This window comes from Ipomoea triloba, chromosome 13 (assembly GCF_003576645.1).
Source record: "Ipomoea triloba cultivar NCNSP0323 chromosome 13, ASM357664v1".
In the NCBI taxonomy this organism is placed as follows: domain Eukaryota; kingdom Viridiplantae; phylum Streptophyta; class Magnoliopsida; order Solanales; family Convolvulaceae; genus Ipomoea; species Ipomoea triloba.
The window spans coordinates 26,965,485-27,026,976 of record NC_044928.1 but is presented as its reverse complement, the minus strand read 5'-3'; the positions used below and the strand labels follow the sequence as shown (position 1 = coordinate 27,026,976).

The window sequence follows — 61,492 nt, the reverse complement described above, 5'->3', positions numbered from 1 at the left end:
CCCCCCCCCCCCCCCCGCCCCACCCTTTTCTCTTAATTCTAACGCTAGTGTTGTCCACCACTGCACTCGCAAGAACCTTAAGCAACTTTGAAAAAATCTTAATTAATTAATTTATTTATGGTTGAATTGAATATGTAGTGAAAGATATATAGAGCCTATTTTTTGTTTCTTGATTTATAGGTAACCCATGGTTTAAGACTATCAGGAATGCAAGTAAAATGTGATGAGGACCGCTAAGCTGCGTGGAGAATCAAACATTTACTTATTGCTTGCCATGTACGTAGTACAATACAATGATGTTTTAAAACAACATTAATATCTTTTGAACTTGCAAAACGTACAAGTAGCCTCTTGACATGAAGTGAGGAGTTCGATATATAATCCGTGTTTCTCAAAATATAACCATGATTTGATGTATTGATTTCTCATCGTTGTTTATTTAGAAGTGAAGTATTGTAATAATTTATTGTTGATTGTTGTATGTTATATATAATCCTTAGTGTAACAAGGGTTTTCGCAAGTGAGAAGATCAAGAGTACAATTTCTCATAGTAAGACTAGTTATATTTTTACTCGCAATCTATCACTTAAGAACAAATTTAGCTGTTTGTGTGGGCAGACTTGTTATAGGCTAGTTATCATGTTTTTACTAATACAATAATAGTTATAATTTCACAATAGGTGTGTGAATTAGATGGCGGGCAATTACGCTTTCCTCCCTCTTAACTTGCATGTGTGTGATGCTCCTCCAAGTGGTTTAAAGCTATGACTATATACATCGAGACTAAACTGCACTCTCAAGATTTGAATTCGAGACATTAGTTAAGTTAAAAAGAGTCTACGGACAACGTCATCTCATTCACACTTCGTAGATAGAAAACATGTTTTATTGTTACAGACATTTTACATGCAAGTTGGGCCGGAAGACTGATTTGACCCTGCCCAAATGAAAAACTGTGGGCTTTTATAAGAGTTACACAAACGGATAGAATATAATATTTGGGCTTTAATATTTGGGCCTTGAACGATGTAGAACCCAAAGTCATCTATGTTGAAGTTAAAATAGGCCTCATATGTTGTCCAGGCCCAAATTCTGTGCAGTTAGAGTCTTAAAGGGGCAAATTGTGCTATGACCATGGTCCACCTTGCTATGTGGACCCGAGTCCGTGTTCATAATTTTAGAACTCTATATTCACAATTTTAGAATTTTATGTTTACAATTGTAGAACTCTATTATTCACAATTTTGTTATATAGATTCAAAAATTGTGTTATACTGTTGAATATAGAGTTATGAAATTGTGAACATAGAGTTATGAAATTGCGAACATAGAGTTCTATAATTGTGAACATAAAGTTCTGTAATTGTGAACGTAGAGTTTTCTAATTGTGAACGTAGAGTTTTGTAATTGTGAACATAAAGTTCTAAAATTGTTAACATGGACGAGGGTCTACCTTGCAAAGTGGACCCGGGTCCATGGCATAACAACCACTTTAAAGGCTTGTTGGTACAATTTTGACCAAAAAAAAAAAATAAAATAAAAAAAAAATAAAAAAAAACCTGGAAACACCTGAAATCAATGAGACACAAGCAACTCACCTGAAAAAAAATCATGTGAGAGTAGTTGCTCTTGTGAGAAATGAGAATAAATTTAGGCAATTCATCTTAAAAACATTGTACAAGAGAAATTTATACTTAAATAAAAAGTACGGTAACATTTTATAAATATGTAAAGCTTTCTTTGCATTATTTAGGAGTAAAATTGCATCATTTTGAAAAAAAAAAAAAAAAAAAAAAACAACAACAACAACAACAACAACATTTCCCTCAATACACAAAAGTTCAAATAAAAAATATGATAACATTTTTGTAAATGTTTTTCTTGCATAATTTTGGAGTAAACCTGCACTATTTTGCCCTAAATGCGCATGAATAGATCATGAAGGCTAAAATGCTATGCTTTGGAAAAATATGCATGATTTTTACCCACATTATTTTAGACAAAATATACATGATCTAAACACACATTATTTTTTTGTCAATGTTAATAATGTCACAGTTTATTCTATTCTATTATTTATTTTATTGTTTTGAGTTGAGTGGCTATTTGTTAGTCAATACTTAACTCCTTAAGTTTAGGAGAGTTTTAAGTTAGCTTCTGTATAGGACTCGGTAATTGGTTGTAATTGTGTTGATTGATTTTTGCCAAACTCATCTAGTATCAGAAGTTAGGTTCGACACCTACCCTCTCCTTTCTTTTATTTCCTTTTTTTTTCTTTCCCAACCGCAAAATGAGTAACTTGAATGCCGGCCGCCATTACCCCGTCTGTTCCCGTTTCTTCACCGCCGGCAACCACTCTGTCGGCCAGCCACCAATTCCTCTCCATCAAACTAAACTCTAGAAATTATCTATATTGGTGAACCCAAGTCATGCCCTTCCTCCGCAGTCAGAGTCTCGTCGGCTATATCGATGGTACGTTGCCGTGTCCTCCGCCGACCATCGCCGTCAACTCATCCACCTCTGCGACGTCGCCGGCTTCTATTCCGAACCCGGCCTACCTGCCATGGATCCAGCAAGATCAGGCCATCTTGTCGTTGCTTGTATCCTCACTCACCACTGAAGTCATGTATCTTGCCGTCGGCAAGGATACATCACGGGCAGTTTGGGATTCGATCACCACCGCCTTCGCCTCTACCTCTCGGCCGCGTTGTCTCAGTCTACTGGGGCAATTCCAGACCTTACGGCAGGGCAACCAAACTCCGGCGGAGTATCTCGACCAGGCGCATGTGCTTGTCGAAGCTCTCTCTCTCGCCGGGCGTCTACTTTCGGCTGACGAACAAATCTTATACGTCCTAAGAGGACTGCGACCTGAGTTCCGAGCAATGGCAAGCTCGCTGACCACCCCTGGCACGCCGGTCTCTCTTGCTCAACTCGCGGATCACCTGCAGGCCCAAGAATTCATCCAGTCGGATGACTTCGCTGTTGCAGAGCCTACACCGACGACAACGCCGCAGTCGGCGTTTTACGCAGGCCGCGGAGGCCGTAACGGGCGTGGAAACGGACGAGGTAACAATCGCGGCGGCCGCAATGGAATACCTCGGTGTCAGATTTGTCGCATCAATGGGCATAGTGCTGTAACGTGTTATAAGCGCTACGACGACCGCCCTACATCGCATGCTCATGCTGCTTTTCCGGGAGACTCAAGCACGTCAACGGCGGGTGATGTATGGTATCCTGACACTGGAGCATCGACTCATGCCACGCCGGATGCGAACATGATGGACCAGTCAGATCATTACACTGGAAATGATGTTCTGAAAGTGGGCAACGGTGCAGGTTTGGATATTTCCAGTGTTGGTCGCACGGTTATTAAATCCCCTATGCATAAGTTCCAAATGTCAAATATTCTGCATGTTCCTAAACTCTCTATTCCTTTATTGTCCGTTCATAGGTTCACAAATGAAAATAATGTCTATTTTGAGTTTCATAGGAATTTGTTTTTTGTGAAGGACTGCATAAATCGGGCAATTCTTCTTAGGGGATCCACTGTTGGCGGGCTATATCGGTTGATGCTACCGCAAAGTCATACTGCTTTCCTTTCTGCCCGTACCTCGTCAGATGTCTGGCATCAACGTCTTGGTCACCCACACCATCAGCTCCTGCAACGTGTCTTGAAAAACTGCCCTGTAACCATTAATAAATTAAATTCCAACAAAGATTGTACTTCTTGTCACCTTGGGAAATCATCCCGGTTTCCTTTAGATAGAGTTACGGGTAGTAGCAAAAATGTGTTAGATTTGATTTATACGGACGTTTGGGGTCCGTCGCCTGTTATTTCTAGTTCTGGACATCGTTATTTTGTACTTTTCGTGGATGATTATTCCCGATTTACTTGGTTTTATCCCTTACGGATAAAATCTGACATATATAAAATCTTTAATTTTTTCCGGGCAATAAAATCTGACATATATAAAATCTTTAATTTTTTCCGGGCAATGGTAGAACGACGGTTTTCGCGTTCTATCAAAGCCATTCAGTCTGACTTAGGTGGAGAATATCGCCACCTACACTCTATTTTTCAATCTCTCGGTATTATACACAGGCAATCCTATGCTTACACCCATGAACAAAACGGAAGGGTAGAACGGCGCAATCGCTACATAGTTGAAACTGGGCTCGCCTTACTCGCTCAAAGTTCAACCCCGATAAAATATTGGGACTATGCTTTCGAGACTGCAACCTACTTAATAAACTGCCTTCCTTCAGCTGCACTTCATTTCACCAGTCCCTTCTCAAAGTTACTGAATTCCCCCCCACCATATACTTTCTTCCGTGTTTTTGGATGCCGTTGCTACCCATATCTCCGACCCTATAACCGTCATAAAATCGAATATAGGTCGGCTCCTTGCGTCTTTCTAGGTTACCCAGTTGACTATAGGGGATATCGTTGCCTCGATCTTAACACTGGGAAAATCTTTATCTGTCGCCATGTGCGGTTCGCTGAGCATATTTTTCCCTTTGCTATACAGGACTCTGCTCAATCTAGCTCAACTTCAGATCCCCCAATCATGCCATGGGCTACAGGGCCGATTCTAACTCCAACGCCAACAGTCCATACTCCTATCACTACTACGATAGACTCATTGGGCACGGATCCAGGCCTTGTTCAACCATCCTCATCTGCTACTCAGTCCGACACACAGGTATCTACCGCCCCTATTGACACTCATACCACGACGACTCACTTACAGGATGGTGGGCATGCCATGCGGACACGCAGGAAAACAAAAGGCACTGGTGAACAGTTTTATGCACTCCATGCCACTACTGATCCAACCTGCTACTCTCAAGCCATTGGACATCCACACTGGCGAGATGCGATGGATCAGGAATTTAATGCGCTATTACATAACAATACGTGGAAACTCGTTCCAGCCACTCCTCGCATGAATGTTATCGGGTGAAAATGGGTTTTTCGCACTAAGTGTAAGGCCGATGGGACTATTGATCGTTACAAAGCTCGCCTTGTTGCCAAAGGTTTCAATCAAGTTGCAGGTGAAGACTTCTTCGACACATTTAGTCCCGTAGTCAAGCCCACTACTGTTCGTCTTTTGTTATCTCTTGCCGTGTCTCAATCATGGACACTCCGGTAACTAGACGTGCATAACGCCTTCCTAAATGGCCATCTCCCTGAGACAGTATACATGAAGCAACCGCTAGGGTATGAAGATCCATTACATCCAAGACATGTTTGTCACCTACAGCGGTCCCTCTATGGGCTTAAACAAGTCCCCCGTGCCTAGTTTAAACGCCTGCATGATTTCTTGGTCAACACTGGCTTCTCGTCTTCCAAGACTGATGTCTCCTTGTTTCACTACACGTCAGGGGACTCAAGGGTATTCTTGTTAGTTTACGTCGATGATATACTTATGATGGGGAACAATTCTGAGTTGATTGAGTCCTTGCTACGTCAGATGTCTTCTACATTCAAGATTCGAGATCTGGGCAGACCTAGTTTTTTCCTGGGCATTGAGGTATTGGCTTATAACAGTGGTCTCTTGCTCTCTCAGAAGCGTTACATGCTGGATATCTTAGCCCGGGCTGGAATGACTGACTGCAAAGCTCTAGCAACACCAGCTACTGTGTCTACAACCGCTGTCCCAAGTGCTGAGCCTTTTGACAATCCAACTCAGTATCGCCGTATTGTCGGTGCCCTTCAGTATCTTACTATTACTCGGCCTGATCTTTCCTACTCAGACAATCGTTTGTGTCAGTTTATGCATTCACCGACAGAGGAACACTGGGGTCTACTCAAGCGGGTTTGTCGTTATGCTAAAGGGACGCTTGATCTGGGACTACATCTCACTCCGTCCACCCGCTTTGACATCCATGCATACTCTGACTCAGATTGGGCCGGGTGTCCAGTTGACAGGAAGTCTACTAGTGGTTATGCCGTTTTTATTGGTAACAATCTCATATCGTGGGTCTCACGCAAGCAGCGTACAGTTGCTTGTTCGTCTACCGAGGCTGAGTACAAAGGCCTTGCCGATGTTGCGGCTGAAGTTACTTGGTTGGTGTCGTTGCTTAATGAACTCCGGTTACACTCAGGCCAGCCGGCAACCCTCTGGTGTGATAATCTCGGTGCTACTTATCTGGCTGCTAATCCCGTCTTTCACGCAAGAACCAAGCATGTTGAAATCGACTATCACTTCGTCCGAGATAAGGTTGCTTCAGGAGATTTGGTAGTCAACTTCGTGTCTACTCAGGAACAGTTGGCGGACATCTTTACTAAACCACTACCAGTGAGACGTTTTCAAGCTCTGCGCTCCAAGCTCAATGTTGCTGCCTATCAACCTTGTGCTTGAGGGGGCATGTTAATAATGTCACAGTTTATTCTATTCTATTATTTATTTTATTGTTTTGAGTTGAGTGGCTATTTGTTAGTCAATACTTAACTCCTTGAGTTTAGGAGAGTTTTAAGTTAGCTTCTGTAATTGGTTGTAATTGTGTTGATTGATTTTTGCCAAACTCATCGTCAAACCCCATATTATTTAATTGTTAATTGTTTTAGAAAAATATAATACAATAAATTAGTACTATATTACAAATTTACTCATCATTATTACTCCTTCCGTCCAATTTTGTGTAGTTCAATTAACGAGACTTAACTAAAATATTTTTTATTTAATTTTTCATAATATTAAATTTAGTATTATAGTATTAGTTCAACAACATCAACAGTGATTATAGTATTACTTCAACAACGGGCATGTTTGGTTAATAGCGGATCCGCCAATTTTTGGCGGATCCGCTAACTTTGGCGTATTGACCAAGGTCAAAATGCCAAAGTGAGTGTTTAGTTAGCAGCGGTTTGGAGCAGCAGATTGCTCCAAACCGCTGAAAACTGAAACGCTGCTAATAGCAGCGTTTGAGTTTGGCGTTTTGAGAAAAATATTATTTTTTCCAAAACGCCCTTACTTTATTTTTTTAAAAAAAAACTAAACTTAAACTAAGAAGCCGAAAGGCTTCTAGCCTTAAATGCTTCACCACTTCTGAAGCCTTAATAATTAAGGCTTCATAATCATATATGGGAAGTCGTAATTAAGTTTGGAAGAGGAGCATTGCTCCTCTTTTATAGAGGAGCTCAAGTGCTCCTCTTCCAAAACTTTTCGATGTGGGATCATATCCCACATCATTTACGTCCTCTTTTTTTTTTTTTTTTAATTTTTTATAATTTTTTTTTTGTATTATTATTATTATTATTATTATTAGTAATAGTAGTGGTGGTGTTGTTGTTATTCTTGTAATTATTGTTGTAATTGTTATTGTAAATTTTATTTTATTATTACATCATAATAATAATAATAATAATAATAGTAATAATAATAATATGAATGTCCTTTTAGATCATTTTACATATTAACCGCTAATCTAAACGGCTAATTTTACCAAACATTTTTTTACAAACCGCTAATACAATCTGCTGGTCAAACCCGCTATACAATCCGCTGTTTGATAACCGCTCACACAATCCACTAACGCTAAATGCTAACCACTGATAACCAAACAAACCCAAAGGGCATGTTTAGTTAATAGCAGATCCGCCAATTTTTGGCGGATCCGCTAACTTTGGCGTTTTGACTGTCAAAACACCAAAGTAGTTGTTTGGTTAGCAGCAGTTTGGAGCAGCGGATTGCTCCAAACCATTGAAACCTCAAACGCTAATAATAGCATTTGAGGTTGGCGTTTTGGGGAAAATGTACATTTTCCCCAAAACACCCTTACTACTAATTATTAAAAATAAAAAAAAAAATTAAAAAAAACTTAAACTTCAACTACTCGGCTTCTTCTAGCCTTAAAGGCTCCAGATTTCAGAAGCCTTTAATAATAAGGCTTCATAAATGAGAAGCCGTGGAGGTGTAATTAAATTTGGAAGAGGAGCATTGCTCCTCTTTTATAGAGGAGCTCTTCCAAAATTTTTCGATGTGGGATCATTTTGATCCCACATCATTTACATCTCTTTTTTTTTTTTCTTTCTTTTTCTTTTTTTTAATTTTGTTATATTTTTTTTTGTTTTGTATTATTATTATTATTATTATTATTATTATTAGTGGTGGTGGTGGTGTTGCTATTGTTGTAATTGTTATTGTAAATTTTATTTTATTTTTACATAATAATAGTAATAATAATAATAATAGTAATAATAATAATAATATGAATGCCCTTTTAGGTCATTTTACATATTAACGGCTAATCTAAACAGCTAATTTTACCAAACATCTTTTTACAAACCGCTAATACAATCTGCTGGTCAAACCCACTAATACAATCCGCTGTTTGATAACCGCTAACACAATTCGCTACCACTAACTGCTAACCGCTGATAACCAAACAAGCCCAAAATGTGGCCAAAGACCTTGTGGTGAAGTGGCACTCGGTGTCCCGATTAAGACTCTCACATGGATCATGGATGATGTGAGTGAGTTCGAGTCTCAGTGGAGGTAATTGTTGACTCGTTGTGCTTCAATAGGTTGAGAAAATAGCTATGAACAGATACTACATTGTAACAGAGTAAGTGGTAGTCAAAAAAAATATACATAAAATGCGTTCCGATCTTCCAAATTCACTCCATCCAATCCACATCCACTTAAAACTGTCATGAATTTTATATTTTTTTGAACCGAGTAAAATGTAGACTCTCAAAATCTTCATATTAATTAGTTTACACTTCACATGATTTTTTATTTTTTTTTTGAAAACACACTTCACATGAATTAGAAAACCGAAAAAACATTTTCCAGTGTAATTTTGATTTTTGAATGCATAAAATCTTAGATTATAAATTATTTTATTTTGAAAATTTAAAATTCGTCTGTCAGTCCGCCAAAGTTTGTACCCCTAATAGAAGGAGAAGGAGAAGCAGAAGAAAGTAAAGATAATAATGTGATTACCTAGTTTGTAACGTTAGTTTCAAATATTTCAATTCAATAAGATATGTTATTTCTATATATAAACCTTGGCATTAATACTAATATTTCATAAAAACTGTGATTAGTGGCATAAATTAAACAAATCTAAAGCTGTATTTGGTATGAAAGACAAAAGTTAGAACACAATTGCAGTATAATTTCAGCATCTAATTCATTCTTGGTTTTTAGTAAGCTCACTTGACCAAAAGTGTGAGTTATCTCAGAATCCTTATCACATCCATACTCACCTTTTGAGATCAAAAGAAGTTCGAAAGATCAGTCCTCCTTCCCTCGAGCAACACCAACAAGATAGGTGTTGATATGGCGGCCAAATATTTTGGTTGAGAATGAGTCGGTGACATGCTGGCAAGCATTCTGGCCCATCGTTGCTGCCAGAGTAGGATCTCGGATGAAATTAGCCATGGCTGAACAGAAGTCTTGCGGGGTAGGATCACAGAGGAAGCCTGTCTCACCATTCTTCACCGTCTCTACTGGGCCCCCACTGTTGCATGCTATTACGGGTTTATATGCTGCCATTGCTTCCAAAGGGACAATGCCGAAATGCTCATCCTACAGAGATATAGTCATAAGATCAAAGGAAAGGTTGTGTAAAACCAGTCGGATTGAAGAGATCATTGCATTAGGCCACACCTTGGGTGTATAAAGAACGCACAGGCATTCAGCAAGAAGCACGTTTCTTTCAGCAGTAGAGCAAGATGTAATGAACCTAACCCGGTCAGAAACACCTTGTCTTTCAGCCAAGACCTTCAACTCTTCCAGGTATTCAACATTCTCTCTGAGGCGCTTATCAAAGCCACCTGAAACGAAATAGAAAAAGGCTCCATGAATATAGAATGCGGTTATTTTGGAATAAATTCATCCGCAAATATACAATGTCAAACTAGTAACCAACACAATACTGCATGTCATAGGGTAGAATATAATATGACTTATCTAGTATTAAAAGTGAAATTTCAAAATCAACAATTCATTTGCAGAGACGGAACTACAGAAAATGCAAATGTATGATTAGTTATTTAACTGAACCAACTGTACCAAGGAATGAACAAAACCCATACCTACAATAGTCAATGAAGCATCAGCCACGTTAGCACATTGATAATCGTTCAATTCATGATTATGGAGCCTGGCAAATGCAGAGATTGCCAACTCTATATTCTTTTTCCTTTCAAAGCGGTTGATGGATAGAAAGTTTAACCTAAATACAGTGGATAGACAAAGTTATACTAAATCTCTAAGAAAGTTCTACTAATATTGATTTGGATCTATTACAATTTTTTCCTTCTCTTTGGTGGTGCTGTAGTGGTGTGTGGGGAGGGAGAGCACCCCATTTAAAATTGCAAATTATAAAAAAAATAAATAAATAAGAAGAAACATGCATTTCAATGTGTTGAAATCAGACCTCCAATCAATTAGAAATGGAAAAGCTTCTTACTTAGTAGTAGCATTAGGTTTGCTGAACTGATCAACATTCACTGTTGGGTATAGCACAGCCGGTCTAACTCCACGTGCATTTAAATGCTTAAATGTGTTTGCAAAAGTGGATGCAGTAAATCTGCTATTAACTAGGATCAAATCAGCCATACCTACAGTTCATCACACAGTCAGAAGACGATGATGATGATGATGATGAAAAAATAAACTTGAATGTAGATAAGAAGTGGGAGTAAAAAGAAGCATTAAGAGCTATAAGTATGGAAACCGAAAAATACCTGTTGTCATTTCTTCTATAAAATCTATAGGCTTCCGATACATCCTCCTAAGAATGGTTGTATGCTGAGCCAGTAAAAGATCTGGAAAATGGCAGTAGAAAACAACCTGTGTAAGGTGTAAGATAATATAAATTACTTTGCTTATAACTCAGAATGCGATTCAATTTTGAAACACAGTACCTTCATTGACTTTTTTAGCTTCAAAAGTGGAATGACAACAGAAACTTGATCAGCCAGTATAATGTCAAACGATGGCCACAGAAACAGCAGAGAGAGAGCAACGAAAATGCATCGCAAATATGCACATACTGCATGGAGTCTATAAAATATATGCCGGGGTAGGAATGATCCATATACATTTACAGAAAAGGTGCCTGTGTAATTAAAACCAATTGGATTAAGAAGAGAAACAAAAAGCTAGTGCAGAAAATAATAGAGAAAAATCTAACCAGAACATATTACAAGTAAGAAACCAACCAGAAAGAGTCTCCTCAAAACAGCGATTTTTGTCATGGTGTGCTGTAAAAACATGAACATTATGTCCATAGGATGCAAGTTCAACAGCAGCATCAACAATTAGCCTTTCAGCTCCTCCTACATATTGCAGTAATTAAGAGATAAGTAAAAGAATAGATCTCTAAACATCATAATAACAGCCATAGGCTTTCATAAGTGAAAATGAAGGACCAAAAAACTCTACCAAAATGTACTTATTGCATAACAGTTGAACTCATAGATTTGGAAGACTATTTCATTTCGCATCTAATCAAGCACTAAGATACTCAATGCATAATGCCACCAAACCAATCTACTCCATAAGAACAAGTGGCCAAAATTCATCTTTACATAACAGACAATTATTTTGAGTTCTTCTCATATAAATGTATAATGAATGAATCATAATGCATTTTATCTAACTCAGCAACATGGAATGATCTTTAGAAGAAACATAATAACACAAACAACTGTGAAAAACTCAGTACTAAATACTAAATACAGATTAATATAAACCACTGCAGCAGCAGCAGCAAACTGATAGCTAGTGAGCTTCGGTATGCAGATTAAGAATTATCAGATAACACTGTGTATTTGCAATTTAAAACAATTTAATCTTAAGTTAAAACAGAGAGAATTAACAAATTGATCGCGAGTAAAAGCACTGAAAAACAAATCAAGGATCTCAGTAAAATTAAGAATTTTTGCAAGCATTAATAATTACCGATTCCAAGATCGGGATGGATAATCGCGATATTCATCTTCGAGCTGTCTCTCTTCTCCATTGATGGTCTTCTTTACCGATTGCGTAGACTGTCATAGAAATAGAAAGGACCGGGTCACAAATGGGCTTTGGCCCGTAAATACGGGTTCTTACCTATAAAATGACATTTAGTATAATTGGTCCACACCGTGGACTATAAATAAAAAGTAATTATTTGTGCACATAAATTATATTGAAAGTACATCATTTTATATATTATTAAATAACGTATATTCAGTACATAAATAATGTACTTTGTATTTAAAGAAAGTATATTATTTTGAATAATGTATATTTAGTACACAAATTATATATTTTTAATATTAACAATATATTTTTGTATAGTCCACAGAGTACTGTGTGAACTATAGTACACATAGTAATATATTATGAATCATTAATAAATGTTTATTTTTAATATATATTAAATATTCCTTTTTAAAGTATTAAATATTTATTTTCATGTAGTATGTTAAAAATAATTATTTTAAATTAATTTATAGTACACAAAGTAAATATGTCAATGTTTTACCTTATAATGTAATTCATGATCACAATAATATAACGATTGTCCGAAAGAGCAGGTTAGATTATAGCAATTAGATTGAATTGGTATCAGTTAAATATATGATAAAATAAAAATAAAAATTGTACAGTAAAAATAATAGTAAGACTAAAGTTAGGACTTCGGAGTTCCTAAGCGAGGTTGATTGAATAATTAAAATTTGGTAAAAAGTTCTAAATTCGACTTTCTATAAGCTATTTATTGACCTGTTTAGTATAACGTATTGTATGATTTTAAAAGAGACAACAACGAAAGTAACACCGAAAGCCAAACCACATTGGCAACCTACCATGCTTCTCTAAAACTTGTCTATTGACCTTCTCAATTTTGGTCAATCAACTATGAACATCCTAAGCTTATTTGCCCTCCTAATCCAAGGCATTAACACGCTGCAAGCTTCTCATAAATAAATAAAAGAGAGACTGTAGTATTTATTTCAATTTTCTAATTTTCATTTCTCCAATTCTCTAGTTTTCCTTTTATTAATTATTATTAATTTAGAATTATTTGTACTTTGTTGCTACAATGAAAAATATTCTTTACATTATCATATAGTTAAACATATTCCTTGGTTCTTTATATCAATTGTGTATTGTACTCCTCGTCTCCTCATTATGTGGAGACAAGAAAAATATTGCCTGCAAAAAGACGATAAAAATATGGGTTTTACAAAAAAAAAAATACACACTTTTATCAGCACGCTAATAGGGCAGACATACCACATAAGGTTGGATCCATGATGTTTGAAAACAAGGATACATCACCACCAAGAGGACATTCCCATTCTAAGAGATAATGTACACAAAACCTCACACAAACCTCTCTCGACCCACTCAAATTGGAAACAAGGTGAATAATGAACATGTAATAACAGCGCTATAGAATATGAATGACCTCGACCGGGATGGCATCGTGAGAAATATCTCTGCGATGACAATAAAAGGTCCAGCAACACCCAGTCGGCCTCGCTTTACTTTTAATGTCATCCATATCAGAGTCACGGGTGCAAATCCCAGCGTCCTTGCCAACCACCACCTCAGACTGCCCTAAACTTGTATGGAGGAGCGTCTATGGGCGAGGATTGATCGGGCCCTAGATCTACAAACATAATTACAAAATACAGACAAAACCTGAATTCCTTCTCAAACCAGGGCTACCCTGCGTCAATCCTTCTTCGACCTTCACACTTTCCTCTGTTAAGTCCATTTACCCATTTGCGTTTGACAGTATAGAAAGGACCTCGTGATCGTTGAAATGTGATTCCACTGCAAGATCAATCGGGGTTTTACCTTCCCCATTTACAGCATGCGGATCAGCTCCCCTGCGGTTATATCAGAATTCTCAGTTTCAATGTTTAGTTATGAAACAGCAGTTCACTACGGACTCAAAAGACTAGCTAACCCAGAGTGGTTGAAATGAATATTTTCAGGTTTAGTTTCAAGACATTATTGATTAAAAAGAACAAGTGGGGTGGGTCTGCACACATCTGTGCACATGAATCTCAAGAAGAAATTGATAGAACGAATATAATATCGATGTTACCTTGAAAGAAGCAACTTTGCGAATGTGGCTTTGTGCCTGATAATACATTGATGCAATGGTGTCCAACCTCTCAAATCAGGAGCATTTACATTCGCACCATACTGAAGCAGCAGCTCCAGCATTCCTATGTCCGCTGTTTCACAAGCAAGGTGAAGCAGGGAACACCCATCAAGATCTCCGATTGATTGGCATTCACTTGGAGTTGCACCCACATCTAAGCAACTAGGATTCTCATCAATGCAAGGCTGTTCTTGAAGCAGCATTACTTTGGCAAGAGTTAGAGAGGAGTTCAGTAACTGCTTCGAAACGGCATTAACATCTGCATCAGAGTTGACAATGAGGCGATACACAGCTTTCTTATCATTAGACCGGACAGCCTCCCACATCTGTTGTGCCACTGGCCGATAGTCCTTACTTCTCCGCACAAACATTTTTTCCGCATACTATAATTATGAGTAACATAAATTAATACCAGAATTTTTAAGTCACAAGCACCATGCAGGCACAAAAATTTAAGGAGAAGTAAGAAAAACATGAAAATAGACCTTCGCATGAATAAATTTTTCCTTTGTAGAAATTGAATCGCCCTTACTTGGCTTGCAAATGTAAAGAAGTTGCTGTTTATCAGACTTGTACAAGCTTCAATTTCGAAAGTAACAGGAATTAGCAACCCAAAATTCAACCAAGGCAAGAAATGAAAAAAAGAATTAATTTTAGAAGTAAATAATTAAATGGTGAAACGGGGATATTTACCTTGTAGGACCAAGATTAACCTGGAAGGCACCTCTTGATTGCAGTGACTCTTCCCAGACTGAATTTACAAATGCATTGCCCAAAGACTCGAACAAGGCTAAGACAGAAGGCTCCCATACTTTAACATCAAGAGTCAGTGACCTCACCTGCAACAGCACAAGAAGACAATCATCAGCAAGGCAAGATTCTAACATGCTGAAATCTATCAAAATGAAGTCAAACCAAATCTGAAGCTAGAGAGCACCTTAGCAAGTGCATTCCAATGGTTAACACACACATAGTAAGCAAGTCTCACCAAATTAGCCAGTTTAGTTTTGACTACTTTAAATTCTATTGTCCCATAGCTAACAATGTGCATTAGTTCAAAACCTAGAGTTGAAACCCATAGATAGGCATAAACCCAACAAAAACACCTTACTAAAACAACCTTTAAGAGAGGATGAAAAGAACCTCATACATTTTTCAATTTATTACTGCAGAAAACCTCATAAATTTGTAGCAGCACATAATTCAGAACTACAAACCAAGAGGATACAAGATATGATTTCAGATGATTTTGACACTCATAAAAAACAAATCAAACCAAGTCGGGGGAACCAAAAGTATCTCCACCAAATCAACTGTATGCATGTATGAATATGAAATCCATGCATTAACCATTAGTGGATTTCATTAAAAAAAATCAGTTTTACTCTGAGAAATAATTATTGGATTATCTCAGTCCATATCTTCAATTAAAAATATTTCCACCCAGTCAGTGCTAAAATATATATAATATTCATGCATTCAACATCGATGACTAGTGGATATGCCATAAAATTTCACTTTAGTTGGAGAAATAATTATCCGATCATTTGCATCCATTCCTTTAATTAAGTCTTGAGGAATAATTAATATCTAGCGTGTAAAGTGCTAGGTACATGGGCAATCACCTAAAGGGTTAAGTGAGAATGTGCAAATTCCCTGCTTTCGTGTTTTATTAAACAGCATGAGAAATCCCAAACATAAGAAATTAAGTATGTCACTGAGATGTAAAAGGCCTTCAAATAAAACAAGTGATGGAACTACTAAAGTTTACCTTGGATATATGAACGCCAAGGTTACGATGAACACCTGAACACTCAATACAGACAAGAACACCAAGATTTAAGGATGCCCAATCAGGTTCAGGCGCACCACAATCTGCACACCTATCATTCCCACATACTTTCCGTAATGTTTCAATTGGCTGTTCAGTTCTCACAGCAATTTGTAACTGTTGTGAGTTTCTTAAGGGGCGTTCAAGATGGGTAGCGGCTAGTCTCTCAGATGCATGTTCATCAACTGTTGCAGGGTCAACATCATAGCTATCAAATGAACTACTGTCACTTGCAGATCGATGATGTCCACTGCCCATTGGACTAGCAGGCAAACGCTGCAACAAGACAACAATATTTGCTCAACTATGCAGAGATTCAAATACAACTTTAGAAATGCCATATCTGTCTAATGAAGGTTACCCTTTCAGGAGCCTGAGAACTAAGTAAAGAAGCAATAACTCCCGTAATCTTCTCAATCCAATCCATTTGATCTAGGGCACTCTCAGCCTGCACACACAAAGGGAGAAAGTTGAATTTCCATATCCTGAACAAAATAACTACATAGCAAAATAACATAATGGTCAGATTATTTTAACAGGAAACTATGACAATTCACCTGCAATGTGTAACTTTTTGTTGGTGAGATAATCCTGAAGCAAAACCGCAGATCTGACTGGTCAGCATCAACCTTTATTGTTGATGTTAATAGATTCACAGTGTGATGAGCAACAGACTTCTCATCATGCACCCCACCATGATGATGGGAAGAAAGCCAGCGACTCAACAGTCCAGAACCAAGCTCAGAACTATTCCTCTGGCCAGAAAGTTGACTACCTGATCCCTAAAGAAACAAAACTCAGTGTCAAATTAAGAAATTAATAATAGAAAGAATTGGAGTAAACTAGATTTTCAGGTTTTCCACAACTACTGCAACATGTTACTCACAGATGGTTTGGTATTTTGTTTGCGATAGTAATACAACATTCCCCGGCTATCAAGAACAAAAAACCGTCTTTTCCAGTCACCTCTCAAGTTTGAAGAGCGTTTGGAAAGATAACCTTGTCTGATGGTTTCAACCTGAAAAATGACCTCAGTTGTTAAATGCCCATAGCGTGCAAAAAGGGAAGAGAATAGTAAATCATGCTAGAGAAAAGGAATAAAGAAGTGTTAACTTCTCTAAATAGTTTCTATGCATAATGGGTAAATATCTTACCTTCCCCTTAGCTGCAGATTGCATAACTGCTTCTATCTCCTTATGTGAACTTCTACCAATGGCTTGTATACCATCTCCATTAGGAGATCCGTTAGAACCACTTGAAGACCATCTGCTCTCTCGATCAATCTGCCTTTTGTATTCTTGCATCTTCTCATTAAGAGCTGCCTGTTCATAGTTAGACCGCTCTCTAGATTGCCGTGCATATGTCAATACCTGCAATAGCAATGATGCGATGCTTGAATACTTCCTACCAACGCAATAGCGCACACTCAACCATTCAAGAATCCAGGACTTTTCAAGCCAATTACACGACTTCATTCTAAAATTTGGAAGCATTCAAATGTATTCATTTTGACAGGTTGCCAGATAAGATCCACCCCCCCCCCCCCCCCCCCCCCAAAAAAAAAAAAAAAAAAAAAGTGAAGGGAAGTGAACATGATTTTTTTTTAATTAACCTAGTAAGATATTAAACCCGACATCAAACATTGGAATTAGTAACATGCACAGTGTCAGTATGCCACCAATAAGCTCAATTAATAGGAATCCTAACTAAAAACTAAACAGCGCAACATGGTGTTTATGATTTTCAACCTTGCGACTACTAAAAGACACTAGCACCAACCTGGTTGATGTAGGGCTCCATTTGATGCAAAAGTTCATAGCCTTGCTTGAAGTAACGAAGGTGGGCATCCATCGTGCCACTAACTGCTTCCAAGAATTCAAACCTTTTCTTTGCTTCAACATTTGAAAGAGCAGTAACCTGCATTGCAAGCATCCAAATTGCAAGAAAATTGAGATATTTCATATTTGTCAGAATTATAAGAAGCAACCTGATTGAAATCAAATTATGTTAGTTGCAAATTTACTCACCAAACTGAACCTTGCTTGTTCAAAGGCTGACCTTGCATTATGAAGTTCCTACACCAATTCCATGTCATGTTAAAGCCTAAACACAAAATAACTATAAAACAGTGGCATTTAGCTATGCAACAAACATAATGGGCTTATCAGAATACCTCCTCTAGCATGCTCGCTACGTCACTCTTCGTGCCTTTCCTTAGTGACAAAAACTTATCACGAGCCTTCACAAAAAACTGTCTGTTAACTTCCCCCTCTTGACAACAATCATTATTATCATTCTACAAATAAAACATGTACTCAACTCAGCAAATAAGATCGATTACCTGATCGTATAATAGGCTAGCCTTGTCAAAGCGCTTTCGAGCTTCCTGCACTAATGACACCCCTTAGGAAAAATTTACTAGGAAAATTATACAAAGAAATTAAAGCACTGATAATCGACTTAGAACCAGAAGCATAAAAACATAATTATCAGAAGCAATCCACACTTACAAGTACAAATCAAAACAAATGAGATCCACAAAGGCAACATATAAACCAGATTGAAATTCAAAGGAATATTAGTACCTTGACCTCTTGCAAATCTATGTTAACAAAGTGCAGCAATCGATCGTTCAGCAAGTGCTCAACCTGAAAAAAAAAAAAAACAATATATTTCATGGATGTCAGTGAAGAATAGTGTGCTTTTGACCATCTCTTCCCTCTCTGTCTGGCTGCATGCATGTGTGAGAGGATAGAGAGGGGAGAGGGGGGGCGGTGAAGAAGGAAATTGATCAATCAAAATGTAACAAGAATACTGGAACTTGTGCAAATAACCTTTTGACTAAGGTATTTCATGAATGGCATCTTCACTAAAGAAGGAGCTGCTTGTACAGCAGGAGAAAATGCTAAGCCCTCATGAAGGTAGAGATTTAACTATTTAAGAGCAAACTGACAAGTGAAAATTGTACCTGAGACCTAAGAACTTCCTTGTATGTCCCAATTTCCCTCAGTGCAATAGTGAATTTAGTCATAACAGGACCTACAACAGACAATTCAACTCATCATTAATGCAAGACTTAAATGTATCTAATTCAAATAAATGATCCAACATTATAAAGATAGTGCCAATAGTTAGGCATACCTCCAAAAGCAACACTAATGGGGTCATTGTGCCCCCCGCCAAAGGTTTCCAGAGAACTTGCAAAAGCAATGTCTCCATCATATCCCTCTCCAAGCCCTTCCCTGCAAGTTCAAGAATAAAATGCTGAATATAGTACCAGAGTAAACCAAACCAACAATGTAGCAACAGCACTTGGAAAGAAATCTAGAAATCTAGCATAGATCATAAATATATGGTGTAGAAGTAACAAGTAAAGAAAAGACCATTTTAAACCAACCAAGTAAAGAAAAGCAGATATCATCAGCACTTGGAAAGAAGAAGGAAGGAAAAAAAAAAAAAGAAGAAGACAAGTAAAGAAAAGATCATTTTAAAACAAACGCGTTTTCACTAAAGTATGATCTGCTAGACAAATCAAGTACTGAATCCAGCCTTAAATGAAAGATAAAATTTAAATTGTACTATAAAAGCAGAAGAAATAGCAGTGCAAGAATTCAAGTGAGAGTATCTGAGAAGTGGATATGAAGATTATGTCCTCAGAAACATAACCTAATGAGGATATTCAAGTTCATATAATAAGAAACAACTGGAACCTGCTAAATTTTTACTCACGTATATTTTCGACATCCTTTGTAAAACTTCAAACTTCTCTCTCTCAAAGTTTCAGCACTTTCCTCCAAACTTTGCAGCTGTTTGTTAAAATGACAGAAGTATAAGATAAAGTGAAAATCAGGATATATCACTCCCCTAAAACCTAGCAAAAAGTTGAATGACAACAAAGATAATAACAAACAACAGAAAGTATTAGAGAGAAAAACTATATGAATGCGAATTAGCTACAAATTAGGCATAATCCAAAAACAAAATGACAACACTATCAGAATTAGATTAAATGATATAGGATGCTAATGGGTAAGAATAAAAAGACAACAGTGTAAACCTTCATAACAAATGACAAAATTCTAGTGGAAAACAAATGGACCACACTACACATATAACACATGAATTGGCTAGGCCATTCCTTAACAGGATGATTGACAGTGACTCAGGTAATAATTCTACAGTTAAGCTCCTCATATAGATCATTCTTTTATTCAGTTCCATAGGAGGAACTTCAACTAGTATTCAACATAGTTGATCAATAACCTATTGTAATTTTTAAGTTCAACGTATCAGTATTCATTCAAGATTGAATGTTTAGATTTGAAAATGAAAAGTCTGTGCATCAGAACCCAGTAAATACAGCATAGATCACTTACACAAATTTAAGTGGTAGCCCACAACTAAACATATAACTTAAATTGTTTCCCACTACTTGTATCCAACAAGAGATCAGCCAAACTATCAGACATGTTAATTACAATAAATAAACACGAAATTCACTATTTTAATCCACCATTTCCTCAGTCATACCAAAAGACAGAGAAGGCAATACTCAAAAACATAGAAATCAGCTAAATTGAGATTTGATCAAGCAAAGTTCAAACTTAAGAGCTCGAAGCAGCTCAAAGAGATATAGAGCCAACCTGCTTACGGAACATAGGAGAGTCATCGAGCTTAGCAAAAGTCATGTTTGCAACACTGATTTAAGGCCTTCCTGTCTGCAACAACTCTCAATTAACATCCCAAACTCCAACCTCCTATCTCAATGCCGCACTAAGATCTATCATCTTTCTCTCCGATCTTCCAACACATCCAGCCCAAACCAGCCCGTTCTCAACCACCGCGAATTACACTGAATTATTTTTTTTTTTAAGAAAAAAGAAAAAACAGGCGAATAAATTAGCTAAAATTCTCTGGAGACGATAAAAGTGAGCGGAGATTTAGCTGGTACAAAACCCTAGAAGCATAAAGTGGGAGAGAAACCCTAAGAAAATCTCGGGAATTGAATCAATGTTTTGTTCAACCGCTTCGATTTAACTCTAGGTATTACTGTTACACAGTAAGTTTGCAAGCTTCAAGTATCAAAACAGTGCCGAGTAGTTCTGCAGCTTAAAGTGTAGAACCATGTGTGTAGTGTAGAGAGAGAGAGATAGAGATGACAGAGGGAGAGAGAGACTTACAGGAGACAGACAGACATTGTTAAAAGACTTGTTTCAGAGCTTTCCCTTCGCATTCTTCTACTTTTTGTTTTTTTTTTTTGTTTTCCTCCGCTTAAAAAATCCACTCTTTAATTAAATATTTTATTTTCATAAACCAATGGTGTAGCTCAAGTGGCAAGTAGCGGGGTTCAATTCTCAGAAGTGATGATTCCTCCGGACCAGCTTTTATACCTCTCGGGGCGAACGTAGATAGACCTGAACCATTAGACGAACAGAGAAAGATCCCGTGAACTTACCAAAAAATAATTTATTTCCATTATTTTTTATTATTTAATTCTTTCTTTTTGTTGTGAAAATGCACATAGAGTTTCTCTATCGCAACTGTCACCAAAATTTCCCCCCATTGCGGAGAACCCACAGTTCACTTTGAATGGCCATTTGATATTTTTCAACCAATTAAATCTCTTGAAATAATTTTAAGAAATATATTTATTATCTTTCCAAAATATATATATATATATATATATATATATATTTTTGAATACTACAAACTCTATTACAATGCAGTATAAAGGGAAGGGTTTGATGCCACTGGACTACAAGGTCCTTGGCAAAAAAAATATATTTATTAAAAATCACTTTATCTATTAGTCAAATGTATGATCAGAAATTTGACTCTTTATTTGTTGGATAACGAGGTAAATCACAACCACTACATTAATGTATGCACTGGATAAATTTCATTTCTATGTAATATCATGTAATTTACACTCATATGGTAAATGCAACCCAGAGAAGTGTTGCGGAAACCAGAGCAGTTCTCTGGTTTCCTGGCGGAAACCAGTTGCACTTTCGCCGAGAAGCCAGAGCAGCTGGTTTCCGCCGGAAACCATAGGGGAGGGTTTTTTTTTAATATTTACTTTAAAATATTATTTTTATATTATTATAAATATTTTAAAATTTTAAATAAAATAATAAAAATATAGAATTATACGATTTTATTCATTTTTCAGAAAATGAACCAAATACATAAAGACAATTTTCTATAATATATTCAAACGCGGAAAATGAATATATTTTTCGAAAAATGACTCATTTTCCATAAAACATTTTCCAAAAGTCATTGTCCTGCTTTCCAAAACACTGTTAGGATGTGTTTGGCATAGCTTATTTAGGAACTTATAGCTTATTTTAAGCTACTAATAAGCTATAAGCTTTGTTTGGTAATATTCTCAAAATAAGCTAGTAGCTTAAAATAAGAGCTTATTTTGAAACGCTACTTCAAGTAGTTTTTCAAAAATAAACTAGTAGCTTCTTAACTTTTTTCCATATTTATCCTTATTATTTTATATAAATGACATCATTTATCCCTCCCAATTAAAACTCTTTTGGTCTTTTTTCTTCAATATGTTATTGTAATTTTAATTTGATATTTGTGTTTGAACAATAATTTTTGTATGAACTAATTTTATGAATTATAAACATCTTGTTTTACTTTATATATTTTCAAATATATGTTCTTACTTTATATTTTATTAAATTATATTGATTTCATTATTTTATATTTTAATATGTAAACAAACCTATTTAAATTTAAAATTATTTAACTTTTATGAAGATGTCATTTTTAGTCTTTTTACAGTTATCAACTTATTAAAAAGCTAATTTTACCAAACACTTTTAAGCATAACAACTCTTCAGGTTTCAGCTTCGAGCTTATAGCTTTTCAGCTTTCAGCTACCGTTTCAGCTAATGTAAGAAAAAAAAACTATATATATATTTATAAAAATGTCACTGTATAGTTAATTTGAATTTATGCATATGTTAATAAGTTTTCCCAAAACCAAATTGTTTTACCCTAAAACGATTTCGATGCAATTGAAATTGAGTTAATACTCATATTCGTCCATCGACTATGCAATATTACTTAATTTAGTCATTGACTTTGAAAATTACTTAATTTAGTCCTCTAATTTAAAAATCGCACTCAATTTTGTCATTCGTTAAGAAGTCATGTTTTTTGAGATTTTATTTTTCTTATTTGGTGTTGATTTTCTAAGTGGAATCCTTTGTTTAATGCGGAGACAATTAGGGTGGATATTACAATAATGTGTCTTTTATTTTTGGGAGATAATAAGGTTAAAAGTGTGGGTGGCATATATATAAAGCATCTCTCAACCAAAATTGATAGTTTTCAAATGGACTAAGGGGACCAAAAGTCTCCATCAACTCAATTTCTAACCATCGAATTGTCTTCACTTTAGAGTGTAAATGATGCCAGATTCTACTCCCTTCAACTCCCTATGATTTGCCCATTGGAAACAAAGGAAACAAAACAAAAACACAAAACATTATTTCCTCCATTTGCGTTTGGTTCATCCATGTTAGATTCAACTTATTTGAAAAGACATTACTAACCCCACGATTTCAACGGTTGTATTTATTGGGATGATTTTTATTTATTTTTTAGCTGCTTCATACCCAAAGTTAATGTTTGAACATCTAATGTGTTCGTTAAAGATGGATGAGTCCCTTCCATTCAACCACACTCCACGTTTATAAGCTTTGGTAAATGGTAATGAATAAGATATGACATTTTTAAAGATTAGTTTAGATTCTTAGGTGAAGTAAACTAAGCAAGGTTCGCTGCATAGACACAAGATAACAGATAAGATATTTAGGGACAAGTAGTCAAGTTGGTCGAATAATTGACTTAAAATCACAAAATTTTAAGTTTGACCCAACAAATGTAATTTAAAGCTTTACCCGTTGCGTCATAACAATTACAAAGATGTCACTATATTTTTTTTCTCATTTTTTGACCACTAATCAACATAAATAGACGAATGAAATTAGTTCACATATTTTGCAAAAAACATTATTTTCATATTACCTTATATATAAGATAATATGAGAACCAACCTCCCCATGAGTTAATGAGAACCAATATGTGCATTAAAAAATAGATTTATGGATGAGATTAATTGAGAGAATTTAAAACACGGGTGTGCATATTAAGCATGTCCACTATAACATGCTCACATAAAAAAGAAGAAGTGAAGATTGATCAAATTCATCTATTTGGGGCAGATCAATTGTTGATGGTTGTTGAAAATTTTAACCAATTTGGTCTTCCGTTTATTTTGTCGTTAAAATTGGGACCAAATTGGTAATTTTGCTATAGTCAATGGACCAAATTGGTAGTTAATTTTTCACTGAAATAGTCCATTGACTATAGAAAAATTACCAATCTGGTCCCTTGACTATAGCAAAATTATCAATTTATTCCTGATTTTAACGGTAAAATAAACGGAGGACCAAATTCGTTAAAAATTTCAAAGTTGAGGGACTTAATTGGGCACGAAAAATTGTCGAGGACCAAATTGGTAATTTCGTAATAGTCGAGGGACCATTTCGATAATAAACTCTTTTATAAATATTGTGAACTTAAAAGTGTACAATAATTATAACATTCACTCGTATTTTTTTTACTATAATTTTTAATTATTGATAAACTCTGAATGAACACTGTAATCATCTTTACAGAATTACCATATTCTTATTTTTTACAGTCATTCATAGTTTGTGTAAGACTAAACACAAAGTAATGATGCATTGCCACACATAGCTAGCCAAATGCTGCTTGCTACTAGTACCTACCCATTTGGCTCTTTTCTCTGCCTACTTGTATAGTGTGAAAAAAGTACGTGCCAAATGAATTATTAACCTCACCAGTCACCAGTAGTGGGCATGCACTGAATCAAAACTGTTGCCCATAATCCTTTTCCTATCAAAATTGAAAATTGCAAATTCTCTCGAGGAAGAAATGGAATTTTTTATGTGACGAATGATGATGAGACTGACACAATATTATAATGGGCAGAGATCGATGGGTGTAGTTTTTGTGTAGATCGAGTAATAATACTTCAAGTACCATACCCACACTTTTTTTTTTTTTTTTTAATGTTATGCCTTGTGATATACTTTAATTACATTTTTATGTATTTAATAAAAAATTAATTTTTTTTAAACCTCTAGCGTAACTGATGGGTAGATTCCGTCTATCAATTATTTGCTATATAGACTTAGTCATTTCAGTATTATTGAAACTATGAATTTTATTTTTCATTAACCAAATCAACCACGAATTTAGCTAACGACTAAATCCATCACTTCACTTTCTTTTCCTTTTTCTTGTATTATTTTAACAAAAAAAATTTATAATTAAGTTTGAACTCTAAACTTAAGGGGTTTCACTGGTCTCATCTTGGAGACTGGTGGTGAAAGTAAATTGTGAGATATGACTTAACTGATATACATACCCCATATTAGTGGTACAATACTTTTTTTAAATAATTAGTAAGATTTGAATATTATATTATGTTGCTAACAAAATAAAATTTATGAATTTATTTGAGATGGGATAGGAAAATACATTTGTGATTTTTGGTGTATATATGAAAGCAAAAGGTAAATAAAGAGGAGGTGATGGAAAAACTTTATCCCAACAGCTAAGGCCCCTACGCTCATCACTTTTTTGACCACTTGCCATTTCTTTCTTTCTTTCTAGCTAGTTTCCACACTCAGATCTGCCTTTTCCAGTTGAGGAGCCCTAGTGCTCAACTTAATTGCAATAATTAATCATTGGAAAATTTTTACTAACACCCATCATGAAAATCTCGATTACTATCCATAAATAGTGACGAAATATATCCTAGCGTGATTTACCTCTATTGTGTAGTTTATAAGTTATTACACAATAGCGGATTTACTTAATGTACACTATTGAGTAATGACTGTGAGTTTATCTCATCACTAAAAAGAAAAAAAAAAGTGATGAGATATATATGTAATTTAAAGGAGTTATGTGTATTGATTGAACATGCACCGCTTTTATTTTTAAAAACCACATATTTTAAGGTACAGTGTAGAAAGCTGGTCTAATAGTTAACTTGGTTATCACAAGGTTTTAACTTCGATTTCTCATATGAATTATTTATTGGTTTGAGCCAATTAGTTATGCATAATTTAAAAGAATTTGTTTCATTATTGTCCTTTACCTGCTAGAGTTATAAGTAATCTTTCTCGTAAATCAAAGTATAAAAATTTCGATTAATTATAATCAAAATATTGCTTAATTTTTGTGTTTTAGCTTTCCAAACATTCATAATGCGTCTTTGTCATTTGGATTCTTGATTGGGAGTGGCCCAAGCGGCCAAGCCCACTGGTGGACTTAAGGGTGTAGACGTGAGGAATAAAGTGAGAAAATTGTTTTTCGAAAATTTCCAAAGTTTTTGTTTTCAGAAAGTCCAAAAACAAAATTTTATTTTTGTGTAAAAAAAATAAGTGAATAATTATAATACTTTCTTTCCTACAATATTTGGTTGACTAATTTTGATTTAGTTTGAGCTGCTCCAAAGAGAGTTTAACTCCAATTATTATATTGTGGACTAGAGTCTACATTACGTTCAAAACAATGTCGTTTTGTAGCTTATACATAAATAATGTCTTTAGTGGCATTTTTTGTTCGCACAGTCAAAATCAACACTGGTACTACATGTTTATAATATGTTATTACATATTTATAAAATTAATACATTGTCCATAATAAAAATTTGTTAATTCTCAATTAAATATTTTTTTAAAATTAACCATAATAATTTTTTTTTTGAATACTACTAACTCTATTACAATGCAGTATCGGTTCATAACTACTTTCTCAACCTATTGAAGCACAATAGTCAGTATTGCCTCCACTTAGGCTCGAATCCACCATGTCAAATACACAATTTACTTTATGTGTTAGAATACTTTATATACATTATGTGTTAGAAAATGTACTTTATGTGTTAAAATAGCGTACGTTATGTGCTAAAATAATGAAACTTCTGGAGTAAGATAATATACTGTATTGGGGTGTTTGGTTGGGAGGTCGGAATTAGGAAGGAAATGAATTGTAATTCAGTGAAAAATAATAAGGTAGAAATAATATATGAATTAAAATTATATTGTTTGGTAAGGAGGACTAGAATTATTGGTTTTTTTTTTTCAAAAAAAAGAAGAAGAAGAAGAAATTTTGAGAATGAGAAGGAAAAAATGGTATAAAAACTAAAATGTCCTTATGTAATAATAAACATAACAATCACCAAGGATACTTTTGTCATTTCTTCTAGTTTTCTCTTCCCCACAAACATTGTACCCTGTGAATTGCAATTCAACAAAAGAAAGAAATTGCAATTCGGTGGAATTACAATTCCCTCCAACCAAACAATGTAACGAGGCTTTCATTGACTTACAATTCAATTACAATGCAATTACATTCAACCAAACGCCTTGTTAAGAGTTTGAATAGTGTTCATTATGCTTTAGAATAATGTATATACTGAATTATAAAAATGTATGTTGCAGTGAGTCGCATGTAAAAATAAAATTGCGCGAAACGATGATATTTTTGGACCGTAATCCACACGATCTACGCAATATATAACTATTGGGACTTAGATGGATGTTTCAAACTATAATTGGGCCGACCTAATCTCCTAAACCCATTATTGATAAACATATTTTAAGCCAGCCCAACACAATTTAATAGTATCACAATATTTATGTCCGTTTAAGAAAGAAAGAAAAATGATCAAATTATATTTTGCATTACGTTTAAATGAAATTATTTTAACTCATTATACATAAATAATATTTTGTAATTATCATAAAATAATGACCCCAAATTTTTGAAATGTGATAGGTGAAAAGTGAAAGCGTTAGCTATAAATCATTTGACACACTCACACACACGTTAAAATGGAATTAGTTACAATTACACTAACGAAAAATCATCCCAAAGAGCATCTAGATTTTATCAAAAAATTCCAAGCCACTTAAGAGAGGAGGAAGAGAAAAAGATGAGAAAACAAAAGAAAAAAAAAAGAAAAGAAAAACAATTGTGTAAAAAAAAATGAATTTACATGGTTATTTGGCGCGTGTATTGGACACGCTTAGTGCACTAAACAACACTAGTCAATTGCATTTCTTTTTCTCCACATGGCCCGCAAAAAAAAGAAAAAAAAAACCTGTTTTGCAAGATCAACTTACCAACTCAATTTTCTCTTTCTTTTGATCTCGTTCAACCACATAAGTCATCACCTTGCAAAAAATCACAATTGTGGTTGCTCTAAGGACCTTTTTTTTTTTTTATTTTTTTTATTTATGTGCAATTGATTGTGATTGTTGAATCTTTATGTGGAAGTGATGATTTGAAATGATAGCGTTTGAAAGGGTGAAAGTGACGAGTTTAAGATGTTGATAATAAATACAGAGTAACTATTAAGGAATTTTAAGTGACAATTGAAGAACAATTAGTGACAAATGGTATAATTAAAAGATGAAATGTGTAAATATTTGAAAGTAAAAGTATAAATCTATAAGATTTATGATAAAGATGATACAATTATAAATAGTTAAAGTTCAAACTATACATGTATTATGTACTAATATAATTCGTGTATTAAACTCACATATGCATGAATGACAAAATACTTGGGAGGGGGATTTTAAACGGTATTCACCGCGTCGCATGTATACACTGAAATGCACATACCTTGAAGTTTGGAGGATGACGCAATTAATCACGATACGTGTCTCAATTCTTTGAGAGCCAGCAAGAGCATTATAGTGTTAAAAAACATTGGGGGTAAAATCATAATTATTTAAAAATTAAGGGGTCAAACTCAAAATTCGAGATAAAATCACAAATCCTAACAAGGTAGGCACAAGGAGGAGCCATCGATGGCGGTTCCGAGCTCTAACCTCTGAGAGCTGAGAACTATATAAGGTTACGCCAAGCGAACGCTTCGATCCATATTTGAAAACCTATCGTACGGAATCTAAGAATGGCCTCCTCATCGTCAGATCCCATGGACGATGGCAGCTTCAGAGCGCGAGTTCACAAGGTTTTCGGCTCGCTATCGTCGTCGCCGTCGCCGTCAATGTCGCCGGCGTTGAAACCGCTGTGGTCGCTCACTGACGAAGAGGTTGAGAAGCGAGAGTGGAACCGAAGCAAAGGCAAAGACGACGACGAGACCATCTGTTCCTCGTCGTTGGATGGGCTGTTCAAACGAAATCGCCGCGGCGCTCGTCCAAAAGGTTTCGGCGATGACCTCGAAGATCTCAGTGGCGATGAAGACGGTAACAGGAAAGAAGATCTCAGTGGTGACGAAGACGGTGAGAGTAGGGATGTTCGGGAAATCAGATCCTCCATTGGTTTGGACAAAACGCTTGATAATGAGGTGCAGTATTATTTTCTCTACTCCTTTGTTTTTTTTGTCATTAAAGTCAAAATTGCGTCCTTCTTAGCTACTTAATGCTCAACTTATCCATACCTTTCACTATGATTTAATGTCCAGACTTCACACATCATAAGCAGCAGTTTTTGCTAGAAAACACATTTGTCTGTTTAGACCTATATTTGATTTGGGAATAAGCAATCTATTTCTGAGTGTGTGAATTTCTTGATTAAGTTTAGATGATGTTACTATTATTGAGTGTCTGACTTTCTTGATTGATTCTAGATGATGTTACAATGATGGCTTACAGGGTTAGGTTGATCAGTGTAGTATGTAAGATGGTTCTGTTAATGTAATGTAGTGTTCTCTTACCTATGTAGAGAAGGCATATCTAGGAAAACATCTTCACCATTTGGTTGTACACTTGTTACTTAATCCAGTTTTGGTGCACAAAACAAAATAACTTTTCATGTCTATTCTCTATTGTGAATTATGATGGGATATACCATAAGTCCATGGCAGTTAGTGTTGGTGTAATGGTCAGTGCTTATGGGGAGCATCCATGATTGTTAGGGTTTGGCTTCAAACTTCAGAAGTTCAGAAGCAACCTCTCTCAATAAGGTTGAGCATAGTGTGCTAGTGTGATTGTCAAACATATAGTATTATTGTTTGGTATTTACTTTTGGAAGGATAAAGAAGCTGTTTGTATTGTTCCTGGGCTGTATTCACGTTAAACTCTATGTTTAATTTACTGCAGGAAGAAGAAGATGAATATGACAGGTTGGCTGAGGGGAAGGGGAAGGCCAGGAGCTGCTTCCGTAAAGATCCTCGTGCAGATCAAATTGCTGCACAAGTTAGGCTGAAGGAAGATGCTGCAGAGGCGGCAAAATATGAACCCAATTTTTCTGACACTGAGGTGAGTGGTGAGAAACACGAGAGTAAAGCAACATCTGATGATTGTTCTAAGTTGAGACCAATTTTGAAAAGGAAAGGTGTTGGCGAGGGGAGGTCCAAAAAGCGCGTTAGATTTGATCCTAGTTTTGTGGATGAATCTGAAGATGCTCCAGAAAGAGGCACTGCATTTTCTGATGCTTCTTCAACCGAGGACACCAAGGCACGAGATAGTGACTCCTTGTTTGATGAAAACAAACCTAAAGTTCCTGATCATCTTATCAATCCTTCAAAATACACCCGCTACAGTTTAGATTCATGTGGGGAGGTTGATGATGAGTCCAATAGTGTAGCGTGTAGGTATGTACTTGAGGAGGTGAAAAAGTGGAAGAATAATCTGCAGACTGAGGAACCATCTAGTACCCTTCCTAAATCTGTAAGTTTTGTCCCTAAGAAGAAGACTAACAGTGCCATAGTAATGGAGGATGCCACCGAAGATGCTTCTAAAGAAATCCTGAATCAACCGAGCTTTCCAGTAGGCATTGCTGCTTGGGAGGCACAGAGAGGTGACAGTGCACCAGAAGAAGATGATATGCAAATCGATACATCCGACGATACTGGTGTTTGTAAACCAGGTCGCCACTACCGAAGCAAGTCAAGGGTGGAAGATCCTGTTACTTGAACTTTTTAATGGGTTCTTACAATGTCAAGTGGTTTGCAAAAGAATGTAGAGTGTGTACTTTCAACTAAAAAATGTCTCAAATATTGGCTCTCTCTTTATTTCCATTTCTTTTTTTCAATTTTATTATTGTGTCTGCACTTGTGTTTACCTTGTGCTAATATTAGCATATCATAATACAAGGTTTTTATATGATAATATGTATATCTTTCATACTAGTTATGTAGTTTGCCCTCTCAACCTTATGCATGCTTTCTTGAGCCAAACTCCTATTTTTTTTGGTATAATGTAAGAAATGATCTCAGTTGTTCATCAAAGTCTGGACAAATGAATGAATTCGTGTATATATATATACATAAAAGCATATCATGTGAAGAGACTTGCACTCTTTTGGGCTAATGACAGATAAGTGAAGAATCTTTGAATTATTTCCACACATGAAGGTTAGATTCATGAAAAGATCCCTGCTCCAAACCTTGGTGGACACAAACATCATAGTAATACAGTCAGTGATGGAAGTAATAATACTATATAATAATAATATGGAAGCCCATAAATTGCACAACTTAAATTATCTATGTTTGACCTGTACAGTCATGACAAAACCAGGGACAATTCTTCTGTAAGATAAAATAAACAAAGTAGGGGAAGAAAAATTGCCAGCTGCCTCAAATTTCTATATATATTATTTGTTTGTATAGCTCTATCTTCTAACACAACTATAGCCTCAGAATGTACCAAAGAGGAAAAGAATATGTGTATATATAATTTATATAATTTATATTCAGTAATTTAAACTATTTAAGAGGCGAATTATCTGTCATGATCATCTGGTTTCACTGACCAAAGTAATCCCGCATTGATTTGACAAGCCAAATCTCTTCGTTTCTCTCCTCCTCTACAGTTTATCCGCAATCCTCCCCAAGGCATCCGAAAGTTTATTAAGAACCGCTATTAGGCTATTCACATGATCCTTACGCTGCTCCCTGTCGAGCTGCAAATGTGCATTTTGCGCTTCGAGTTGGGAGCTCAGTAGCTTGCCGTTCCTCTCTAATGCCTTCACGAGCTGGTGCTGCAGATTCTCTGATTCTTCATCTGCATCTGTATCGGTCATGTTGCGCTTTCTTTTCCTTCCTTCCTGAGCGCTTCTGACATCGGGCTCCGAGGCCGGTTGTTTCTGATGGCTCGTGCCTAAAAAGAAGCCAATATCAGGATAGGGGGAGAAAACCGCAAATTTGTTCATTTTCTGAAAGGGGAGAACATCAGCTACTCGATCAGTCAGGGAAAAACCATGTTTTAAAATAAGCAAATTGTGAGTTCACGAGGAAAGGGGGGGAAATAAAATTCAATCTCCTCCTCCCAAAACCAGGCCGAGCCTCATATTTTGGACAACGGGTTATTAGAGTTTATCTACTCCACAAAAGTAGAAGCTGCTAAACACACACGAGCAGCTTTGAAGCATAGATAAAAGGAAGCAGCATCATTTTCAAGAGGCTCCATAGTTGAGAGTTTTTTTAAAGAAAAAAATAAATAAATAAAAAATTTCAAGAAGCTCAAGTTGGACCAAACAAGCACCAAGAAAACTTAGTGTCATATCATTGTCCAGAGAAAAGACTTCAACTTGCTTAAACCACAATTACATTTGATCACTTTATGAAATAACCATGAGCGCATGCCACACTAAAAAGCTTATTAATTTAAAGGAACCACTTAAACTTGTACCAATAGATATGCTAGATGATACAACAGATGCAACCTAGACAACCTAAAAAACATATTTGAGAACATTTTAACACCCAAATCGACACACATAACAGATCGCAAACCACCTGTCACCTGTGTATTTTCTAGTAGCAACTCACCCACGAATACCAAGAGCAGCCCCGAATTTTCTAGTACCAAAATCTGGAGTTCAGATGATTAATCAAACGAAAATATTCTGAGAATAGAACACGTACCTTGAGCAGGAGTGTCTTGAGAGAAGGGTTCGTATTGTTGCTCTGCAGTTGATTCAGAAACAAAACTTCTAGTAAATTAAAGAACCCAAATTCTTATTTCAAAAAAAAAAAAAAAAGAACCTAAATTCTACACCTTACCATAAACTTGACAAAGGCTAAGAGTTCAAAAACATCCCGAAACACCACCACTATAACACCATTAGATCAACATAATACTTTGTCATAGAAAAAGACACCAAAAGTTTTTCATCCAGCACAATAATTCTGATAACCTTTATCAAATTTTCGCCATTCATCATAAAACAAGCATATGAATCACTGAACTTCTATTACACTTTGTATACAAATAGTAAAGCATTTTATCATCATCATCAAAGATACAATACAATTAGTTGTGATGAGTTATCAAATACACAACCCAAGTCACCAATATATCATATAATATATCATTCCTTTTGTATTAGTTACTAGAGAATGGGTTTTTTTGGTACATTAGGCTTCCAAATTGATGTCCAATTAATCCTAAACTCTCAGAACCCCTACCCCTGGAGGAGATAAATCGCCAGTCTCCATGTGGTAAAGAATGGATTTTTAGGAACATAGCATTTCAATTTTAGATGGATCCAATTCAGAATATCAAATTAGGGCATGAATTTGGTACCTTAGGTTATGTAACAGGCAAACAAAGACATTGCATATTTGCATGTAACTATATGGATACCTGAAATCGGAATTGGAGCAGGAATAGCGGTGGGCGGAATCGGAACCTCCTCCGCCGCCGGCGGCAAATCCTTCCGGGGACTAGCAACGCCGGCCTCCTCCTGACCCGATTGCTCAAAATCCGAAAACAGCCCATCATCAGCCGCGGCGCTTCTCCCGCTATCGAACAAGGTTTCCGGGTCCGGGTCAACCGACGGGCCCAAAGCCAACGCCAACGCTCCGGTGACCTCCTCGGCGGCGGCGGCGGCGGAGTCGCCGCGGTCGAGGATATCGTAAACCTCCCGGTCGAAGAAGCCGGGAAGCTTCCTCTCGCGGCGCAAATCGTTCCTCATGACCCAAAACGACTCCGTTTCCTCCCGTATCTGCGTCTCCCACTCCTTAATCTTCTTAAAATCCCCGGCCAGATTGCTCCACCGTTTCCGGCACTGAACCGGCCCCCGGTTCACCCCGTGCCTCTTACAGTACGACGAAACCGACGCCCACTTCGGCTCCACTTGACCCGACCCGAATTCCATCCCCGCCGTCCTCCCCCTCCTCACCCGACTCTCCGCCACTCTCTTCCCCTGTATAAGCACCAAAATCTCCTGCCTCGTCCACCTCGGCAACCTCGGCGCTTTACTCCCATCATCCCCGCCGTTCACGGCGGCGGCGGCGGCCACCAATCGCCCCCCACCGGCCTCCGTCTCCGGCGTCCGAGCCAAGCTCAACCCCTCAAGCGCCATACGCGGAAAAATCGCTTTTCAAAACAAACAATTGGACTAACTAAACGGGGCAGAGTATCGTAATTCGTAACGGCGTTTGGGTTTCAACGGCCCCGTTTACAGAAACGGGTCATTACTTCATTACTCTAATACTCTCTCCTATCAAGAAAGGGGCAGAGCTAAAGGGGAGAGAGATTTTCTTCTTCTTCTCTTCTTCTTTTATTTTTATTTTTATTGATTGATTGATTTTTTTTTTCTTTTTTACTTACTGCTTCTTCTTCTTCTTAATATACACAAATTAGCTACCCCTTAACCCTAATTAGGGTTTTAAGCTGTACTTTAATTGCATGATTGAGACCACCCTTATCTTTAATCTTTTGGGCAATCAATGCCATTTATTATTTTAAGGTTACTTTCTTTGTTAGAGGGCACCCTCCCCCTCCCCCTTGACAAAACAACAAAATTTTAATATTAGGATCAACCAGTCAAATTAGTCGGACAATTAACTCAGAAATTAACATATTTTAAGTCTGATAATTGTCTATTGACCTTCTTAATTTACTTTCTTATAGTCATTTGGCAGTTAAGGTTACTAGGTTGATTTCATACTGAACGCATTTTCGAATAGCGGTGGGGTTTTTTGTGAATAAAAGGAAATGAAAAATCTGTTATCTTTCAATTTAAGGTTGTCACTTTCGATTGAGTGGAATTTTGTTAGGGTACACGCGATATGATTGGCCAAAATTTCTTTAGGTTATCCATTGTTTTATTGTCCAATCAAAATGGATTCTTGTACAAATTTGTGCAGTACTATATTACTCTGTGATACTACTGCACTCTTCTCATCTTTGGTCAACATATCATTTTTTTTATGAAAAACATTTTATGATTTTTCGCACGTTCCATTAGCCCTTATGTTGATACGGATTAGATTTAGGCATTGTAAAGGATCTATGGAAATGGGGAGTGATACTCTCCCTGTTTGGTTCGTGAAAAATAATTAAATTTAAATTTTATAAAAATTAAGTTATTTGAAATATTAATTTCATTATTTAGTTGGTAGAAAATATATATTAAAAACGATTGGTATAAACTATAAAGATCCAAACGCTACAACATAATAAAAGATACGTGAGAGGAATATAATAATTCAAGTTGTTACCTTTTTTTCTAAAGGTGTCAAAAATAAAATTCCAATTGATTTCTAGTTTACAGTAACAAAATCGTAATATAATCACAAAATTTATAAGATTTCTTATCAAAATATTCAAAGAAAAATAGATTAATAAATAAAAGGAAAAGATTCCTCAAGACTCAAGATAAAGTCAGGACATATCGAAGATTAAAAATAAATAAATTAATATAATGTAAAATTTACATATTTCCCACTCAAAAAATTTGTTGGTTGCAAAAAGTAAAACCAAACCATTTATAAACAAATCCAAGATTCTTATGAATTCAACCAATCATCATCCACCAGACAATAATACTATTGATGATTACTACGTACAACTATCCGAATTCATTTATAAAAAAGAAGACAGCAGTATTGTAAAAATATACGCTACCAGATAATGAATAAAGGTGATCCACTTGTGACTTTTGTTTCCCACCTCTCACTACCCTATTCCCCTAGAATAATTAAGCACCTAATATTGTTATTTAAACTTGAGGCTAAGCAATGGCTACCTGGTCCCTCAAATGGCAACTTTTTTTTTCCACTGTCTAAGAGTGTAGACTGAGTAAATTTCATTTTGATTTAATAATTTTGTAAATTGCAAAAAGAAAGAAATTATGTCACTGGCTCGATTGAAAGAGTGTTAACAATAATTAAACTCGTAATATTTAGGTACTAGAGTCATGCTCTACTGACTCGACCACTCATTTCAAGACACGGGCAACCTTTTTTTTTTTTCCTCAGTATTCAAGGGTGAGCGTCGGATAAACTTTACTCATGTGTAGTATCATCACACATTAGAGGTAAATCTCACTAGGAAGATTAGACCTTGCACACTAGGTTGGATCGAGAAAGTGTTGGCAAAAATTGAACTCTTTAGTGAATGAGAAACATCACTTAATATTTGCTTATAGTTGTAGGGTGGGGATTTGATCTCTATCATGAACAATGAGGGTTTTGGTTTGGGATGGACTCCTTGTGTACAGAAATATGCATGCAGTTTGGTATTAATTTTCAAAGCTAATTAAATTGACTTGATTTACCTTTTTATTGGCTTGGGGTCCGTTCATGGAATTCAATATATAATCCGACAAAATAAAAACACTTGAGTTATTGTTATTATTTAAAAAAAAAAAAAACTCGTGACATTTAGGTACGATACGAAGTCGTATTCTAATCAAATCACTCTTTTGGGAGGTAGGGGTGACTTTATGTAGTGGTTAATGGGGATGGTTGGATGGATAAAAATTTGTTTGGAAAAAAGTAATGACTAAAGAGCACTTGGCTTTCTGTAATTAAAAATGATTTTGGACTAAGTCTCAATCAAAGTGTGTAATTATTTAAGTAATAATACTCCTAAACGGAAGCTTACAAAGTTGGATTTGGAAGCATTTGGTTTTAAGGACCAGAGGGGCACTTAAGGGTTAGTGAGATGTCGCATTCTTTCTCCTCATCATCTAGGTAGGACCACCCTCGATGCCCTTCATGGGCCTTGGCGAATAAATACTTCAAGCCCAATTTCTCTCCCTTCAGCCCATTACAACTTGCTTCTTCTAATCTAGGCAATACGAAAATCAATAATTATACCATGGATCCGTTGCACCTTTGACTCGTGTCTATTTACGTACTGAATGTTCACATTTGACATATTAAATGTTTACAATTTAAATTGTGAACATTCAATATCTAAAATGGTCAAGAGATTATGGTCTAGTGATACCAAGTTACACTCTCATATAGAAGGTTGTGTAACAGAGTATGTCGCCTCTCAGTCAATACTGTTAAATCTCTAATATTTTACTATTGAACATGTATAATATATAAATATAAATGTACAGTCTAACTATAAGTTTAAACTTTTAGTTGACACATAACGTATCATTTAATTTAATATCAAAATCTAGATTATCATCCAGGTATTGTTTAAAATTTAAAATTTAAACTTTTAATTGAAATAAATTAAATCATTCAATTAATGCAATTTCAAATCTCTTACCAGTAAACTAATTTGTGTTTCTTCTTTAAGAAATAAAAAAATTTCCTCAAGTTATAAATAATTTATTTAAAAAATAGTACGGCTAATAAAGAGGAAAAGGACAGAGGTGGTTGAAAGCAAGAAAAGGGTGAAATTACTTTTTGTGTTGGGAATAATTTTTGAGAAGCAATCAGTATAGTAAACAAAAAATTGAGCAAAGAATGAGAATACGACAAGAAAGGGCAACAGCGGTTTCCCAGAACCTTGAACTTTGGGTCGCCTTATACTCCATTCACCAAACGAAACCACATATCGCTTTTTCCCACCTGTCTGCCCTTCTGCAGAAAACACCCACAAGTTTACGATTTGTGACCTCATCAACATTTTTTTTTTATAAATAGATTAAATTTATTAACTCACGGGGCTAAACTAATCATAATCTTTCAGAACTTCTGTCCAATAGCGTTAGAGGAAATAAATTGTGAATTATCTAGTCAATTATCAATTTCCACCCCTAACACCCTGGCCACAAAGAATCTTCATTATATTTGATCAATTTTTTGGTCTTAGGATCTTTCCGTGACCCATGTTGGTAGAAAACTGCAGGTAATTACCCCTTAAACAATTGAACTAATAGGTTTCAAGAAAAAGGGCGATCGACGACTGTTCTTCTATCGTTGGTCGCTAGTATTTCCCATGTTATTATCAATGCTGACGGTCAACAACAAATGACAACGGTCAATGGTAGTTAGCAATAGTCAACGACGTCATACTTACCGATCATCCGCTGGTTATTAGTAAATTGGACTCATTTGACTGATTTTAATAAATGAAGTACTTAATTGCATTTTTTAAAAGTTTAAGAGTCTAATTACACTTTCGTATAAAGTTTAAATGTGTATTTAACCATTTTCCCAAAATAAAATATCAAAGAAGTGCAAAAAAAATTATTTTTCTCAAATTTGAGAAATTCATTTTTTTTTCATTAAAATAAATTATCACTCAACTAAACAAGATAAAATGTGCCAAAGACCTTGTGGTCTAGTGGCATTTGATATCCTGGTTTACACTCCCACATGGATAAACTGTGCTTCAGATCTGCCTTTTCCAATTCTCAGTGGAGGCAATTATAAACTGTTCTTCAGTCAATAGTCCTCAAAAACCAAAAAAAAAAAAACAAGGTAAAATTTCTCCATTAAAGTATTCTTATATGAACCAAACATGCCATAAAAAAGTAACTTTTTTTTTTTACACATTTACGACAAATTATGCTATGGACATGAGTCTACCTTACAAAGTTGATATGGGTTCATGTTCACAATTTTAGAACTCTTTATTCATAATTTTAGATCTCAATATACAAAAATTACATTACTCAATATTCACAATTTTGTTATATATACTGTTGAATATAGAGTATTGTGAATATAGAATTTTGTAATTGTGATCAAGCGTCATAGTTGTGGCCTTCCTAAGTGAGAGGTAACAGGTTCGATTTCCTCCAGTGGGGGCAACAAAAAATATGAATAGGGACCGGATCCATAACATAACAACCGTGGATTTAGAGGGTGCATCAAGGACGATATAGACAATAACAATGTGTCACGTTGGAATTGGACCTTCATTCTAAAAGACAAATAACACTATTGGATGCATTAATTGGGAAAATTATTTATACCTACCAAACAACTATTAATCACTATTCACTACGGGTTAAACTTTTGATTTATTTAATTTTGTTTATTCTTGATTAGACTTAACAATTTAAAATAGTTGATAATTGAATTGTTATTATGACTATAGTAATATTGGAGGATTGACTTTGGTAAAGTGTATCATGTTAAATAATTATAGATTACGCTTTTCATCTAATATAAGTTAAGCTTTTGCAGTACGACTTGATCGAGTCTAAAAATAATGAAAATACCATTGCCATACTAAGGAAAAATATCAATCAAATTAGTGATGGCCCCATAAAATGTGATAATTTTCATTAGCCAATCATTAAACTTGTCATGAATAAAAAAGTTTAAATAAAATAGCGAAATGTCACATTGGGATGGGCACTTTTTGTGCATAAGTGTATAATTTAGTGTTGAGTACAATTCTTATATCATGGACCAAGGTCCATTTTGCATTGTAGATCCTGGTCCAAAAATTATGTGTCTCTAATTGATATATTTTGTACATGCCGTTAAACCGTTTATATGCTTGTAAGTAAATTAAAGGCACATAACATATTAAATATATACATATAAAATGGTGGCTAGCTAACTACAGTCTACATACACATAATACATTGTTAACATACATATTTTGTATCTGCAGGTAACATTTTATGTGTACGTAGTTACCATTTTATGTGCCTTTAATTTATTTACAGGCATATAAACTATTAATTGCAAGTACAAAATATATCAGCCTCATGCACATAATCGAAATGTTATTTTGAACTAGTGTCCATAATGCAAGGTAGACATTGGTTTAAGGTAAGATTGGCCGTACTAAGTATCAAAGCTAAATTGACTTAATTTATCTTCTCATAGGCTTGAACACGGGTTCATACCGGGATTAAGGATTTAGTATGGTGAACTCGGATATCAAAAGTTATCAAAAAATCAAAAAAAAAAAAAAAAAGGATGATCAAGCTCTTAAAAAATGTGATTGAAAAGGTGAAGCATAATATAATGTTCATACTTGATATCACGAGTTTGATTAAATATTGATATTTTTCTTGTTATTGTAAAACTTTCTAATGAAATTTAGCGAGGGAACATTACAACTAAATATAGTCCTGATTGTGTTTTTTTCACCGTCCTCGTCGTTATCGACTTATCGATATCATTGTTGCCGCACTACACTGCCATGGGACCAAATCTTATGTTTACGTTAATTATAATTTTATTTTTTTTAAGAAGTTATTTTTCTTTTTAACTTGTCACATTAACATATAGCTGACCTAATGGTTGCAACTAACAGAGTTTACAATTGTCGTTAACTGTCACATTTTTAATAATAATGATATATGAAAATTAAATTAATGATACATGGACTAACATAAACATTTTATAGTACAAAAATTAATTACATATTTAAACTATTATGGAAATTGTTTTAAAAACAATAAAATCAAAGAATAAATGAGCTAATTTTTTGGTACATAATAAATAAACTGTACTAATTAAATCTTTTTATTTAAACAATTATTATTTTCTTTAGTATAAATGTATAATTGTTCATTAATTAATATGGTATTAAAGAGGAGGATGACCTAAATACATTGGCCAATGATCTTGTGGTCTAATGGCACCCGATTGCACCTCCCATGTGGAAGGCGGGGGGTTCGAGTCTCAGTGGATGCGCTACAGTCAATAGTACTAAAAAATTAATTAAATAGAAAAATAGAAAATGACAAGATATATTATTAAATTTGTATAAGTTGTGGGCGTAAATGTACAAAATTGCAACACGTAATACAAGATTAAGATTGTACACAAGAGAGTTGTTCTCGGTCCTTCTTGTATGATTCTCAGGCTCACTATTAATTATTATATTGATAATAAAATGAAATATGATTCCATCAATAATAATATTCCGATCAAATGAAATACAAAGGGAGGGAGTACGTAAAAAATATAGGTTTATGCTTAATCCAAATATAAATTATTGCTGATTTAGACTCTAAAATACATGTATCACATATATAACAGTAGAGTACTAATAAATATCTTAACAGAAAATTGTTAAATATACACTACTTTTTATTGTTTGTCAATACAACATTTTAACACACGATATATATTGTAACATTTTCCTAATTAAATATAGTATAAGAAAACAATGAATTTCACAATCATGCATGGGAGCGGAAAGGGACGACACATGTTTGGCTTGTGAGAAGGGTACAAATTATAATATATATACATCTTCCGTGACCAAATTAAATGTGCATTATTTTAATGTTTGTATTCGTAAACAAGTAAAAGAAAAATTGAATAAAAGAACAACGACTAAGCAATAACAAACAAAACGTATAGGGATCGGATAAAGTACAAATATACCATTGTATTATTTGAGAACAAACAATTAAGCCATCGAACTCGAATAACCCTCAAATAAGCCATGAACTCGGAAAAACAAAACAATTAAGTCACTGAAACCAGAAAAAAGAGCAATTAAACCATTTTTAAAACTTCCAGCGACAATTTCGGCGACCGGCGACGACTCGGGAGAAGGCGACCAGAAATGGTCGCACTCGCCAGAATTTGTCGTCGAAAGTTTTAAAAAATGGGTTAATCTTTTTATTTTTCGAGTCAACAGTGGCCTCCACTGAGGCTCGAACCCACTCCCATCATCAGATGATGGGAGTGAAAATCGGGACACCGGGTACCACTAGACAGACTACAAGGTCTTTGGCATTTCAGTAGCTTAATTGCTTTGTTTTTCCAAATTCAGTGGCTTATTTGAGGGTTATTCGATGACTTAATTCCTTGTTCCTAAATAGTATGATGGCTTATTTGTAATTTATCCCAAATGTATATAAATTAAAAATAGTGTGATTGAATATAATGTGACTTTTTATTGATCTACTTTCTAATAAATAGAATCATTTGTAGGTTACGAGTTCGATTCTTATTAACACTCTTAAACGACCCTATTTGTTGATTTATATACGTACACTCTTGCTTTATGTGTAACGAACCAACTACTTTATTTGTTTATATCCATATATTATACTATATAATGAGAAATCATGACAACATATCAAATTATTTGTATCTCTCTAATTTTTGTTGGGAATCAATCACAAACATAGAAATATGATGCAGACATATAAATGGCTACAAATACTTTGTAAAGCTGATAAGATTTTGATGCAATAATTCATGCATGTGTGATGATTAGTTATTTACTCAATTTTGCTAGACTATCCAATTGGACCCTATCTTTGAAAAAGAGCAAATTAAAGAAATATGCAGAAAGTTTGCTTATGGAGAGCGAGCTTTGCCTTCCAGCTCTTGAAGCGCAGCTATATATATAAAATTCAACCATATCACATGTTGCATGTTTGAAGATATTTATAGAATACAAGCTAGAGATAAGAGTCATAGTCAAACTAAAACTACATAAGGATAAATACAACTATACAAGTACAACATATATCACCTCCTTAACTTAGAAACAACAAAAAGAATGGTGAAAAAAAATATTATTCTAATCATTCTATTTTACGTGTCTAACTTGATTAAAGATATTCAATTAATATTATTTCAAAATTTTGTAATTGATAACATTATTCGGTTTGGAGTAGGGGTCGGAATACACTTCGTATCAAGCACTTGGTAAACAACTTTTGTTAAATAGAAGAAACTATTTATGTCGATAACTAGTTAATAGCTAGTTTAGGTATAAGAGAAAATAGCTTGTTACTATTGTCAACTAAGCTCATGGTGCCCTTTATTTTAATTGATATAGTGTAGGTGAATTAGAATCCCTCACAGGCTAATAGAGTGTCCTATTTATTCTAGAGAAGTTGAGAGTAACATGTTGAAGAGCTGCTAATGGAGTTGGCATGGTGTGTGGCGACTGATGCTCAAGTTAATCATATCACATAATAATCATTTATATGATGGTTGGTTGAGAAGGGCTCACATGCGCACAACACTCATGCTTTCAAGCTAGTAAAATTGCTCAATACACTCATTAGTAATATACTAATATTTAGTTTAATATATATTGGTATATATACTTTTTTTTTTTTTTGTAATGAGAAAAATTCGATGCTAAATAAATCTACCTAACAACAATATACCATCACACGTATACAATGTGTAATCTTTTATGTCGATCGCAACATAAAATTTCAACTCAAACAATAAATCCTTGATTACATGTGTTAACATAATATCTATGTATTGCCCACATGATTTAAGCATAAGAACATAATTAGTTTTTTATTATTTTACATGTTATTATGGGAGACGATGAGATTTACCCACCTAGCTTCTCGATTAATATAAAATAATAATTATACATGTATTTTGACTAATAATTTAATCTTTTGATAGATATTAAAAAAAAAATTAATGCATACATGCCTTAAAAATGTGTTTAGCCAATAGAGTAATGCTATACACCATTCTTAAATTTTTTCTCCAAATTTTCTCTCATGACGTTACTTTATCTGATTGAACTTTTTAGTATTTGATGGTTAACTAAGTTTAATTTTCAACCAATTCATGAGTATCCTGGAAACAATTATAATGCCATGTAACAAGTGTCAAAATACCCTTGTCTATGGTGTGTTTGTAGGAGATTATTTGCATGAATTTGTGTTTCTTTGGGTGTATTTGATGAATATTATGCCTTAATTGGTCAAATGTGTGAAATATATAGTGAATAATTGAGAGGTGCAATTGTTATTTTCAAGAAATTGGAGCTCAAGGAGGGGTATTGTGGTCATTTTGGAGCTATAAAGGGGACATTTAGCTAGATGAACATTTTCACGACTAAATGCGCCCTCGTGTAAGCGTTTATGCAGAGAAAGGCAAAAAGTTTCACGCACCGTTCCACGAAAGTGAGAACAAATTAAAAGCTATGAGATTGGGAGAAAGTTGCACGAGCAGAATCACACTCGTGCAAAGCTTCACACTGGAAAATTAAAGGCATAAAGTTTTACGAAGCATCTCACGAACGTGCAAGGCATTCAATTTTTTAGAAAGATTTCACAAGCACTGTCATGTACGTGCAAGCATTTATGAAAGGTGAAGCGCGGAGTATTTAGAGGACTTTAATGAGTTGACTTTGTAACTTTAATTTATACTTAGATTTCACTTTACACGCCTAGCTATAGCTTTGGATTGTACTTCAATTCTAGAAAGAGAAAGGTTCTAGGGTTTGAAAACACATTGACAACTTGCCTTGGATCTTAGAGCTCAACTCTTGATTGATTGAAGAGATTTTTTTTTTTTGAAAATATTTGATTGAAGAGATTTGATTAATGCAATTTGTAATTGAGCTAAGTTTTCTACTATGAATTCTCATTTCTTTTACTCTATAATTCCATTTCTTACTTGCTCAATTATGGTCGTGATTGCTAAGATCATGAGCGGCTAGGCATTGTGGGGAATTGGTTTTGTTTTACTTGCAGGATAGCATGAATGCTCTTTGATTGGTATTATGAGGTGTAATTGTGCCTTGATGGATAAGTCTTTTGTTGAAAGTGGATTACGATGTTACCTCTTGTGCATTGAACGTGCGCTTTGCACAAGAGAATCTAGGTAAAGTAGTGCTTGCCAAGGAATTGGGAGCAATTCTTAGCCCTTCCATTTGCAATTCTTACCTTATGTTTGAAAATGAAGCTCGGAAAAAGACGAACACAAGATTTTCAATAAAATGCCCCGGGGGATTAAAGTTGCTACACAAGTAAACTCGAATCCTTTGGGAGGCCAAGAACCTTGGCAATTGATGTTAGTCTTCCAAGTGTCACAATTCAAGTACATCTTGACATTTAGTCCTCTACGGTTGATTCTCCATGCCTTCAATCAAGGGGAGCTATTTCAATCCCTTAAACTTATTATTCTGGATTCTTTGGTTACTTGCTTCCATTTATTGCTTTATATGCTTGCCTTAATGCTCGTTGGTTACACGTTCCTTCTTGATCTTTATCTCAATGCTTGCACCTAGCTTCGCCAAGCCTCTTTGCACTTGTGATTAACCTTTGCTACTCACTCCAAGTTGTTATCCTTGAGATACGAAATCCCAGAAAATCTTTATTCCTCACTTGCTTTCCATCCACCGCATATTACACCGTTGTCACCATGTCATAAAGAAAAATACAGGAAACGAAAATAGTGTTATTCTAACCAATATCTACATGTAAGTACATATGACAATGGGGTACTCAAAACATACATATGACAATGGGATAGGGGTAGGTAGTATACCCCATTCCCGTCCATTTGATGAATTTTTGGGGACAGAAAATCTTTACTCCAGTCAATTCTATAGTCAAGCTAGTAATTTAGTGCAATTTTTAATATTGAAGTAAAAAAATAAATATCCTCAGAATTGTAACACTAATCCAGGTTTGAATTGTAACACAAATTGTAACAGATTAATGTTTATTTAATTATTTAATGCTATCATAGTATCATAACTTCTTTTTTAAAAAATGATTTTTGCACGGGGTTTTTAATCATGAGCACCTCAAATAAATGTATAAACCTTTATGTACTTGGTCCGTTTATTTTATAAGCTATGTTGGAAAAAGTATGAATCACACTGAACTACTATGTATATTTTAGTAAAATAATAATAATGATGATGATGATGATAAATATAATAATAATAATAATAATTAAAAAAATAATGTTTTAGAACTTGCTGTCAAGTGATAGAAAGTATAAACTAATTAAGAATATAATACAATTACTATTAAATAGAAAGCAATTTTGTTTGAAAATTAATGATTAGCGAATTACGTTATTCGTTATCTCTTGACTCCGTGATAGTATTAGTTATTTGTATAAATTTTTTTAATGAAATTAGTTATTGATTGGGATGTGACTCAAACTTGAAACCTCTAAAAAGAAAGTAATAGAGATATCATCGGACCACAAGCTAATTAGTTGTAACATGTAAATGATTTTTAAGTACATTGTTATATTTTAATAACAACAATTTATTAATTATATAATAATTTTGTAATAAATAAAATTTGATATTTTGTTATTTTAAAGAACGTTATTTATTTATTACATGTAACAAGAATTTTACTTCTTCACTAAAATGTTGAATCTCCAATCCCAATGGTCCTCTACACCCCGACTTGACAGAACATTTAGGAGGTTGTAAATCACCGTAGCTTAGTGACTCAACAAATAGGGTCAAATGCTTATGCGCACAAGGGATTTGTTTATTTTGGACATAATTCTAGCAGTGCGATGAATATGTCATAAAATAAAGTAGCATAAAATTAAAATGTAAAGAATAAAATGGCTAATTAAAGAAAGGGTACCTTAATGGAGTTATTGAAAGTGGATTAGTTGGGAAACATACATGATTGCAGGGGCCTAGTGGAGTCCTAAGCTAATTGCATGCTAATTATTCAACTTTATCTTTTTTGAGTTAAATGACAAATAATTGTAATTGATCTGCACACTACTCTTTGTAAAGGCAAAAATTTAAAATAAAATAAAAATTGAATGTAGAAAACAAATACACACATGAGCTTAGTTGATTCCGATGAAAAGTGAGGTTGCGATGGTAATAGAGGTAGGGAGAGTGTGAAAGAATAATTTATAAAATGTTTACTAAATAAAAATCTCAAAAAATATTTTTTTGCAAACATTTATTTCCATTGACAAATATTACTTTTCATTTGTTTCATTTTTTGTTGAATATCCAAAAAAAAAAAACAGAGAAAATAACTTAAAAACAAGATAGCGGAGAGTGATAGAGTGAAAAAAAAAAAAGATTTAGAAAATATCTTTTGAATAAAATTCTCAAAACAAATTTTCTATCAAAATGAATTATTTTTTCTTTGAGTATAATAAATAGTTTTTGCTGATTTTATTTTCATTGAATAGCTTCTTCTTCTTCTTCTTCTTTTTTTTTGGGATTTTCAAATACACCATTAACAAAAGTAATTTATATTTTGATTATCAAATTAAATGAGAAGTTGATGTATAAACATTATTGTCGGTCAATAAAAATGATTTTAAAAAACTTTGTTTTATTAAAGATTTATTAGTAAAAAAATTCAAACATTATTTCCCATTCAAGCAACTAACCGGAAACTCCATTAATGGCGTGCAAAGGTGATTATTATAACAACAAAATCAATGAGCAATAACCCAATGGGGTAGCTCAAGTGACAAATGAGTTATTTTTGTGAGAAAATTTTTGGTCACACAAGTGACGATTTCCGGTGAAAGACCCGATAAATTTAGGTGTGTAGAGATAATATACCAATAGTTATACCATGGACCTGGTGAACCCGTCACAATTTACATACGGAATGTTCATAATTCAAATTGTGAACATTCAGTATATAAATTGTGTATTTTGAACCCGAATCTACATTACAATGTGGATCCGCTCCGGTCCACGAATAATTTGCCAGATACAATAAAGGAAAATGGATTATAGGTCATAAGTGCAATAATAATGCATTATATTGGGGCATTATATATCTTATCATATCTTATACGGAGTAGAAATGTATTTAATTTTTTAAAAAAGGATGAGAAATGTTGGGGAAAGTACAAGTAGAAGAAGCAGGACTGGGTGTACTGACTGACACCTCTTTTGGACGTTCAAAGCTGTGGATGAAGGAAGGAAACAGATTTTGGATTGAGATGCAGTAGGTACGTGTGCAGTTACTAGTGGTTGTCATTTTCTAATTTCAGATATATAACAGTGTTGGATCAACTCTGCCTCAGTATATACTTGCCAATCAAACACCTTTTGTTGTTGGGTTAATGTAAACCAGAGGTTTTTTTTTTTTTTGAAAACTAAACCAGAGGTTTCTTAAATATTTCAGTTACAACTTTGTGTACTTCGAAAATGTACGATATTACTTAGTGTATACTCTTAAATATTTTAGTTGTATCTTTTTATATTTCGGAAATGTACAATATTGCTTAATGTATATTTTTAAGTAGTGGTTGTATGGTTTTTTTTTTTTATTTGTCATTTTAAAAAATATGATGTTTTACTTCTTATTTGCAAAACATTAGAAAAATATAATTTTTACCGCTAGTTTGGTTTGTGGAAAATAATTATGTAAAGTAAATTTTATTTCTCTTTAAATTTTAAATAAAATGTATCTCAATAAAATACTTTATTGGGAACCAGATAAGTCGTTAGTGTTTAAATTATACTATAAGCACGTTACTTTTAGTTTAAGACTATGTTTGAAAACCTGAAGAAAAACTAAGGACAATAGAAAACAAGTGTGACTCAAAAGAAAATAGTCTTATTTTTCTGGAAAACAACTTTCCCTTTTTGGAGGAAGTCATTTTCCTAAGCGACGTCTTCGTTCTTCTTCTCCCTAAACCTACTAGCCAACTGTTGTTGCCCTTGTTGCCAGCCGCTATCACACCCCAAATCCGGCCAGGTCATTGCTGTTCGTCATTAAGCATATCGATGGACAAATTGACAAAAACTAACTGTAACGAAAAATTTTGTTAAATTGCTTGATGTATAACATAAATTAGCTAAATAATCAACACATCAGTTATACTCTCTCAATGTGTAGAAGCTGCATTGAATTCTAGGGATGTGAAAAAAAAAATTGGATCAATTAAATAAAATTAATTATTGTTAATAATCATGTGGTCTAGTGGCACAAAGTGGTTCTCCCAACATGAGAGGTTATAGGTTCGAGCTTTAGTGGGACAGGTTGTAACATAGTTCATAGTTTGAAGTATTCAAAATACTAGAATATTTTGAATTTTGGTTCGGTTTTATTTTTGTAGTTCACTTTTTTTTTTTGGGTCATTTTGATTTTCCGTTGATTATCAATTATGTTTGAAATCGCCCAAAATATTGAAGATGAACTTTGCCTCTTTTAATTTAGTATTTATATATTTTGTTCAAATTATAAATGAAAAATAGTCGAATAGGCCCTTGGACTTTTGACAAACAAATAATTATACCATTGAATTTTAAAAAGTTCCGATTAAACACTTAAACTTAGAAAAATCATCCATCCAAACCCTATTTACTATTAAATATTAATGAGCATGTTATTGGTAAAATTATGATGACATGACATGATTTTTATTTACATATTAGTGTTGACTGTCAATATGAAGAAGGATGTCACCCTCTTCAACTGTGCGTTGACTGTGCGATGATAGTCGTTGGATTCCTTCTTCATATATGAAAAAAGACATCACCCTCTTCAACTGATGAATGTGGCTTTGAACATGATACCGACGATAATGACGAGGTGGCAATGGATTTGGAAATTATGATTTTAAAAAAATAATTTAACCGATAAGATTATCGGCTAATGGGTCTTAATGTTAGAGAATATAGACTATTACATTTATATGGTAATAGCACCGTTAGAAGCAGTTAATAACAAACTCTAATAGGTTGTTAATAACATCCTTACGACCAAGGAGATTCGGATTAATAACAACACCTAATAGGTTGTTAATGACATCCTAACGACCAAGGACATTCAGATTAATAACAACCTCTAATAGGTTATTAATAACATCCTAATGACTAAGGATATTCAGATTACAACAGCTACAGACGTACAAATATCCAAAATATTACATCACACATAAAGTAACCAAGTGAAGAATTCTGTTAAATTAACTGACAAAAACTGACTGGTAACTGTAGTGTTAGTTAGAACACTTATGATTAATCGGTTGGTCAGTTATAAGGTCTGATTGAAATTTTGAATACAAAATTCATTGTTTATATTTAATTGAAATTATTTTTGAAATCGATCAAAATATCGAAGATGATTTCTTGTTTAATTGAATGAACTTTGCATGTTTTAATTTAGTATTTATTTATTTATTTTTTCAAATTATAAAGGAAAAATAGTCAAATAGACTATTGGACTTTTGACAAACAAATAATTATACCATTGAATTTTAAAAATTTCAAATTAAACACTCAAACTTAGAAAATTTGTCCATCTAAACCCTATTTACTATTAATGAACATGTTATTGGTAAAATTATGATGACATGTCATATTTTTGTTTACATATTAGTGTTGACTTCCAATATGAAGAAGGAGGTCACCCTCTTCAACTATGCATTGACTGTGCGATGATAGTCGTTGGATGCCAAGGACGCCACCCTCTTCAACTGATGAATGAGGCGTTGAACATGACAACGAATGACGATGCGACAATGGATTTGGAAATTTTAGATTTTTTTATAAAATAATTTAACCGGTAAGATTATCGGCTAAATGAGTCTTAATGTTAGAGAGTTTAGGCTATTACATTTATATGGTAATGACACCGTTAGAGTCAGTTAATAACAAACTCTAATACGTTGTTAATAACATCCTAACGACCAAGGAGATTCGGACTAATAATATTCTCTAATGGGTTGTTATTGACATCCTAACGACCAAGGAGATTTAGATTAATAACAACCTCTAATAGGTTGTTAATAACATCCTAACGACCAATGATTTTCAGATTACAACAGCTGCAAACGTGCAACTATCCAAAACATTACATCACACATAAAGTAACCAAGTGAAGAATTCCGTTAAGTTAACTGACCATAACTAACTCATAATTGTAATTTTAGTTAAATCAGTTATGATCGATCAATCAGTTGGTCAGTTATAAGATCCCGCTGAAATTTTGAATATAAAATTCATTAATTATATGTTACTATATTTATATATAAGCTTGAATCTAAAATTTAACATTTTATTTAAATATAAATTCAACATCTATACCATATCATAAAATAATATGACATTTTAATATTTGGGAATATGATCTTTTAAATTTCATATGACTTATATTGAAGTGAACTATATCCTATAAAGAATATTATATAGTGATTTCAATATAAGAGATTATAATTTTTTTATGACATACATGATATAACATAATTAACATTTGGTACTTTATTACTGTGATTAATCCATATTTGACCTTGGTAAAACTGGCAATTTTTCATAATTAATTAATGAATAACATGATGACAGCTGCTTAATGTAACAAACCGGCAAGCCTGTCCTAACCTGATTACAATGGATAAGGACTTAACGTCTGTTAATCACTTTAACGGCTACCGGCCATCCCTCGTTTCTCATGCTTATAGTCTGTTGCGTGTAGTTTTTCATTTTTTTTTCTTTTAATTATATACATATATATATATTTCTCTCTCCTCTCTCTTCTCTGATTGTTAGATTAGCTCGTCGGAAATTCTCGGAGTCTGGTCTTCCTTAACAGTCCTCCGGTCTCATTTTCTTCTTCTTTTTTTAATTTTTATTTATATATATAATTTTTTTTTCTTTTTTAGTTTTTGTACTTTGTGGTCAGTTTCAATTCTAATCAAAGGCCACTCAGTCTCCGAATTTTCTTTGTTCTATTTTTTATTTTCATTTATTTGTGTCTGAATTTGGTTTTTTCTCTCTCTAGAAAGAGAGGTAGGAGAGAGAGGGGCGAGGACTCGGAACCTCCGTCGTCCGGCGCTCACCGGAAAATTGAGAGCGGCCGGCCGGATAGACGAGGAGTTTCTGAGGGAGAAAGAGACAGCGATTGCTTGCAGAGGAGAGGGGATTATAGGGAGGAAATTGAGATTGTGTAATATATTCATAGAATACCTGTGGTTAACGTGCAATGCAGGAAAAACAGAGGAGAGAGAAAGGCATCGAAGCTTTGGAGGTTCTTGCACGGCACAGAAACCTAGATCTCTTCTTCAATCTCCCGTCCTTCCCTTGCCTTATGCCGTAATTTATTCGAATTTTCTCTCTCTGGATTTCTTAAGCCTCACTCCGTTGCCTTTCTATAAAATCTGCTTTGCTGTTGTATCTCTTTCTCTCTCTATTTTTTTGTTTGAAATTCCCCTTCTGGTTTGGTTCTTTTTGTTCTCGGCATCTCTGGTTTTTTTGTGTCCTCGGAGATGGTACTCAAATTCTAAAAAGGTTGGTGAATTTTTATTTATTTATTTTTTTTATTTTGTGCAAATTATGCTACTGAATTTTGCAGCATTTCTATGTTTGGCCTTTGATCTTTTGATCGCTAGTGTTTGAATTTGAAGTTCGCTAGTTTTGGTGTGTTTGGACACTTGCAAATTGCAATGCACGACCGCCTGTCCATTCCTATGAGTTTAAGTTTGTGGTGAAGCTCATATTTCTGTCTTCTTGATCTATAGTTTTTATTTCAGTTGGTTAGTTGCATTTGATTTTCTGAGAGGTGAAAAAGTTGGATTTTGATTGCTTTGAAGCTTCCAAAAATATTTGTGGAAGAGAAGAAAAAAGGGCATTTCTTTGTCAGTTAGTGATTGAATACTAATTTGCTATATATGACTGTATTTTAAGCTCAATGTTCTGCACCTGTAAAACTGTTATGGTGAAAATGCTAACTCAATTTAACTCTTATTCCAAAAATAAGAGTGAAAGAGAAGTAAAAGGGCAATTCTTTGTCAATTAGTGATTGAAACTCATTTGATGTAATGACTGTATTTTAAGCTTGATGTTCTGCACTTTAACACTGTTGTGCAAATACTAACTCGAATGAACTAAAATCCAAACTTGACAGGCCAATACTGAAACTGTCTTTTATTTGCTCTTGTTTGTTATCATTTCAGTGAAGTTGAATTAAGGCACATACATTTATGTATTACTCCATAGTAAATGCATGATATTTTAAAATTATCAGAACTAGTTTGCTTCTCTTAGCTATCAAGGACTTTTTGTTGCCCAATTTTTGAACTTTATTGGGAAAATGAATTGTATTTAATTCTTATTGGCTTATTGCAGAACACCATTGAATTGGGATGTTTTTTACTTTTTCCTACAGATTGCTTTATACGTGCTCTGGTGGAATCCAAAGACTCAGTTTTCTCACCTTCTTAGTACTGTCTTCTGAATCCATTTTGCATAATGCCATCCCAGATGGTGGACCCTCACAGTTTATCTCCAACGTCCTTCTTCTCTGAGGAGATGCGTTTTCATGACGAGGTATTGGCTTCTTGTGCAATAATGAAATTCCTTTTTTTGTCATATCTGTACATACTTAATACAACCAAACTTTTTGTACACGTCTGTACTCCCAACTCCTGCTTGCATGTACAATTTACTTGTAACAGTGGGTGTTATCTTTGTCTCATTGTTATCTCTGATGACCAATTTATTCTTTTTCCATACTTGGCAGAGGCCTGTTTCATTTTGGAAGTCAGATAGCCTGTCCAATTACCATGGTGAGTAGTAATATTCTAGGCCAAATCCAGGTTCTATCTTTCGCTGCATTCAACATCATGGTCCAAAGCGAATAAATGTAAATGTTGGGCATGATTCACCTATCTTTTACAATTTCCTTTGTTCCCAGCATTTATGTTTCTTTAAGTCCACCCTCCCATGCATGCAATTTGTTTGCTATCTCATATCAGTCTTCAGGTACTAACCTCAATTTTTGAAGTTCTATGCCAAATGCTGTGTCAAGTTGGTTATTCCCAAAACTAGAAGAATAAGACTGGAAAGTTTTGAAATTGATTATTCATTTTTTATACCCTCCTTGTACTTCAATTTTGTTTGGTAGAGTTTATGTTTCCTAATGAGAGAAGTTAAATCTATTTCTTCCTTTTCACTTTGGAGCTATGGGAAAAAAGATGAGAGATAGAGGCACACAGTTCACCTTACTGGACTGTAAAAATTAGACTCTGAAATAAGGCAACATTGCATGAAGTACTGTCATCTAACATCAGCAAGAAACTTCGTACAACTACCAGTCAAGTCTACCTGTCTAGATGTATTCATTCACAATAAATTTGTATCTTTTGAGCATACAAGTGTCTGATTTTATAAAATACAAATACATGATTCTCTTATTATTTGTAAATATCTCAAACTTTTCAAATCCGTATTTAGATTTGTAGGATCTAGAATTATCTTCACAAACAAAATCCTGGGGCTGTTATAATTCACAAATGTTGCCGGCTCTAGGTTTGTTTAATTTGTTGTAATCCTCTTCTATTGTATCTCCAAAAAGAAGATAAATTTACTTCTCAAGGGATGAAGGGAAGCCTCTTCAAGATTTCCCCCACTTTTCTGGTCTAAAACTAAGGCTGGTTTAATTTAGTTTCTTCATTTAAGGTTCGGAAGCCTTGCATTTAACTTAATGCCTTTCACAGGTCTGAAAACGGATGAAACATTCAGAGGAGGTGTTCCTTCTTCAATAGAAGAGCAGAAGGTAAACGGTACAATTGAAAAGCATGCAATTCGACTGCAAAAAGCTGCCAGCTACTCTTTGCCAAGAACTCTTAATAATGACCTAGGCGCAAGATCTATTTTCAATACAGAATCTGCATTATATTCAACAGAAGGTGACAAACTAAATATGGCGGGGACTCAACATGAAAATGGTCTTTTTTCCAGCTCATTATCAGAGTTGTTTAGTAAAAATTGTAAGTTTTCCTTTCTCTAGCCAGTTCTTCAATCTATCATCATGAATTCGTGATTGATGTGACTGACCTTTTAAATTGTGTCATATTTTCAATTTAGGAAGTGATTCTTGGTAGATCTATAAAATGTTTTCTATTGTCTTAAAAAAAGTTGTAAACATTATTGACACATTGGGAACTTTTAATGCAGTGCAACTATCAACAAACAATTTTCCACATGGAAATTCTGCTGGTGCAGCTGCTGCCTCACACTATGAGGAAGAGGAACCTTTGGAATCCCTTGAAGAACTTGAGGCTCAAGCTATTGGGGATCTTCTCCCTGATGACGATGACTTGCTTTCTGGGGTGACAGATGGGCTTGACTGTGTGCACAGATCCTATACTGGGGAAGAGGATTTGGACCTGTTTAGCAGTGTTGGAGGGATGGACCTAGGTGAAGATGATTCCTCTTATGGTTCTCATCGACTTGGTGGAATCCCATCTAGCATGGGCAGTGGGACAAATATTGCCGTGAAGTTTCCAAATGGAGCTCCTTGTTCTCAATACATGGACAAAACCCTCAGCCATGGGATGTCAATAAGTTTTCCTAACAGCTTACCCAGTCTGTTAAGGCTGGAATCAGTTGGTAACCAATCTAATCTTAGTGAGACCAACCACTTGCAGAATCAAATGAACATTGAGTTTAGGGGCTCGCCAAATTGCCACCCTAATTCTCTTCCTAAATATCATGATGGTTTAACCAATTTAACTCCCTCCAATTCTCCAGGAGGCATTGGCACAAATATAAATGCCAGGCCATCAGATTTGATGGATAGCCGGCAATATTCTAGACTTGGCTCAAATGGGCATTCAATTGATTTGAATGAAGGTGGTAAGTTTCAATGATTTTCTATATTTATTCTTTGGATTATTATCCTTCAATTTAAGTTTAACAGTTTGTGGACTCATAAAGTCCGTGAATGTGCATATAAATGTTCTTAAATTGCAACAGAAAGAAGAGAAAAAGGAAATACTAGTTAATTAAGTAGTGGCACTGCTAAAGCTTAACTGGCCTTTACAAGTTCCTATTTGGATATGGGAGATAAAAAGTCTACCAGAGTCTTCTTAGTTCTTATTCCCATGTCTATTTTCCCTCAATAAATTTTATTAAATACTATTGAGAAAAGAATTATTAGAGAATACAAGGACTATACCACTTTTATTTGAAAAGGAATACCACAATGTTGAACATGGCTAATTATGCTCTCTTGCTCAGTTTTTGGTCCCACTGGAAACGGTGGGTGTCCAACACCAGGGAATCCATATGCATGGAGTAGTTCACCCCAGCGACAGCCTCAAAGGATGATGTGGCCAAACTCACCATCATTTGTCAGCGGAATTTGTGCTGCACGCCCACAATTGCATGGTGTTCCTGGAACACCATCTCATATGCTGAGTGCACTTCTACCAGTAAACAATCACCATGTGGGATCAGCACCATCTGTCAATCATTCTCTTTGGGATAGAAGACAAGCTTATACAGGTGAATCTCCTGATGCTTCTGTCTTCCACCCGGGTTCTCTTGGCAGTTTGCGGATTTCTGGTAATTCACCACAGCCTTTAGAGTTTGTTCCTCATAATATTTTCTCCCCGGGAAATGGAAGTTGTATGGACTTGCCAATACCTTCAAAGAATGTTGGATTACACTCGCCTCATCAGAGGTGTATGATGTTTCCTTCAAGAGGCCAAATGATTCCTATGATGAATGCATTTGATTCTCCAACTGGAAGGACAAGAAGCAGGAGAAGTGAAGGCACTTCGAGTCAAACAGACAACAAAAAACAGTTTGAACTTGACATTGACCGAATTATGAGAGGGGATGATAAGCGGACGACATTAATGATAAAGAACATTCCTAACAAGTATGTTGCGAGTACCTAACACCATGCACTTATTTTGCATACTTATTTTATTTTATTTACATATATTTATTGCCCACAAACTGGCTAATAATTTCATGGGAAGCACAAAGATCATATATTTGTAGATATATTAGTTTCTAAACTGATCTATATCTAACTTGGGTATCAATTATTGTTGCTGTTATTATTTCCCTAGCTGTGAATTGACTGATCAAAATTGAAAGTTGTAAAAGGATGGGTGATGTAGAACCTCCCTGAAAATTTCATCCAATCTTTGGTTGACCTTACACATTGTTTTTAAACATTAATACTAGGTAGGGCATCTGGATCCACCATCTATTACTCATCTCATGATTAATGCTACTTTATGAAACCTTCTTTGCATACTTGTGTGTGGCAAGAATTCCAGAGATTCATTAATATATGTGCTTTTTACTGCTCTTGCTTTATAACATCTTTCTTTCTCCTCCTGATGGGAACTCTAGGTACACTTCAAAGATGCTTTTGGCAGCAATTGATGAACGCCACAGAGGAAGTTATGATTTTATCTATTTACCCATTGATTTTAAGGCAAGTATATTAAGTATTAACCATTGAAGGAAATTCTTTTATTTGGTATCTACTAAAGTTGCTACAATTTCCATCACTCTATTACAACAAATTGGTTTTCATATTTGTTGCAGAACAAATGCAATGTGGGTTATGCATTTATCAATATGACTGAGCCTTCGCTGATTATTCCTTTTTATCAAGTATGGTTCCCTCTAACCCTCACTAAATGATTGCTATGATCTTGTTCTTTCTTTCTGTACCCTAGTACCATTTGTTTATACAAGATATAAATTGTTTTGTCTGGCAGTCATTTAATGGCAAAAAGTGGGAGAAATTCAATAGTGAAAAGGTTGCATCACTTGCGTATGCTCGCATCCAGGGAAAAGCTGCCCTCATTGCTCACTTTCAGAATTCTAGCTTGATGAATGAAGATAAACGATGTCGGCCCATACTTTTCCATACTGATGGTCCCAATGCAGGTGATCAGGTATGACCATAGATCTTTACACACAAGCTTGTGCTTTACCTGGCCACAGCTTTTGTGTTTGACTTTTTCTTCAACTTAGAGGATAAGAAGCTCAAAATGAATGTAAAGTTGAAATATGGGTATTGAAGTTGCACCAGGTTGAATTCATATGCTTGCGACATCAGCTAGTTCTTGCTTGTGCAACTCAACTTCACTAAAAGCCCTAATTGTGATCTAATTGACTCTGTATGAATTTTGTTTGTTTTGCTCATTGAACTCTCATTGAAGCGTAGCATCATGTACTAAAATGTCTTGGCTATCTCCTAGTACTATCACGTTGGGCCTATTTTGAAGATGTTTAAACCATCTTAATCTATTTATGTAAGTTATGACAACGAATAATTGTTAAGGTATTGAGTAGATAATTTTATTTTTTTCACAGATGACGTGAACTATCCCTTTGGTTGTTACTCCAAATAAGATCTGCTTGAGAATAGGGTTTGGCCTAGAATTACTGTATTGATCTGTAAACTCACCCTAGCAGCCTAGCATGGTTATATGCTCTACCTGCTTTCTAAAGTTGAAGGTTTTCGGCCTTCTATCCATTATGTGTTCATGATCAATTACCAATGTTTTCCCCTTTAGCATATAGTTATATGTAGTGCTACTACCTACTAGGATATTTGTGTGAAAGAAACGTGTATTTACTATTTACACTGTATATGCTTGAAGACAGGATAATATCTCAGTCTCATATACTGTTTCTTGGCAGGTGCCCTTCCCCATGGGTGTTAATGTCAGGTCAAGACCTGGAAAGGGCCGAATTGGCACAAGTGAAGAAAACAACCAAGGAAGTCACACAAGCCCAACCAATGGGGAGTCGAGTGGTGATTCATCTTCAGTCTCTTTAAATGAGTCAAACTAAACAGGCTGCTTCGATTTTGTTGGCGCTAACCCTTTAGGAATGAGGGCACATGGATTACATCCCCGTCCGATTTTCTTATGTATATTAGGGTTGGTCAGCGGAAAGCAGAAGAGCAAGAAGACAATAGTAGTCGTTACTTGGTACTTTCTGTTTCTTTGGTAACTCCCGAATTGTATGAGACCAATGAGCATTCCTACCCCATTTGTTTCGGATACTGAGCTGAGGCGATCCCTAGGAGCAAACAGTTGAGCTTCAAAAGTTTTGAAGAATTTAGAAGTACTAATTGCTTATTACTCCGTATTATTATGATTATGATGATGATGTGTATGTACAGGGGTTGTAATAGGGTGGGTGGGTGGGTGGGTGGGTAAGGTTGGTTTAGACTTTCCCATGCCATGCCTAGCCTAATTCCTCTGGCATTTTCGCCTGCCAACAGAAGCCAGAGAGCATTGTGGAAACAATTTTTCTTTTGTTGCTTAACATTTGATGCTGTACCATTTCTTTCTAATTTAATATACTTTTCGTGCTGCTGCTGCCGGGACCTTTCTTGCTTGTTCTCAATTTTGCGTGTTGTTAATTCCCACCACTATTATTACATTCCTACTTTGTCGCCACTAGTTTCAATCTTGTTGGATTATGATCTACATTGTAAACTAAATGCAAATTGTAAATTCTACTTTCTTTTGTAAATTCTAATTGTAAAAAATCAATAATTTTATTTTACAATTCTACTTTAATATAAAAACATAAAACCTTATTAAAATGCAAATTAAAAATTGTTTGTGGTTTTTAGTATATCATAACTTTATTTATGCTCAATTTATGTAGAAAATATTGACGGTCATGTGTATCCAAATGTCCAATTCAATGTGAATAGATGGGTTTGCATGAACCGCATTTGCCCAATTAATTTGTAATTTTAATTATTTTATAATACAATGCCAAACAAAGATTATTTCTTTTAGTAATTACATATATTAAACTCATATAAGTGCATGATTGCATCAAGAGTGAGGCTCAAAATATTAATTTGTGGTGCATTCAAATTTTTTTTGTACTTTTACTACTAATATAGTTTACAAAGAGGTTTTAATAATTTATAATTTATGTTTTCAATAATAACATAAAATCAAACAAAATTTAATGTTTCTTTAAATAATAATCTATCATGAACCATACGTAATATTTATTTTTTCTAAAATATATATTTATTATATATGGCCGTGCATAGCACGGAACAATAGCTAGTATGTATGTATAATTATTGCAAAAGTTGCAATATAAATGATGACTTGTTTAGAAAAAAATATTTTTACATTTGCCACGTCAACTTGTAATGACTAAAATTGCATGTATGTTTACAACATAATATCCCAAAATTATGTAGTGTCTAGGGATAACAATAGGTCGGGTAAATTCGGTGGGCTATATCTCAATTACCCAACTCATCTTGTATTGTTTTTCCGGTGACACTGACACCTAAATGTCCACGTTGTTTTTTTTTTTTCTTTTTTCCGGCCAGTTTGAGATTTGCGATGTCGTTCAAATCTGGAGGGGAGTGGTCTTCGTTGAATGCTTCTTCTCGCCGATTTTGGGATTGTGATACGGTGGTTTATGGTTCTCCGGTGACGTTATAAGGGGGTCTGGCAGTGACCATGGAGTCTGGTTAGGAATTGTTTTTCCGGTCTTGCGTTTTGGTGTTCTTAGTTTCAGATGACTCTTGCCGGCGAATGAAGTCCGGCGTTAGGCAATTTTGAATGTCTGATTAATTTTATTTAATTTCAGATTGTTGCAAGCTGTCTCATCAAATTGGATTAGGAAGGATTGCTACGAATCCAACGCATTGCAATATTGGTAACAACAACTTCATTTCTTTCTACTAGTATTTGCACACGGCCATTATGATTTGGTTTAGTTAAAACTAGTAGTTGCACCCCGTGTGATGGTTGAAAACAAAAATAAATTGCTAATGATAAAGTTGTACAAACTTTACAAATTAATGAAAACTTCTTTGTATACGACATTTTGAGTCGTATTTGCACATTGTTCATTTTCGTTATTTGTGATAGGGTTATTGTGTCATCTACATTAGTGATAAGGAAAGACGATGATTAGAAAACAAAATTAAATTTGAAAATAAAAGAAATTTCTCATTAAGTATCTACAATGTTATACATTACAAATAATGAAAAAAGAGTTACCGTGAAATAAACTGCTTGTACCGGTGGGGAAAGGCCTCCTAAGAAAAACTGTTTTGTTTTGCTCGATGTAATGATATGTGAGTTGTTACAATTACTCATATGTATACTATAGCAACTTTCATTAACTGCGAGGAAAAAAAACACGCTATGTATAAGTACAAAATTGTGATATAGAAAATTATAACTTAAATGTATAGACAATATATGATAGCCTAATTTTATTTTTTAGTTTCTATGATTATTAAACAATGCAGTCCAAACTATTACATTTTGTATTTTGATGCGGTTCGTCAAAGTCTTGGTGATCACCTAGTTGATTGACTCAAACCACTAATAATAAGAATTGTTCCGCTTGGAAGTCGATTTTGTCTTATCAAGTCAGTTGCTTGACCAATTTGTCTGAGATTGTCTTCTTATCTGTCATCGTTTACCTGTACACTTACTTAATCAAGCTAATTTTATTTTTTAATATAATTTTAGCTTTGAATTTGATGTAATTTTTAAATATATAAATGTTGGAGTATATGCTAATATTATAAAAAGTTGAATGGCAAATAATTAACTTAAATCAAACCCGACATGAAATAGCTAGGATGAAGGAGTATTGTGTTGTATGTGGAGTTGCATAAATTCTGACAATCATAGTATTTTTTGTTTTAAATAATTTTTACATTTTTTAAATCTTTAAAGTGATTAAGTGGGCCGGACTGAATTAATCGTAATGGTCCAAATTGGCCATATCAGCTGTGGGCTGTTTTTGAGGCCCAACTTCTTGTAAATATTTGTTTGGTTAAAAAATAAAGAGGGGGGGGGGGGGG

At 34.7% G+C, this 61,492-nt stretch overlaps 6 protein-coding genes across 9 annotated transcripts; 3 read left to right on the top strand and 3 right to left on the bottom strand.

The window, feature by feature from the left end:
* The first annotated feature begins 5,432 nt into the window (after window positions 1-5,432).
* LOC116001426 (uncharacterized mitochondrial protein AtMg00810-like) lies at window positions 5,433-6,365 on the top strand. Its single transcript, XM_031241304.1, has one exon. The coding sequence runs from the start codon at window positions 5,433-5,435 to the stop codon at window positions 6,363-6,365; it is 933 nt and encodes a 310-aa protein (XP_031097164.1).
* Window positions 6,366-9,000: 2,635 nt separating this feature from the next.
* Window positions 9,001-12,037, bottom strand: LOC116001603 (alpha-1,3/1,6-mannosyltransferase ALG2-like). Its single transcript, XM_031241488.1, has 8 exons — window positions 11,922-12,037; window positions 11,180-11,296; window positions 10,883-11,076; window positions 10,703-10,808; window positions 10,426-10,576; window positions 10,049-10,188; window positions 9,621-9,787; window positions 9,001-9,539 (listed from the first exon to the last, which is right to left on the bottom strand). Exons 1-8 carry the CDS (start codon window positions 11,980-11,982, stop codon window positions 9,246-9,248), a joined length of 1,230 nt encoding a protein of 409 aa, XP_031097348.1. The 5' UTR covers window positions 11,983-12,037; the 3' UTR covers window positions 9,001-9,245.
* Window positions 12,038-13,189: 1,152 nt separating this feature from the next.
* Window positions 13,190-21,196, bottom strand: LOC116002085 (ADP-ribosylation factor GTPase-activating protein AGD3). 3 transcript variants are annotated; one of them, XM_031242100.1, is made up of 19 exons: window positions 21,139-21,196; window positions 20,602-20,810; window positions 19,688-19,764; window positions 19,100-19,200; window positions 18,927-18,997; window positions 18,544-18,606; window positions 18,300-18,344; window positions 18,132-18,197; window positions 17,986-18,033; window positions 17,738-17,875; window positions 17,113-17,328; window positions 16,845-16,976; window positions 16,516-16,740; window positions 16,320-16,406; window positions 15,899-16,234; window positions 14,821-14,966; window positions 14,613-14,706; window positions 14,068-14,510; window positions 13,190-13,846 (listed from the first exon to the last, which is right to left on the bottom strand). In XM_031242100.1, the coding sequence occupies exons 2-19, from the start codon at window positions 20,644-20,646 to the stop codon at window positions 13,732-13,734; spliced, it is 2,448 nt and encodes an 815-aa protein (XP_031097960.1). In that variant the 5' UTR covers window positions 20,647-20,810; window positions 21,139-21,196; the 3' UTR covers window positions 13,190-13,731. The 3 variants fall into 3 exon arrangements, with proteins under 3 accessions (XP_031097960.1, XP_031097959.1, XP_031097961.1); XM_031242099.1 differs by lacking the exon at window positions 21,139-21,196 and adding an exon at window positions 20,942-21,126; XM_031242101.1 differs by lacking the exons at window positions 18,927-18,997; window positions 19,100-19,200; window positions 19,688-19,764; window positions 20,602-20,810; window positions 21,139-21,196 and having other exon boundaries at window positions 18,300-18,349; window positions 18,544-18,605.
* A 7,697-nt stretch (window positions 21,197-28,893) lies between these two features.
* LOC116003072 lies at window positions 28,894-31,187 on the top strand. The gene is made up of 2 exons (XM_031243249.1): window positions 28,894-29,402; window positions 30,157-31,187. Exons 1-2 carry the CDS (start codon window positions 29,007-29,009, stop codon window positions 30,970-30,972), a joined length of 1,212 nt encoding a protein of 403 aa, XP_031099109.1. The 5' UTR covers window positions 28,894-29,006; the 3' UTR covers window positions 30,973-31,187.
* A 314-nt stretch (window positions 31,188-31,501) lies between these two features.
* Window positions 31,502-34,637, bottom strand: LOC116002554 (trihelix transcription factor ASR3). The gene is made up of 3 exons (XM_031242724.1): window positions 33,649-34,637; window positions 32,928-32,969; window positions 31,502-32,160 (listed from the first exon to the last, which is right to left on the bottom strand). The coding sequence occupies exons 1-3, from the start codon at window positions 34,367-34,369 to the stop codon at window positions 31,868-31,870; spliced, it is 1,056 nt and encodes a 351-aa protein (XP_031098584.1). The 5' UTR covers window positions 34,370-34,637; the 3' UTR covers window positions 31,502-31,867.
* Window positions 34,638-51,388: 16,751 nt separating this feature from the next.
* LOC116001666 (protein MEI2-like 4) lies at window positions 51,389-58,763 on the top strand. Of its 2 annotated transcripts, XM_031241566.1 has the most exons (11): window positions 51,389-51,464; window positions 51,647-52,152; window positions 53,030-53,190; window positions 53,384-53,429; window positions 54,360-54,632; window positions 54,820-55,500; window positions 55,885-56,530; window positions 57,016-57,100; window positions 57,214-57,282; window positions 57,390-57,569; window positions 58,321-58,763. In XM_031241566.1, the coding sequence occupies exons 3-11, from the start codon at window positions 53,113-53,115 to the stop codon at window positions 58,471-58,473; spliced, it is 2,211 nt and encodes a 736-aa protein (XP_031097426.1). In that variant the 5' UTR covers window positions 51,389-51,464; window positions 51,647-52,152; window positions 53,030-53,112; the 3' UTR covers window positions 58,474-58,763. The 2 variants fall into 2 exon arrangements, with proteins under 2 accessions (XP_031097426.1, XP_031097427.1); XM_031241567.1 differs by having other exon boundaries at window positions 51,416-52,152; window positions 54,820-55,497.
* The last annotated feature ends 2,729 nt before the right edge of the window (window positions 58,764-61,492 follow it).

Bases quoted from the DNA above. Each gene is read 5' to 3' on its own strand.
- LOC116001426 (XM_031241304.1), top strand. From the start codon at position 5,433: ATGGGGAACAATTCTGAGTTGATTGAGTCCTTGCTACGTCAGATGTCT.
- LOC116001603 (XM_031241488.1), bottom strand. From the start codon at position 11,982: ATGGAGAAGAGAGACAGCTCGAAGATGAATATCGCGATTATCCATCCC. The intron at 10,577-10,702 runs GTATTTTTCGGT...GATGAACTGTAG, and splicing joins TATAGAAGAAATGACAACAG to GTATGGCTGATTTGATCCTA. The intron at 9,540-9,620 runs GTGTGGCCTAAT...ATATCTCTGTAG, and splicing joins GCGTTCTTTATACACCCAAG to GATGAGCATTTCGGCATTGT.
- LOC116002085 (XM_031242100.1), bottom strand. From the start codon at position 20,646: ATGACTTTTGCTAAGCTCGATGACTCTCCTATGTTCCGTAAGCAG. The intron at 19,765-20,601 runs GTTGGCTCTATA...TTTAACAAACAG, and splicing joins CTCCTATGTTCCGTAAGCAG to CTGCAAAGTTTGGAGGAAAG. The intron at 16,407-16,515 runs GTGAATTGTCAT...TTGTGTGTGCAG, and splicing joins CAAAAAGTTACACATTGCAG to GCTGAGAGTGCCCTAGATCA.
- LOC116003072 (XM_031243249.1), top strand. From the start codon at position 29,007: ATGGCCTCCTCATCGTCAGATCCCATGGACGATGGCAGCTTCAGAGCG. The intron at 29,403-30,156 runs GTGCAGTATTAT...AATTTACTGCAG, and splicing joins ACAAAACGCTTGATAATGAG to GAAGAAGAAGATGAATATGA.
- LOC116002554 (XM_031242724.1), bottom strand. From the start codon at position 34,369: ATGGCGCTTGAGGGGTTGAGCTTGGCTCGGACGCCGGAGACGGAGGCC. The intron at 32,970-33,648 runs GTATCCATATAG...AATCAACTGCAG, and splicing joins TGCTCCAATTCCGATTTCAG to AGCAACAATACGAACCCTTC. The intron at 32,161-32,927 runs GTACGTGTTCTA...GCTTCTTTTTAG, and splicing joins TCAAGACACTCCTGCTCAAG to GCACGAGCCATCAGAAACAA.
- LOC116001666 (XM_031241566.1), top strand. From the start codon at position 53,113: ATGCCATCCCAGATGGTGGACCCTCACAGTTTATCTCCAACGTCCTTC. The intron at 57,283-57,389 runs GTATGGTTCCCT...TTTGTCTGGCAG, and splicing joins TGATTATTCCTTTTTATCAA to TCATTTAATGGCAAAAAGTG. The intron at 57,570-58,320 runs GTATGACCATAG...GTTTCTTGGCAG, and splicing joins GTCCCAATGCAGGTGATCAG to GTGCCCTTCCCCATGGGTGT.